The sequence below is a fragment of the Scleropages formosus genome, chromosome 5, assembly GCF_900964775.1.
Source record: "Scleropages formosus chromosome 5, fSclFor1.1, whole genome shotgun sequence".
Lineage (NCBI taxonomy): Eukaryota > Metazoa > Chordata > Actinopteri > Osteoglossiformes > Osteoglossidae > Scleropages > Scleropages formosus.
In genome coordinates, this window is record NC_041810.1 from 34,982,862 (window position 1) to 35,054,950 (window position 72,089).

Sequence of the window (72,089 nt, forward strand, 5' to 3'; positions counted from 1 at the left end):
AGGTGAAACAAGAAATGCATGACAAAGAAATGCATGACCAAGAAACATAGTGTTCGCACAAAGGTGAACAGTGAAACGTGAATGTGAGTACGACTTGAACCCAGAGGCGTGATGAAATATCGGACTGGAACACTGGACCAGGACTGGAGAACAAGAGGCAGGAGTCGACAGGACGGGAACTCGGGACTGGAACATAAACACCTATGGAACAAACTGAGGAAACAGGAGACTACTAATCGCAAGGAGGCTACAATTAAAATGCTGATCAAAAATCTGCAACCCACCATCCGCCGCTTGCTCCCTTTATACTTCAGCAAGTATCTAATTGCGAACAGGTGCTTGGTTCTGGGTCAGCAGCAGGGAGTGGTGCCTCCTCTGGCCTGTAAGGGTATTACTCCTGGGGGTTGTGACAGTATGATCCCCACAAGGAGCAGCTCCAGCTGCTTCAAGCTGATGGGCAGGAGGCTGCCCCCTCCCCCGCGAAGCAGGCCAGTCCGGATGGCACCTATGGAAGTCCGCGATGAGTGTCGGGTCCAGTATGTCTCGTGCCGGTACCCAGGATTGCTCCTCTAGACCATACTCCTCTCAATCAACCAGGTAGTACAATGTGCCCCGGTGTTGTTTGGAGTCCAAGAGGGCCCTAACAGAGTAGGCAGGAGAACCGCTGATGTCCAAAGGTGGAGGAGGGGACACTGCCGGGCACTGCAGGGTGGAAACACAATGAAGCTTGAGGTGTGAGACATGGAACGTAGGGCAGATATGGTAGTGTGGGGGCAACTGTAAGCGGTAGGTAACTGGGTTGATCCTTTTCAGTACTCTGAAAGGACTGAAGAGAGGGTTAATTTACGGGAGGGCAGACGCAGTTTGAGGTCCCGAGTAGACAACCACACTCTCTGCCCTGGTTGATACAATATCGCCTCGCGCTTTCTGTTGGCCTTTTTCCTTTGGGAGGACACGGTCTTCAGAAGTCCACGATGTGCAGACTCCCACACGGCTTCACTCCTCTTGTACCAGTCATCTACAGCCAGCACCTCATTGGTTTCTGCCATCCACGGGAACAAAGGAGGCTGATAACCTAGCACACACTGGAAATAGATGAGATTAGTGGAGGAATGATTTAAAGAGTTCTGGGCAATCTCTGCCCAGAGAAAGAATCACTTCCGATCTGTTTGATTTTGGCCACAGTAGGTCCGCAGGTACCGTCCAACCTCCTGATTGCGGTGTTCTACTTGCCCGTTGCACTGCGGATGATAGCCAGAGGAGAAGCTGACAGATGCATAATTGAGAAAAGGCCTTCCAGACTCTTGAAGTGAACTGGGGGTCCCCTGTCGGACACAGCATCCTCTGGTATGCCATATAATCGGAAGATGTTTTGGAACAGCAATTCTGCGGTCTCCAGGGCAGTGGGCAACCCTTGCAGTGGAATAAGCCAACAGGCTTTGGAGAAGTGATTGATAACTACCAGTATGGTGACCAGGGGGAATTTGGGACTGGTAGTGGTTCAAGGATCCCTGCTGGAAGTTGTTGCGGAACCTTGGTCTGGGCACAGGTGGTACATGTGAGGACAAAGTCTCTTAGCTTTTGCTTCATGGACGGCCACCAGAAGCGTTCAGAGAGGAGTCTACATGTGCGAGTAATTCCAGGGTTCCTGCAATGGGACCATCGTGGGTCCAGTGTAAGAGCTTGGACCGGAGGGTGGTCGGGACATATTCTTTGTCCTGTGGCTGTTCATTGGGACCGGGTTCCTGAAATTGGGCTGCTTTGATGCCATCCAATAGGACCCAACAAATAGAAGCTACAAACTGTGCCGGTGACAGGATGGTGTCTGGGGGTGTGAGACTGGGAGAGAACTCAAACAATCGGGAAAATGCATCAGCCATGCTGTTCTTGGAGCCAGGGCGATAAGTAACAATAGAGTAGAACCTGGTGAAGAACAAGGCCAACGTGCCTGTCTGGAATTGAGCCTTTTGGCTTTCTGGAGATACTCCAGGTTCCTATGGTCGGTTAATACTAGGAATGGGTGAGTGGTGCCCTCTAACTAATGCCTCCATTCCTCTAGGGCTAACTTGATGGCTAGGAGCTACCTGTTTCCCACATCATAATTTCTTTCTGTGGGAGACAATTTGTGAGAAAAATATGCACGGGGTATAGCTTCAGGGGATTTTCCTGGCGCTGGTAGAGCACTGCCCCTACTTCTACCTTGCTCAACTTCCAATGCATCCACTTCAAGAATGAACGGCAACTTGGGGTCAGGGTGCTTTAAGATCGGGGCAGAGGTAAAATGCTTTTTCAGGTCTTCAAAAGCCTGCTCAGCATCAGGACTCCAGGTAAGTTGCCTGGGCACTGCACATAACAGCACTGTCAAGGGCAGCTACAGAACTGAAGTTCCTTATGAACCGTCTGTAAAAATTTACAAACCCTAGGAACCTTTGCAGGTCTTTGATGGTCTTGGGTTGTGGCTAAGACTGGACTGCTGAGACCTTCTCTGGATCCATAGTACCCCGATTAGGTGAAAGGACACAGATTCTATGTGGAACTGGTATTTCTTCCCTTTTTATGAGCTTTAAAACCTCCCTTACATGTGTGGCATGTTCCTCATAAGACCGGGACAAGATCAAGATATCTAAATACACCAACACAGTGAATTATCGTATCTCTGAGGGCCTCTAACTAACACCTCTAAGGGTCTCTAACAGCTATGGAACAAATTGAGAAAACAGAAGACTACTAATCGCAAGGACAGTACAATGAAAACGCTGATCAAGAATCTGCAACCCACCATCCCTCCCTTTATACCTCAGCAAGTATCTAATTGTGAACAGGTGCTTGGTTCTGGATCAGCTGCAGGGAGTGGTGCCTCCTCTGGCCTGTAGGGGTATTAAACCTGGGGGTAGTGAAAGTAGTGACACACACACACACACACACACACACACACACACACACATTTTCTGAACCGCTCGTCCCATACGGGGTCACGGGGAACCGGAGCCTAACCCGGCAACACAGGGCGTAAGGCCAGAGGGGGAGGGGACACACCCAGGACGGGACGCGAGTCTGCCGCAAGGCACCCCAAGTAGGACTCAAACCCCAGACCCACTAGAGAGCAGGACCCGGTCCAACCCACTGCGCCACCGCGCCCCCCGAAAGTAGTGACAGTAATCATTAATTCTAAAACATAATAATAATGATACTAATAATCTCCTTGTGCTTTGGAATCTGGTAATGTTCTCTTTTTATATTTGCATTTAAAATCTCGAGGATCCATGCATACTCTCAGATCACCATTCTTCTCTTTGACACAAACCATTGAGTTTGTCATTGCTTCATTCCCAATGATAACAGACTCAAGTGCAGATGTCGTTTTTCTAGTTATTTATTAAAATAGATGGCTTGATCCAAATGAGGTCAAGGGACAGGCAACAGTCGGGCGATTGGCAAACAGGGTACGAGGGATGAGACAAGAGATGTGGTCGGAACAAGAACAAGCAAAAGGTCGAGATCGGAAAGACTAACAGGTGATACAGTCCGGCAGGAAGCAGTGGTTGCTCGAAAGGAGGTTCCGCATTCACATCTCCTTGGTGTTCCTCTTTATCCTCACTCCCATCAAGGAACAGCAGGTGCCGTCGATGTGCTGGCCGATGGGGATGTGACAGTACCCCCCCGCCCACAATGGGCGGCCCTGGATGCCCTAGGCCTAGATGGTGGACGCCTGGGATGGTCCCTGTGAAAAAACTGTGATTAGTGCAGGATCCAGAATGTCGGATGCAGCTACCTAGGACCGTTCCTCTGGGCCGTATCCCTCCCAGTCGACCCCGCTGCCGGCGATAGTCCAACAGGGCTTAAACCATGTACATTTGATCCCGTGTACGTTCGGTCCCCGTCAATCAGCAACGGGGGGGACCGAGCTGCATCTGCTGGTGGCTGGTGAAGCGAAACTCCACAAGGCTTCACAAGGGAGACGTGGAAGGTGAGATGCACCCGGAGGTCCGGGGGTAACTGCAGGCGGTGAGTAACTGGCATCACTCGGCGCAAGATCTTGTATTAGCCGATGCAGTAGGGTCCAAGTTTTTTTGACGGAACCTTCAAGCAGAGGACCCAGGTTTAGAGCCGGACTCGTTGTCCAGGCAAGAAGGAGAGAGTGCGTCGATCTGCCTGACGCTTGTATCTTTTGGAGCTTCGGAGCAGGTGGTCCCGTACGGTACGCCACACACATTCGCTTTCTCGCTGCCAGGACTGGATTTTGCAGGGATTTTCTAGGAAACAAGGCTGGCTGGTATTCTAAGATACACTGAAAGGGCAAGATACCCATGGAAAAGTGCTGAACGGAGTTGTGAGCGTACTCCCCCCAAGGCAGGTAGCGAACCCACTGGTGCTGTTGCTGGGAGTATGTCTGGAGGTACCTTGCAATATCTTGCTGTAGGCGTTCTTGCAAAACCCCAATCCATAAAACAGCTAGCTGCACCGGAATCTATTAACGCACTTGTCTGTACCCAGTTCCCCTCCCAGGCGATGCAGACCGGCAATCGCAATTGGCCTCTGTGTTCCCCAGGACTCACCTTGGGTTCCCTGGATGACCCTTGGGGTGGTCGCAGGGGACAAGCCAAACAGAGGTGGCCAGGGGAGCCGCAGTACAGGCACAGGTTCCCCAACAGTCTACACCTCCTCTCCTCAGGGCCTAACAGGCTCTCCCCCACCTGCATGGGCTCTGTTTCCTGCTCAGACCAGGGTGCAGGGAGGAAAACCTGTCCCCCACATCTCTGTCAGCTCAGGTTGAGGTTGTCAATCGCAATGGCGGTCTCTATGAACAGATCAAAGGTCCAGTCTTCCCCTCGGTAGGTCAGCTCTGCCTGGATCTGGGTGTGAAGCCCATTGCAGAAACAGGTAAGGAGACCAGTGGAGTTCGAGCTGCTCTTCACTGCGAGGGTCCAGAACTCAAGGGCGTATTCGGCTACGGTCCAGTTTCCCTGGCTCAGGCGCATGAGACGGTCATCAGCTGTGCGACCAGCGTGTGGGTGGTCAAACACAGCCTTGAACTTTTCCCGAAAGACAACGTAGGTGGTCTTCTGGCGTGTGCACCACCACGCTGCCTCCCAGGCATAAGATGGGCCGACCAACAAGGACAATAAAAATGCGATCTTGGCTTCGTCAGTCTGGTACATGCGTGGGGAGCATTCAAATACCAACTCACACTGCATCAAGAAGTCTTGACACTGGTCAGGTGTGCCATCATACCTCTCCGGAATGGTGATGTACGTGACGGGTCCTGAAGCCTCCGGAGGTGTGGGCAGTGCATCGCCCTCAGGGGCCACAGACGCTGCCTCCGTGGTGGACTGTATTATTCCTCCTGCTTGCAGCACTTGAATCAGCCTGTTGACTGTCTCTTCCAGTCATTTCAGGGACTGGTCGTGCACGCCGAGGAGCACGCCTTGGGAGGCGAGCACAGTACGCATCTGGGCGTAATCTGCTGAGTCTGGATTCGAGGCGGGACCTTCTGTCATTGCTTCGATCCGAATGATAACGGACTCAAGTGCAGATGTCGGTTTTGTAGTTATTAGAATAGATGGGCTTGATCCAAAAGAGAGGTTGAGGGACAGGCAACAGTCGGGCGATCGGCAAACAGGGTACAAGGGATGAGACAAGAGACATGGTCAGAACAAGAACAAGGAAAAGGAAAAGGTCGAGATCAGAGAGAGTAACAGGTAACACAGTCCAGCAGGAAGCAGCAGTTGCTGGAAAGGAGGTTCCACATTCACATCTCCTCAGTGTTCCTCTTTATCCTCACTCCCATCAAGGAACAGCAGGTGTCACCGATGTGCTGGCTGATGGGGACGTGACAGAGTTCACCCAGTCTGTGGGTTTCTCCACTTTCTTTATTATTTCCAGAGTTGTCATTTTGTCAAGTTCCTTTTTTAGTTAATCTTTTAGTAGTGCCGAAACTCTTCTTGGAGCGTGTTACAGGCTGAGCATCTTCTTTGAGCTGAATTTTGTAAGTGAATGGAAAAGCTCCCAGTCCTTTGAAAACATCTTCAAATCTGCATACAATGTCACTCGCAGTTTCCTGCTGTGCCAATGTTACATCTATTGATGCAGTACACTCGTTTGACCAATCCTAACTCCTCGCAGGCTTTGTCACCAAGAAGGGAGTGATGATCATCTGGGACGACAACAAAGAGAAGGTGAGGAGTTTTGTTCTTGACACATACTCTGAGTCTGCATACACCTTGTGTCTCTATGTCCTGCCCATTGCAAGCTTCAAGCGACATTGGACTTTTCCAAATTTTAGGCTTGATTTTCATCTCCTTTGTCACTTATGCTTATGAGATTGGCATTAGCTCCAGTATAAAGTTTCAGTGGGACAATGGTTCCATTGATTTGTACCGACACAATCCATTTATCCTCAGACACACTGTTCACATTTGAGTTATTGTCTTGTTTTGTCTCATTGCTTTGCCGAACACTTTCTGTATCACCATTGATCATTCCCACAAAGAAAGTCTCTGACAATTATCTCTTCTGCAGTATGTACATTCATTGTTGATTTTGACTTATTCTTTGAGAATCATTGTTTGGCGAAGTGGTTCATACCTTTCCATTTTGCACGTTGTCTCCCATATGCTGCACATTGCTTGGGTTGATGCACTGAACCACATCTTTTACAACTGAATGTCCCTGTGCCTGCTCTCTGTGTGGATCTTTGCTTTTTCATTTTTCGAGTGATAACACCGACTACGGGACTGTCAGAAACAGCAGTGCCATCTTTGTCACTGAAATTTTTAGAATGCAGCAAAGCAAGTACACTTGCATGACAAATTAATGTCAGCTCCACTTCTCCAAGCAATCTTTTTCTCACTTTTTTTCATGAATTTCAAAGACATTTCATCTCTGATCATTGAATTATCATGGTGATAGTGTTCCTAGGCGAGCGCCTGGTGGCCGGGTAGCCGACATAACCCAGCCTGGTTCAGCCTGAAAAGGCAAGGTGGGGGGGCCATGTGGGCCTATCACCTGCAAGGTCCAACATGGGGGTTTGGTGTGATGCCTTTCAGGCGGCAGGAGTGAGCAGGGTAGCACATGGCATCGGGGCCCCTCACAACAGAAACTGGCTCTTGGCATGTGGAATTTGTAACCTCACTTGGGGGGGGGGGGGTGGAATGGTTGTGGGAGGTTGAGAGATACCAACTAGATATAGTTGGGCTCACCTCCACTCAGTGTTGGCTCTGGAACCAAACTCCTCAATAGGAGGTGGTCTTTCTCCTACTCAGGAGTTACACAGGGTGAAAGGTGCCAGGCGGGTGTGGGGATACTCACACGCCACACCAGAGGCTCAAACACCCTCGACCACTGCTACACTTCACACAAAGGTGCGTACAGTTCCCTGCTGCGTCCATAACTCAGGTGGTCAGATCACACCTCAATTCTGCTGCTCCTGGTCTACAAGCAGAAACTGAAGCGAAGGGAGCCTGTAGTGCTGGACACCAGAAGAGGAGGAAAGGCTCCAGGACTACTTTGACTCGGTGGACTGGGACATGTTCAGAAACAACCTCCAATCTGGACGAGTATGCCACAGTGGTCACGGACTTTATCTGGTACTGTGTGTCTACATACACCATGAAACAGTCCGCTCATTCCCTAACCAAAAACTGTGGATTACCACCGAAATCCAAAATAAGATCCGCGTGTGAACCTGTGCGTTTCAGTCCGGAGACACGGACGCGTACAAGAAGTGTAAGTAGGAGCTCCGCAAAGCCATCCCCAGCACGAAATGGGAATACAACAGGAAGGTAGAATCAGAGTTTAACTGTACTCAAGATGCATGTAGGTTGTGGCAGGGAATCCAAACTTTAACAGATTATAAACCACAGACACAGACATTGACAGGTGCCGCTACATTTTTCCCTGACAAACTGAATGCGTTTTATGGCCGTTTTGAGCTGGCAATAAAACATTTGCCAGTACGAGCTCCCGCAGCGCTGCATGACTCCAGTCTCACCGTCTCTGTGGCACAAGTGAGGAAAACTTTTAGCCGAGTCAACATTCGCAAAGCTGCTGGTCCGGACGGAATTTCGGGGTGAGTTTTAAAAACATGCAGCGAGCAACTGGCTGCTGTCTTCACGGACATATTTAACAGCTCCTTAAAAAGCTCAGCTGTACCCACCTGTTTCCAGAACACCACCATTATCCTCGTTCCTAAGAAAAACAAAGTGAGCTGCCTTAATGACTATCGCCCAGTGGCACCGACCCCCATTGCAATGAAATGCTTAGAGAGGCTGGTGCTGGGACACATTAAGAACACTATCCCAGACACTGGGGACCCACTGCAGTTTGTCTACTGCCACAACAGATCCACTGGTCCACTGATCCCATAGTCTGTGGAGAAGCATTCAGGAAGATTTTCATGATACACGTACATGGTACTTGTATCTATGACAATAAACTTGAAACTTGAACTTGAAGACGCAGTATCACACACACTTCACACCATTCTGGCTCACCTGGACAATAAAAACTGCTATGCAAGGCTATTATTTGTAGACTATAGCTTGGCATTTAACACTTTCATCCCAACCAAGCTGATCCACAAACTACTAGGTCTGGGATTGAGTGCCACATTGTGCAACTGGATCCTGGACTTCCTCACCAACAGACCCCAAAATACCTCCTCCCCCCAACCTTCAACACTGGCATTCCACAGGGAAGCGTCCTGAGCCCGGTGCTGTATTCCTTATTCACACATGACTTTGTGGCCAGTCACAGTTCCAACATCATCAAAGTTTGCTGACGATACCACCATTGTGGGTCTGATCACCAACAACGATGAGACGACCTACAGAGAGGAGGTGAGGCTCCTGGCAGAGTGGTGCCAGGACAACAACCTGTCTTTCAATGTCAGTAAAACTAAGGAGTTGGTGATTGACTTCAGGAAACAGGATACAGCTCATGCACCCATCTACATAGGAGGGGACATTGTAGAGAGGACAACAGCTTCAAACTCCTAGGGGTCACCCTCACTGCCAAACTCACATGGACTGAACACACAGCATCAACCATCAAAAACGCCCATCAACGTCTCCACTTCCTCAGGCGTCTGAAGAAAGCCAGGACAGTCCACACTACTTTTTACAGGGGTGCTGTGGAGTCCGTCCTCACAGGGTGTATTGCATCCTGGTGTGGCAGCTGCTCCATACAGGACAAGAAAGCCCTGCAGAGGGTAGTCAAAACAGCTCAGGAAATCATTGTCACACAGCTACCAGCAGTACAGGACATCTACACCACATGCTGCCTCAGAAAGACGATGTGCATTATGAAAGATCATAGTCACCCTGCATGGACACTTTTCTCTTTTCTGCTGTCTGGACAGCGCTTCCGGTCTATTTGAACCCGCACTGCTGTAACAGTATACAACACTCACCAATGTGCCACCTTTTGTAACTAGAGTTGGACTGCTCCTTCCAAGTACATTGGTAGATTACATTGTCACTTTAAGAATTCTCATGTTCTGAATTCTCTGGCTGTCTATTGTTACTTATTGTTATTATTGTTATCGTTAGGGAGGGTGCAGTGGCGCAGTGGGTTGGACCACAGTTATGCTCTCTGGGGGGTCTGGGGTTCAAGTCCCGCTTGGGGTACCTTGTGACGGACTGGCGTCCCGTCCTGGGTGTGTCCCCTCCCCCTCCGGCCTTACGCCCTGTGTTACTGGGTAGGCTCCGGTTCCCCGTGACCCTGTATGGGACAAGCGGTTCTGAAAATGTGTGTGTGTGTGTGTGTGTGTGTGTGTGTGTTATCGTTAGTTATTAGCATTACTCATTGTTATTGTTTCAAGTTTTATTGTCACAGGTACTATAAGTACTGTGTACAAGTATCATGAAGTTCTTCTTGAATGCTTCTCCACAGACTATGAACAAAAACAATAGAAATACTGCACAAAACAAGACAATGACAAAGAGTGTACCAACTACTGGGGTATCACACTTCTCAGCTTCCCTGGGAAAGTTAATGCCAAGGGTGATGTAAAGGAGGCTCTAGTCAATAGTTGAACCTCAGATTGAAGAGGAACAATGCGGATTCCGTTCTGGCTGTGGAACACTGGACCAGCTTTTTACCCTCTCATGGGGGGGCATGAGAGTTTGCTAAACCAGTCTACATGTGTTTTGTGGACTTGAAGAAGGCCTGTGACCGTGTTCCCCAAGAAATTCTGTGGGAGGTGCTTTGGGAGTATGGGGTGCCGGGGCCACTAATGTGGGCCATTCGGTCTCTGTACACACGGCGCGAGAGCTGTGTCTGCATACTCGGAATTAAGTCAAGCCCGTTCAGTGTGGTGTTGGACTCCGCCAAGGTTGTGCCTTGTCTCCACTCCTGTGTGTGGTTTTCATGAACAGAATATCAAGGTGCAGCCGAGGTCAGAAGGGCATTCTGTGTGGGGGGGCCGGAAGGTGATGTCTCTGCTTTTTGCGGATGATGTTGTCCTTTTGGCACCGTCACATGGTTGCCTCGGACATGCACTGGAACGGTTTGCAGCCGAGTATGAAGCAGTTGGAATGAGGATCAGCACCTCCAAGTCTGCGTCCACGGTTCTCTCACGGAAAAGGATGGCATGCCCCCTCCAGGTAAGGGGAGAGAATTTGCCCCAGGTGGAGGAGTTTAAGTATCTTGGGGGTCTTGTTCACGAGTGAGGGGAGACGGGAGCGTGAGATTGGCTACAGACTGGGAATAGCAGCAGCAGTAATGCAGTCACTGTACCAGACTGTAGTGATGAAGGGGGAGCTGAGCCATAAGGCAAAGCACTCCATTTACCGGTCAGTTTACATCCCTACCCTCACCTATGGTTGTGAACTTCGGGTAATGACCGAAAGAATACGATCGCGGATACAAGCGGCTGAAATGAGTTTTCTCCGCAGGGTGTTGGGACTCACTCTCTGTGACAGGGTGAGGAGTTCGGACATCCGGAAGGAACTCAGAGTAGAGCCGCTACTCCTCCATATTGAGAGGAGCCAGTTGAGGTGATTCAGCATCTGATAAGGATGCTCCCTGGGCGCCTCCCTTTGAAGGTAAACCGGGCACGGCCAACTGAAACAAGGCCCTGAGGTCAGCCCGGGACCCGCTGGAGGGATTATATCTCACAGTTGGCCTGGGAACAGGGGCAGCTGGGCCTTTCTGCTCTCCCTGCCGCCACCGTGACCCTATTAGGACAAGCGGGATGGAAGATGGATGGATGGATGGATGGATGGATGATTTCACTTTCAAAACTGGTGTTGCATTCATTTTTTTTAAAGAGTAAGTTCATAATGGAAGCTGAATTTTTGATTTAAACAACCTTAATACTTGTGTCCTCAAAACATGAACAGTATTTGAAATTTACAATCCGTGTCTGAAATAGTTGTATTGAAAACTGTTTAGTTATCGAAATCAGGACTCCATTGGAAATATATGTTGGATTTGAACAAACATTATAGTGACATGATTATACTAATAACTATAAAATTGTTGTGTTCATTGTGTTCAAATTCAGTTTTTTCATGACTTTGCTCCATGATGTAGCATGGAAAATTATAATGAGTTCTGAGTATTACAGATGAACGCAATAGTATTTTAGGTAACTACATCCTGAAATTTTGGAAAACAGTTTATCGCTCACTTATCTTAATGCAGAGTCAGTTTTCCGGAGCCTATCCCGAAAGCATAAGGTGTTGGACTAAGCAGCATACATTCAGGGAGGGATGCTAGTCTATTGTAGGGTAGTAAGAGAATCCTTAAGGGTAATGTAGAGTCTCCATTTTAGTTGAAATCATGTGTTCAGACTGTGGGAGGAAACCTATTCAAACTTTAAGAAAATGCAAACTTCATACACACTGAGCAGGGATAGAGCCCATGTCCATTGGCACAGTTGAGGTGCTGTGAAGAACTTGTGCTACCTGCTGTCCTACAATTAGCTGTTAATTCTGAGGAAACAATATTCAATCAAACATTTGTTGTGTTGCATACCATACTTGGAATAGTAAAGTGAAAAGTGTCATTCTGGTAAGTGCAGTACTGATCTGTCTCCTACTGACACACCGAAAGTAAAGGTGTTTGTGCTCACCTGCGTGGCGTGACACACATGGATTGCTGGTCTCCTACTGAGCACTTCAAGTCCTTACCACGAGCAGTCCGAGGCTGCTTTTTGTCAGCTGATGGCTAATTTGCGATGACCAGAATTTTAACATGGTAGACACTTGTCTTAAACTCATACTGTATTTTCTCTATTTTGGCTACTTTAGCAAACTATGGTAAATAAATGTTTATGCAAATGATCATGAGTGGCAACATTTTTGGTATAATTGCTGAACTGGGAAATCAAACTACCATACAGCAATAGTGCCATTGTTACTTGTAAACGACTTTAGAAGGCTTATTTAATCTGGAATGCCCAAGAGGGGTGGGCAGCCACTGGCATGTGGACCCAAAAGGTTTTTTTTCCCTTGACTTTTACTTGTGAGGTTTTTTCTTCCATGGCATACTTATAGCTTTATAAAAGCAATGATGATGTATTACGCTAGTCTGTAGTCAATTGTCTTGTTTCCTTGTCTGATATTTCTTTGCCCTATGCTTGTTGTGAATTATTCTATTCAATTTAATTCATAAGAGCCTCACTTTGTCCAACGAGCCAGTCATGTGACTGCCTTTCGCCTGTTGCAATTCACTTTACTCCAAAGTGACAGTATAGCTGTCAAAGACAAGAAAGTCATTTTCAGTCAAAAATGATTTTAATTTATGTAGCAATACATTTAATTGCCAGGCGGGATGGTGAATGCATTTTTTACAAATGATTTTAAACATGGAAACTTATTTATCTAGCTAAACTATGTGTGACAACAAGGCTTTATAATCATTTAATGCTGGACATTGGACTTTAATGCAGCAGTTGTCAGAAAACAAGTGCCAGTGGAAACTGCTGCATTGCACTCATACCAGATTAATGGGATTATTCTGGAAAAGCAAACATAAAACAGGTCCTGCATGCAGTGCTTGTTTCTTTTGGTGTAATGTTCATTGTATTGTGTCCCAAAAAAAAAAAAAAAAAAAAAGCCTTCCCTTATTCCAGTCACATATAAAATACTGGCATATGATTGACACCAGGTAAGAAGTGAAGGTCAACAACAGGATCTTAATAGCAAAGTGCTAAGAACAATACTGTCTCCCCTCATGACTCAATCATAGAACTAGAGTGGTGCTTGAAAGTATTTGAACCCAATATTCTAATATAAAAATAAACTCAATCTTAAAATAAAAACTGGTGACCTTGGGATGGAATTAAGAGAGAAGTACTACCCTATCCTGTGCTACAGCTCCTTGAACATACAACCCATGGGTCTGCACTGCTGCAGTCTAAGCTTTATCTCTGATCAAGATATGCATTTTTTTTTTTAATCTTACAGTAAAATGGGCTGTTAAAGTGAAATATACAAGACTCCTTGTAAATATTTTTTAATGTAGTTTTCAAAAAGTTGCAACATTGTGATTTTTGCTTTGCAGCCTTAATTTTTCCTCTCAAGAAATTATGCACAGCCTAAAAGACTGATTCCTACTGAACCTGTAAGGATGTTACTCATTAAATTTTTGTATTGAAAAAAGCCACAACACTAAGTCAATCATTTATTACATTGGCTTTTTAACAGGAAAAGTTTGGCAAGGGACAGATCATATGGCTTTGTACATTTTAGCAGGCAGAAAGCACTTGTCTAGGCAGTGGAAGATTATAAAAAAAATTTAATGATTCAATGAGGCAAAGTAAGGGACAGATCCACTACACCATCCTGTGCTTGACATCAGCTAGTATTAAAACACTCCACACTTTATTGAAACATTAGGTTTATGCAAGTACAAAACTGATCAGCTCATTGATTTAATTTCTTGCTGATGCTTTATGATTATATCCACTCCATCTGCTCCCTAGGGGTGGGCCAGAAGGTGCAGAAATGGACAGCTATTACACAAATGCTTAAGACTTCTGGCTGGAGGCCTTGGAACGGTCCACACCCGTTGCCATGAATTCCTCAATTTCTTCCACAGTGCGCGGCACACAGGTGAGCAGCTCTATGCCATCAGCAGTCACCGCAATGTCGTCCTCAATGCGCACCTACAGGGAGCAGAATGGCACTGTTTAATAGGGCACTAATCCATCACCTGTATACATTACACTCACTACCTTTCGTGGCTGTGTGTGTGTGCGCACGCACACTGACCCCACCAAATCCACGGAAGCGTGCCAGAATGTCATTATTGATGAAGCAGCGCTGGGCCAGAGAGGCGAGGGCCTGGTCTAGTAGGTGGTCAATGAAGTAGATACCAGGCTCCACTGTGAGAACCATGCGCTCCTGCACAACGCGACCCATCCGCAGGCTCTGCAGGCCGGGCTCCCTGATTCGCTCCACCCCCTGATCAGACAGACACACTGTCAAACCAGTCACTTCTGCAGCAGCTTGTTTGTACTGAAGTTTTTGTGAAATGCATATGCTTATGAGTGCAAATGAAATCAAATGACCCAAAAAAAGGTTACCAATTAAAGACACCTGACCAACTGAATATCAAGTTACTGCTACCTCAGATCAATGGCTGGTATCCCCTTGTGATATTTGTATTTGTCTATTTAAAAGGAAACTACTTATGCTAGAGCACTAGGCTGATTGTTACAGCTGCACAAATCATGTGTGTGTTCAAAGGTACAAATATTTGTGTATTTTTAATTGTCTCCACTTCTAAAATTTTGCTGTTATAAGTGTGCAAAACACAAAATTCTAATGGCAATGGAGGGGTGCATCACGGAGCAATTTTATTTAGCAGAGTGTATTATAGCTACAGATAGTGGCTGGCTTTCTTGAAGTTTACCATGACACAGTCAGCATGTTAAGGCCAAACATTCTCCACTCAATGTTTACACACCTGACGCACAGGAGAAACAAGACCTTCTTGCATATAACATTGGAGGTTGTGAACGTTGCAATTTTTTTTTTTTTTTTTTTTTTTTAACCTTCAGTTATTTTAAAGAAGAATTTTTGAGTCACAAAATAAAAAATAAACTGGCTTCCTGTCCATGAAGGTCCCTATTTAACACCCAGCGTTTACTGTAGAGGAACACTGACAGCCTGCATTGTATGAGCTGTTGATCAAAATGGAACAAAAAAGCCTTACAGTGAATTTTTAATTATAGCATTATCTGGTATTTTAAACCTGTGAATAAACTGCACTGTATTAAGCCTTTGACTCCAGTAGTTAGGTTTATAAACAAGTGCACTTCCTGTCCCAACTGGAGTTACAAAAATATTTAGTTTGACTGTACACCTGCATATAGTGAGGACAGTAAATACAATTTTCAGTTAATCAACATACGTTTACCCTCACTTAACGTGAGAAGCTCAAACTTAGACCACGACATTACTCTCTGGGGCTTAGCCGAAGGTTGTACTGACCTCTGGGTAGCCCCCCACGTCATGCACATCGATCCCCAGCAGGTGGCCCAGGCCATGGGGCATGAAGACGGCACCCAGATGCACCTTAAGCATGTCATCCACACTGCCGTGCAGAATGCCGATTTTCACCAACTCCTCCAAGTGGACGCGGTCGGCCAGCCGGTGCATGTCTGGCCACAGCACCCCTGGAATCAGAGAGCCTCTGTGTCCACACACCCACAAGCTGTCATTCATCTACCTGCATGTTCTGCACTGTAAAGAAAACACTGTTCCTCCATGGCAGAGGAGGTAGTACTGGTGCCTTTCAGCTCCTGGCCTGTGTTTTAGAACGTGGATTCGATCCATACTGAACCTGTGGGTAATTTTGGGGGGTCTCGTCTCACAGCCAGTTAAAAAAAAACATTAAGCAAAATAAAGGAAAATATAAATTTTAGCTTTTCTGGAGAAAAATCTCTTAAAATTAACTTTGAACAGATGCTGAAGAGAGCCAAACTCCCATCCTCACCAGCTTCTACAGAGGGACGATAATGTTCTAACCAGATGTCTCACCATGTGGTACGGGAACTGCAGAGCCTCCGACCCTACAGCGAATTGTAGGAACAGCTGAAAAGATCAACCTCATACAACAACCGCTGCATCCGCAAAGCTATCAGTATTGTGGATGACCCCTCTTGTGGACACACTGCCCTCTTGCCATTGGGCAGAAGGTACAGGAGCAGCCATGCCACCATCAGCAGACTTTGCAACAGTTTCTTCCCTGAGGCAGTCAGATTACTCACCCTGCTGCCTCCCAACACTCACCTGCCACAGTCAGCTAACCCAGTATGACTCAATACCAAACAGAGGAGCCCTGAAGAGGTACAAGGACTCTGAAGAAATCCCTTGGTGCCCGTTATAGACCACCATCAGTGGTCTGCTCCATCCTCTGACTGCGAGGCATGGAGACACACCATTCACCAGGCTGTCTTTTCCGAGAACGCAAGCAGGGCTGGTCTTGAGGACAAAAGGAGATGAAGGAAGAAATGTGACACTGCAGCATCAAACCCAGAACAGACTTTCCCTTGCAGCTACTGCTGTCGGACCTGCCTGTCCCGCATTGGCCTCGTCAGCCACCAGCGAGCTTGCAGCAGACGTGGGCAGCCCCCTTCCTAAATCTGTTTGCGAAGCCAAGTCATGATTACTCAATACCACTGCACACCTGCGCTTTACAAAGCTGCATCAGACTTATTACAGAAGTTGTTTCTGCTGCTACACTACAAATGGTTTACAGCTCATGTCCTGTGTAGTTATTGCCCTGTGTATCTGCTGTCCTGTACTGTATATTTATTGGCCTGCTGTTGTGTACTTGCACTTCATGTAGTCTTACGTACTGTTCTGTGTTGCACCATGGTCCCGCAGAAACAAGTTTTCGTTCCACTGTATACAAGCTATATAGAGGAATGACAACAACCCACTTGAACTTGAAAACTAACAATCAAACCATTTCCATTGCTAGTTTCACAAAGATAGAAGACCAGTTAGTTCCTGTGTTTCATGTGTATCCCACTGTCTTCAAACATAAAAGTGTCCACTTCAGGCTTGGCGTAAACATACCCTGATTTACCACTATAGGACATTAAATTTTCCCAAGTAAATGCCAACAAAAAAAACGTGACTTAACTGTACTTTTCATAATGCAGTATTTATGTATGTGCAGTATGCATCATCCAGCACAGCCATAGTGATCACAGGCTTATGCCTGAACAAGACAGCAGATGGGACCAAGGACACAAGACACAAACTGTAGAGCAGTTCACTGGGTCACGGTGGAAGCTGAATATGCAAATGTGTGTACACCATTTCATCTTTTATCCTTCCGACTGTCCATTTCACCGATGATGACTGGTCACCTAGACAGACTAAAGTACTCCCTGCCTACACCTCCCTCAGCATCCAGGATCACGTAAGGCTGTTTGGGGTACCTTGATATACTTATTCTGGGAATGTCACCAGAATGGGGTTCAATGAACCATTCAAAGAAATTTAAAGTCTAACTTAGATATTTGATACCCCCCCCAAACTGTTAAACCACAACCTGAATGGAGGCTAATTGCTGACATATTTACAGAGGGAGCTTCAGTTATAGACCACATTAAAATACACACACACACACACACACACACACACACACACACACACACACACACTATATATATATATAAAACAATTTTCTTTATCATGTGATCTAAATGATAATTCTGGTACATTGACATGCTTATTACATAAGAGCTACATGATCACACCTATAAAATATTGTAATACTGTAACCTTCTGCCCTAGTCTTGTATACAGCATACAGATGCAAATTTTCAGCATCGTTTCTGTGTGTTGCCGTGACCTAGTGCTCTTTAGAAAAATTAATTTGGAAAAAGGAGGCTCAGGTTTTTTTTTGTTTTTTTTTTTTTTTTAAATAAATTGGCTGCCTACAAGCACTTTGTAGGTAAGCAGATTCTGTGAAGCAGCAAGAGTCTGAAGTAGTCCAGAGGAGACATATTCATGATAATCAATTTCTTTCACTTTGCCAGTGTCCTGTTTGGTAACAATGCTAACTGTATACAGTGAGGGAGGAGGTGATGTACCTGGCTTAATGGCAGCCATGACAGCACGGGAGGACTTGAGAACAGCCTCGTAGATGACCTTTTGGTCCTCCGTGAATTTGCCGTTGGCCGGGAATGAACAGGTGATGTCAGAGGTGTAACAGTAATACTCCCCACCCATATCAAACAAACTGTAAGGAAAGAAAATGTAGCATGGTTAACAAAAAAAAAGTTTATACAAATATGCCACTTTAAAATCCAGGTTATGAAATCCACTAAAGTTGACTCTGTGCTGTCTGAGAGCTGACAGAGCCCAGTAGTTTAGGGAGAGACTAATCTCAACTTAAACAGCCAGATAGAGTTTAAAGAATTATATAGGAGTCGAGTCTAGCTCCAGTGTTCACAGCTTGTAGGCAACATTAAGACCAGAAACAGGAGCATGGTAACTGCTGATCTTATGAAATGCATGTTCTTCACTGCTTGGGCCATTACGCTGTGCAAGAATGTGTGATGCTTAAAAAAGACCAAATTGTTCAGGTCTGAAACTGATTTCTGAATACAATCTCATCACGGATATGTTGACAAATAACCGTTTTAAAGTTAAATACAAGACAGACTGCATACACGCAAGAGAACATAATTAAAATATTAAGTTTGTGAAAATAAATTCAAAGCAGACTGTACTTTCAAAGCCTGGTCAACAGATGGAGGTATAACCCTAAACAGACTACCCACATGAACCACAGAGCTAAGTGAATTCATTTAAAGGGTATTTTTTTCCTTTAGAACCATGTCCAAAAACTAGACACACTCAGTAGTACAAGTATACTCATTATACTAAAATATGTGAGCAAAGGTCAACTTTTTGTTCAGCTTTCAGTAAGCTTTTTAATAATCAAACAAAACAGGGATTTGAAGATGAGATGCCACTCACCACATATCCCCATCTGTGATCACTTTGTCATTGGGAGCACCAGCATGGCCATAGTGAAGGATGGATGAGTTGTTTCCACTTAGGTAGTCATGAAAAAAAATTGACAAATTAAATTTTCCAAATGAATAACCAAAGACATAGCAAAGTCAAGCAAGGTTCCTTTCACTTGAATATAAAGGTCAACATGACAAACACAAGGTAAAGACGAGGTAAGGAATGATGCAGCTAACAAAGAGATACAGTACTTGAAATTCTTTTAATAAAAAAAGATGCTTCAAGCTGGAAGTGAAGAAAATTGGATGAAACTGTAAAACCAGACAAAAGTAGTAAAACTGCCCCCTTCATTAGTGTCGGTGACTGTTCACTTTTTTGTAATTTATGAGTGGGTTTAAGCAGAAATGCTTCATGAAGTCTGATCAGTTAGCTTTATTTACTTAGATGCTTTTCTCCAAAGCAACTTCCAATGAGTTCTGTGTAGTGTTATCAGCCCACACACCTTATTCACCAAGGTGCCTTACACTGCTAGATACACTACTTACTGGTCTGTATATCCATACATCAGTGGAACACACTGTCACTCAAACACTGTGCATGAACATGAACAGCATGCCTTTGGACTGTGGGAGGAAACCCATGCAGACACGGGAAGAACACGCAAACTCCACAGACAACCCCTTGCACAGTGCTTGTTGCTGTGCCACCGTGCTGCCCAGTGTTATCCTGTCCATGTGATGGGAGCGCTGCGTTATTAGAATAATGAATTGCCAGGAAGTTCCATAAAATGACCTTTATCTTTATTATCTGTTCAACATCGGAACATTCGCTGCGTGCGCGCTCATGTGTCCGCCTGCACACTAACTGGGAACAGGACAAGCTGCTCCTCAACATCAACTATTCATCAGTTGCATGAAACATACCAGTAAACACATTCACCCATGATTTGTCTATGTCAACATCACTTTTTAATGTCTAACAAAAAGTCACTGCTCATGAATTATCATGGACACACTGCTACATATTTCAGTGAACATAGCTGTAAGGACTCAAGTACAAACATGGTACCACCTCTTCATAAAACTGAATTATGTCCAGTGTGACAAGATCTCGGGGGATGGTCCTGTGAAGGGGGGGGTTGAGGTCAACATGTCTTCAGGAAGCATCAGAAAAAGGCTTTGAAACTGTTTCCCTGCAGATGGGCAGAGCTGAGAGAACAGGAATGTTGTGCCTCAGCATGTGTGTGTGTGTGTGTGTGTGTGTGTGTGTGTGTGTCAGGTGGAGACATACCTGCCACAGATACAGGTGTAAGAGGTGTGGCGCATGCCTCCGTGGGCATAGCAATAGTGCTGGAAGAGGCTGAAACACAAAATGGGACAGTTAAGCAAAAGGTCCACGAACACAATGTGCCTGCAGTCCGGCAAACAGCATCCTCTTATAACCCTCAGGAGAAATAGTGCTTCCCTCAGTGGGCTCAAGAAAAGATCAATAACCGCTAGGACAGAGTTAGCCATAGTTTTAGGGCCAACACTAACCCTAACCTTAACTCGTAACACTAATGGTGGCTCTTAACCCTGAACACTACCCTAGACGTTTACTAACCCTAACCCCACATTTATTTGCCGCACCACCCTCATTTGACATGAGAAATGGTCCGAATGCATGGAAATGAGGTGAAGGTACAGTGGACCAGGATCCACAGAACCAAAAGGGTAAATTCCCCATTTGCTTCACAGTGGTGCCAACTTGCTACTGCTTTGAAAAAGGCTGTCACAACAGCCCATTCCAAGTTGCTGTGGGCTCTTCTCACAGGACTGGACTCAAGGTACTGACTGCTTTCTAGGGACATGGCATTGAGAATTTTCACATGACAATGCTAATAAATAAGTAACCAATGGGAAAAGATGGAGCATTTTAGTTACTGTCTGAAAGCATAATGCTTCCCACTGCACACACAAGCAGTTTGACTTTGAATGTGTCAGAATGACCTATGGTGCAGTATGCTGGTTTTGGGAACCTATCCGATTCCTAGACAATCGGAAACCCAATCTCTCGGTAGAGGCTGCAGATGCAGATACTGCTTGCTTTTTATGAGTATTTAGAGGTACAAGATATTTTTAAAGTTTATGTGGATCATGTGTAGAATATTTCTACAACTACAATTGGTATATGAGCACTGAATTTAGCTGAACAGGCTGTTATGAGCTAGTCAATAAACAATAGAACAACCAGACATGCAAAAACTAGGAGCTGATAAATATTTCCTTCATCTTGAAAGACTTCATCCAAGGAAGACATAACACTTTTGAACAGTTTCCCCAAAGCTGACAACCAGTAAAGCAGCTCCCCCAACACCACCTCCAGAAGGTGTGACAATGCAGTCTGGTGTCCCAGACCCACCCCCACACATTAGATGCCCTTCACCCTCAACAAATACAGCAACTCCACAAAGTCAACTACCCCAATTAAACCAAAGCTCCATACATATCATCAAATACACCACGTTCACAAACTCAAACCATCCCGGATTACACCATACCTGCCAAGAGAAACTGCAAATGCACCACTCTACAAACTTAAATTAACCTAACAAGGCCACACCTCCTTTACCACCAAATGCCTCTCATTGCTAGCCACCTGCCACTAATTTTACCAACCACTACACACCTCCATCCAACCTGTAACCCCAACTACCTTGTTCTCTTCTTGACCATAACCACTGACTCGTCATCTCAGCAGTCAGACAGGTCCCTTCAGTGCCACCCTTAACGAAAAGCCTCTAACACCAAAATCCCTTAACAACGACATAGCTGATTTAGCCACAAACCCTAACAATCTAGCTCTGCCAGTCCCACATGAACCTGTCACCCACAGCCTCTTGCCTGTCACCAGATCTACATACTTTAACAATTTCCACTCATTTACCTCCCAAATAGCATTCTAATAATACAGACATTTAAAATATAAACTTAAAAAAATAAGGAAAAAACCACTTCCTTACCTTTCCATTTCATACTCCATCTTTCCAGGTTGCATATTTCTCATTACCTAAAGAGAAGAAATAAAAGGTAACTCATATTACTCAAGGTGCTTGACAAGGGTGTTAATATTTTGCTTCCAGTGTAGTAAAACACAGAAGATGTGTAGGGTTATGACTTTGTCTGGGAAAATGTTGTCTCTTTTTTTGTACTGTCCCATTTTATGACTTATTCTGATATTAAAGCAAAGATGGGAGTGAACCCAGACAGAAAATCCGGAGCAGAGCCCCGAAGGCGGATGGATGTCCTTGACACCCTACCGGCAGCTCCTGCAGTCAGACTGGCATCAAACATATTGCATTGCTCTCCTTTGGAACATGCCAACTCGGCTGAGGGGGGGGGGGTTCTGATGATTGGGCATCTCAGGACCCCTGAAATCATTGCCCAGGTTTACCCCTTGGAGAGGTCACTCCAACGAAACAACACGGGAGACAATAGATACCGGTTACAAGTTCTTACTCGATTGGTGTAGAGAATGAACGCCAGGGATTGTCTCCGAAGGTGGGAGAGATCATCGCGTCTCACTGGATAGCTACCGCCCGTCTCAAGCTGGGCAGCCCCCGGCCAATAAGGTGCTGTCCTGCTACAGTTCACCTTCCTCACTGGGTGCGTGGGGCTTAAGGCTTTCAACCCAACAAGTGGACTGAAATTAAAGCACCAGGCAAAAAGATAACCAAGAAAAACAGGGAGGTCTTTAAGCTTGCCTGCTGGAATGTACGGTCTATGCTAATTGGCCTGACTGATAATCTACAAAATGTGAGTGACGCACGGAAAACTGCCGTAATCAACAATGAACTGAAGAGGGTTCGTGTTGACGTTGCCGCACTGCAGAAGACAAGGCTAGCTGCGTCAGGATCCCTTATGGAAGCTGACTACACATTTCTCTGGCAAGGAAAATCAGACGGTGAACCAAGAGAACACGGGGTGGGTTTCGCTATCAGAAACGGTCTCTTGCAACTGGTGGAACTATGTCCGGGTGGATCAGAACGGATACTTTGCATCAAACTACAAACCTGTGCCGGCTGTGCTCATCTAGTTAGCGCCTATGCACCAACCCTTGGTGCTTCGCTCGAAACAAAAGACCGGTTTTACGACGATCTTCATGCCGTCCTGGAACGCATACCTGCAAATGAGCAAGTATACCTTCTGGGTGATTTTAATGCAAGAGTAGGAGCTAATCGGGATTCTTGGCCCTCATGCTTAGGCTATTTCGGTGTGGGAAAAATGAATGAAAACGGACAGCGCCTTCTGGAACTCTGCACATATCACAACCTGTGCATTACTAACACCTTCTTCAACATAAAACCACAGCACAGGGTTTCCTGGAGACATCCACGCTCGAAGTACTTGCACCAGCTGGACTTGGTGATCACTAGGCGTGCAAACTTGAACAATGTCTTCTTTACACGCAGCTTCCAGAGCGCTGACTGTGACACGGATCACTCGCTTGTGTGTTCAAAAGTTAAGCTGATGCCCAAGCAGTTACATCATTCGAAACCCTATGGGAAGCCCCGCATCGATGGAAACAAAGCACTGCCTGTAGAGACGGCAAAGATATTCCGTGACTGCCTTGAGAAAACGCTACCCACCAGATGCAATACAGAAAGCGTCACCTCGAAGTGGGATCACCTAAGGGACACAATTCGCGACACGGCCTTGGCAGTTTTCGGGAGGAAGTCTAGGAAAGTGAACGATTGGTTTGAGGAGTACTCTGACGTGATGATTCCAGCTGTTGAGAAGAAACGTGCCGTCTTTCTGGAACACAAACGATCACCCTGCGAGAACACCAAGAGAGCGCTGAGAGCAGCCAGAGCAGAAGTTCAGCGAACAGCCAGGCGGTGTGCGAACAACTACTGGCTCAACTTGTGTAACAAGATTCAGATCCATGCCAGCTTCGGTCATCTCCGGGAGATGTATGATGGCATCAAGCAAGCTATCGGTCCCAGGCAGAATAAGAACGCTCCTCTGGAGTCCAAGTCAGGTGATATTATAACCGACAAAACCAAACAGATGGAGCGCTGGCTGGAATATTTCTCCGAACTGTATGACCGAGAGCACAGTGTCAGACACCGCTCTTGGAGCCATTGAACAGTTGCCACTCATGAGTGAGCTGGATGACCTGCCCACAGTGGAGGAACTCAAGAACGCCATCAACCACCTAGTTGCTGGTAAAGCTCCAGGACAGGACGGCATACTGCCAGAAGTCATCAAGTGTGCGAGAGACACTCTTCTGCAACCCCTCCATGAGTTACTGTGTCAGTGCTGGGAAGAAGGTGTGGTACCACAGGATATGCGAGATGCCACGATTGTAACTTTCTACAAGAACAAGGGAGACCGAAGTGACTAACAACTATCGAGGCATCTCAATCCTCAGCGTTACTGGGAAACTCTTTGCTCAAGTTGTCCTCAGAAGGCTTCAAAAAATTGCAGAGCGGATCTACCCGGAATTACAATGCGGCTTCCGTGCCGGACGATCAACCGTTGATATGATCTTCTCCTTGAGGCAGCTGCAGGAAAAGTGTAGAGAGCAAAGGAAACCCTTGTACGTCGCTTTCATCGATCTGACCAAGGCGTTTGATACCGTCAGCAGAAGTGGGCTTTTCCGGGTTCTCGGCAAAATCGGCTGTCCGCCTAAGCTACCTAAGCTACTCAATCCTTCCATGCTGATATGCAGGGCACAGTCCGTTTCAATGGATCAACGTCTGACGCTTTTAGCATCAAAAGTGGTGTCAAGCAGGGATGCGTGCTCGCTCCAACTCTTTTTAGGATCTTCTTCGCAGTGCTGCTGAAGCAAGCTTTCAGAAATTCCACAGAGGGGGTTTACCTACACACCCGAAGTGACGGGAAGCTGTTTAACCTCGCGAGGCTTAAGGCCCGGTCGAAGGTACGGAAGGTTTTCATCCATGATATGCTGTTTGCTGATGACGCTGCTCTGATGTCACACACACAGGAAGAGCTTCAGCGGCTGATGGATTGCTTCTCTCGCACAGTTGGGGCCTTTGGTCTCCAAATAAGCTTGGAGAAAACCGATGTTATGGGACAAAGTACCCCTCAACCTCCATCAATCTCCATCGGCAACAACACGCTTGAGGTAGTTCCATCCATCCATCCATCTTCCTCCGCTTTATCCGGGGCCGGGTCGCGGGGGCAGCAGTCCGAGCAGAGTACTCCAGACTTCCCTCTCCCCGCACACCTCCTCCAGTTCCACTGGGGGAACCCCAAGGCGTTCCCAGGCCAGCCGGGAGACATAGTCTCTCCAACGTGTCCTGGGTCTGCCCCGAGGCCTCCTCCCAGTGGGACAAGCCCGGAACACCTCTCCAAGGAGGCGTCCAGGAGGCATCCGGAACAGATGCCCGAGCCACCTCAACTGGCTCCTCTCGATGCGGAGGAGCAGCGGCTCTACTCCGAGCTCCTCCCGGGTGACTGAGCTCCTCACCCTATCCCTAAGGGTGCGCCCAGCCACTCTGCGGAGGAAACTCATTTCTGCCGCTTGTATCCGCGATCTCATTCTTTCGGTCATGATCCAGAGTTCATGACCATAGGTGAGGGTAGGAACGTAGATCGACCGGTAAATTGAGAGCTTCGCCTTACGACTCAGCTCCCTCTTCACCACAACAGACCGGTACAATGACCGCATTACTGCGGACGCCGCACCGATCCGCCTGTCAACCTGCCGCTCCATTTTTCCCTCACTCGTGAACAAGACCCCGAGATACTTAAACTCCTCCACTTGAGGGAGCAACTCCCCCCTAACCCGGAGGGGGCAATCCACCTTTTTCCGACTGAGAACCATGGCCTCGGATTTGGAGGTGCTGATTCTCATCCCCGCCGCTTCGCACTCGGCTGCAAACCTCCCCAGTGCACGCTGCAAGTCTTGACTTGATGAAGCCAACAGGACCACATCGTCCGCAAAAAGCAGAGACGAGATCTCGCGGCCACCAAAGCAGACACCCTCCGTTCCCTGACTGCGCCTAGAAATTCTGTCCATAAAGATAATGAACAGAATCGGTGACAAAGGGCAGCCCTGGCGGAGTCCAACATGCACCGGGAACAGGTCTGACTTACTGCCGGCAATGCGAACCAAGCTCCTGCTCCGGTCATACAGGGAACGAACAGCCCGTAGCAACGAGCCCCGAACCCCATAATCCCGAAGTACCCCCCACAGGATGCCACGAGGGACACGGTCGAATGCCTTCTCCAGGTCCACAAAACACATATGGACTGGTTGGGCAAACTCCCACGAACCCTCCAGCACCCTAGTGAGGGTATAGAGCTGGTCCAGTGTTCCACGGCCAGGGCGAAAACCGCATTGCTCCTCCTGAATCCGAGGTTCGACTATCGGTCGGATTCTCCTTTCCAGTACCCTGGCATAGACTTTCCCAGGGAGGCTAAGGAGTGTGATCCCCCTGTAGTTGGAACACATTCTCCGGTCCCCCTTCTTAAAAAGAGGGACCACCACCCCGGTCTGCCAGTCCAGAGGCACCGTTCCCGAACTCCACGCGATGCTGCAGAGGCGTGTCAGCCAAGACAGCCCCACAACATCCAGAGACTTGAGAAACTCGGGGCGGATCTCATCCACCCCCGGAGCCTTGCCACCGAGGAGTTTTTTGACTACCTCAGCAACTTCAGCCAGGGTAATGGACGAGTCCCCCTCCGAGTCCCCAGCCTCAGCTTCCTCTACGGAAGGCGTGTCGGAGGGATTGAGGAGATCCTCAAAGTACTCCTTCCACCGCCCGAGAACATCCTCAGCTGAGGTCAGCAGCGCACCACTTCCACTGTAAACAGTGTTCGTGGAACACGGCTTCCCCCCTCTGAGTCGCCGGACGGTTTGCCAGAATCTCTTTGAGGCCGACCGAAAGTCTTCCTCCATGGCCTCACCGAACTCCTCCCAAGCCCGAGTTTTTGCCGCGGCGACTGCCAGAGCCGCGCTCCGTTTGGCCCGTCGGTACCTGTCAGCTGCTTCAGGAGTCCCATGAGCCAGGCTTGAGGTAGTTCACGCATTCAATTACCTCGGGTCGACCATCACAGATACCATGTCACTGGAGACTGAGTTCAATAAAAGAATAGGAAAAGCCGCCACGACTCTATCCAGTCTCAGCAGAAGAGTGTGGATGAATGGCATGCTCTCCAAGCGTACTAAGATCAAAGTCTACTGTGCTTGCGTTCTTGGAATTCTGCTCTATGGAAGTGAAACATGGACTTTGTATGCCCACCAGGAGAAAAGATTGAACGTATTCCACCTGCGTTGCCTCAGACGCATCCTCCAGATCTCGTGGAAGGACAAAGTTACTAACAGTGACGTCCTTAATCAGGCTGGATTGCCAAGCATGCAGACCATCCTCAGGCAACGCAGGTTACGGTGGTTAGGGCACGTCCGTCGGATGGATGATGGAAGGATCCCGAAAGACATCCTGTATGGGGAACTGGCCTCTGGTGTACGACCAACCAGACAGCCTCATTTGCATTTCAAGAATGTATGCAAAAAGGATTTGAGAGAGCTTGACATTAATGTGAACGGCTGGGAGGAGCTGGCAACTGATCGCTGCAGCTGGAGGCGGGAACTTCTTCAAGGTCTGGGACGTGGCGAACAAAAGCTGCGACTACAGGCTGAGGAGAGGCGAAGACGCAGGAAGGTCAGGCTTCAAGTGGAACATACGAACAGCACCCAGCACATCTGTTGCAACTGCGGCAAGGACTGTCACTCTCGATTGGGCCTTCACAGTCATGGCCGGCGATGCAAACCACCGTGAAGCGGACAAAACCAAGGCGCAATTCCATGGTCTTTCTAGACTGATGGATGCCAAAGAAGAAGAAAAGCAAAGATGTTACTGTATCTTTGGCACCTGCAACTTCCAGATGCTTAAGGATGAATTTTTATAGAGCAGAACTGCTCTGTAGGGCATGAATGTCTAAAAATAAGAAGCAAGTTTGCATTTGGTGTTTTTCTGCATATTTACTTAATATTTTTAATGTATAAATAAATGTATTAGAAAACAATCTAGTCTAAAAGTAGCTACTACAGCCACTGAAGCACCCAGAAGAGGTGAAGATGGACCTAGGTTCCCCATCTTTAAGAGGGGTGGTATGATTGGTGAAAGTTCCACTTAAGTTGTTAGCTGATTGAGCTGTTATTTTACCTCAATTAAAATGCTGCATTTTCTTTTACATTCTTTCCAGTTTCATTAGTATTTCAGGATTGGGGGGTGGGAGACATGAATGTATCTACCAAACCACTGTTCTAGCAAGAAGAAATATTCTAAATGGACTGGCATTTATTCATTTAGTAGATGCTTTTCTCCAAAGTGACGTACATCTCATAGAAAATACAAGTGCATTACATTAGCAGGAAGAGAAACTTAGATGCAGATGTGTAATACTGAAGGGCAGTTAGTTTCTTTCCACTGCATGAACCAATTGGGGCAGGAGAGGACACAGTAGGGGAGAGAAGGTGGCGAAAAGTATGGTTTTTTTTTTAGCTGTAGATTGTATTTTGTTGTGGAAGGAGGTCGGTTTAGCTGAGAAGACAGCAGAGTGAAAAGTAGCTAAGAGTTGTTTACAGACATCTAGGTGCATGCAAGTCTTGGATTTTCACCATTGTCGCTCTGCAGCCAGTTTGGTCATGTTAGCACGTAATGTATCAGTCAGCTATGGGGTGGCACTAGGGTGTGCTACTCTGAAAGTTATTGAACAGAGAGAGAGAGAGAAGTGAGGAAGATAGGGCAGAGACAAAAATGTTAGTGACATTTTGTGTTGATAGATCTGAGAAATGTGCAGCAAAACAGAGCGGAGAGTGTGGCAGAGACAAGGCAGGAAGGCAAGAGATTTTACATTATGGCAAAAGGGTGCAGGAGGAGGAGAGGGATTTGTGATGAGGCATGGTTGGAAGGAGATGATGAAATGATCAGAGACATGGAGCGGAGTAACAGAGAGGACAGGACCAGCCACAGTTACGGGAAAAGACAAAGGCAAGGTGACTGCCAGCTTTGTGAGTAGCAGGGACTGGGACAGGGAGCAGTCAAAGACTGCAGGAGCAGCAAAAGGCCAGTTGCATGAATGTCTTCAACATGTAGGTTGAAGTCACCTAGGAGAATCAAAGGAGTGTTGTACCCTGGGAGAGAGCTCAACAAGATGTCGAGGTCATCCAGGAAGCAGACAAGAGGGCCATGGGGGCAGTACAGAATAACCACAACAAGGCTGATTGGGGCAGTGATGGCTACAACATGCAATTCAAAGGAGGACAGGTCATGTAGGTGGGAGAGAAAACAGAATATTCCCACCAGGTAAAGATGAGCAGGCCTGTGCCTCCACCTCTGCCGGAGGGACAAGGGGTGTCGGGGAAAAAGTACTTAGTGGAGAGGGCTGCGCGTATGGCTGTGTTGTCTGGGGTAATCCAGGTTTCAGTTGGGGCCAAGAGGTCCAGTGAGAGATGGGAGGCATAGGTTGGTATGAATTTAACCTTTCTCACAGCAGACTAGTAGTTCCAGAGTCCCATGGAGAGGTTTGACAGATAAGGATAAACCAGATTACTGTAGCAGTGGGAGCATTTAAGTCTCTGATGATTGTGATGTCACACAGTTTGATTGCCATAGACAATTTTGATGTTTGGCATGTTCGATGCATGATCCCTTGCAGAACACAATGGTGATAGCAGGATTCAAAGAGTGGCAGAGGCCTCTCTTGGTGGACTCCTGCAAGACGACTCCGTGTCACACGAGCACATCTTGGGCGTGCTGCAGCAGAGGAAAGTCGACCAGCACGATAGGGATTCTTCGGAATTCCGAGGACTGCACAACTGAGATAGAGATCAATGGGGTGCGTACCCCCAAGATCGAGATTAAGGTGGGAGTGAGGCAGGGAGATCCTCTGTCTCCCCTGCTGTTCAGCCTAGCCCTGGATCCCCTCATCCAGGTGCTAGAGGAGCTTGGCTGTGGATACAGTGTGGGGTTGACCCACCTGACCTTCTTGGCACTTGCAGATGACTTGGCAATAGTCAGCGATTCATGGGAGGGGATGTCAGGGAATCTGGCTATCCTCAAGAAATTCTGCCAGCTCAAGGGGCTCAGGGTGCAGTTATGCAAGTGCCACGGCTTTGTGCTCCAGTCTTTGAGACTTTGAAAGAGTCTTTCATGATTAATGATGCCCCAGCCTGACACATAGATGGCGCAGAGATCCCCAGGGTCGGTCTGAAAGATGCAGTGAAATACCTGGGCATCAGGATCAGCCCGTGAAGGGGAGTGATGAAGCTGGATTTCACGAGCCAGCTGCAGACTTGGCCGGATAGGATCGGGAAAGCGCTACTGAAGCCTTGGCAGAAAGTAATGATCCTGAACTCCTCTGCCATCCCGCAGCTGATCTATCTGCTGGATCATTGCAGCTGCCTGGGAACCACACTGGCCGCGTTGGACGGGATAATAAGAAGGGCCGTGAGGAGTTGGTTGCACCTCCCAACCTCGATCTGCAACGGCATCCTGTATTCACGACAGCAAGATGGCAGTCTCGGCATAACTAAACTGGAGAACCTCATCCTGTCCATCCAAGCACGTCGGCTGTACCGCCTCGCCAACTCTGCGGATGAGATGACGAGGGCCGTGGTACTGACCTTGGGGGGCAGAGCGCAAGTTCCAGAGGCTGTGGGCCAAAGGGTGCGGGGTGGAGTAGGACAGACCGCGACTGTCTGGTGACGACAGGGTCCCCCCCGAAGACAGGGCCAGGTGTCCGGTCCCGTGTGACTGGAAGCATGCCGAGGCGGCCAGGTGTGGTGTTCCCCCTGCAGGGTAGGGGTATCGTGGGGTTCTGGGGTGACCCCGTCAGCAACGTGTTGCTATCTAGACCCAAGGGGTTTAGGGAGCGTCACTTCATTGTGGCGCTGCTCCTCCGGGCCAACGTCTACCCCACGAGAGAGGTCCTGACCAGGGGAGCTCGGTTGGGTCAGAAGTCCTGCAGGGGGTGCCACTTGTCTGTGGAAACATGTTGGCAGATCTTGGGGCAGTGTCCTGCAGTCCAAGGCTCCAGGATTGCCCGCCACGACAAGCTGTGCACCCTCGAGGTGTTCAAGGAACCGACCCTCAGGCACGGGGGTGAGCTGAGGAGACCGGACGACCTTGTGGTTGCGAAAGGGAGTATTGCCCTGGTTATCAATGTGTATTCCTGCCATCGACTCCACATACAAAAACCGCTGCATCTGTAAGGCCACCAGCATTGTGGACGATCCCTCTCACGGACTCTTCGCCCTGTTGCCATCTGGCAGGAGGTACCGGAGCATCCGCGCCACCACCAGCAGACTCCGCAACAGTTTCTTTCCTGAAGTAGTCAGACTACTCAACACCTAGCTGCCTCCCAACGCTCACCTAGCTCCGTCGAACAATTAACTCAGCACTACACTACTCCATAGCTGCCTACAGCTCGCAGCCATACCCGCATCCATGTCCTGTCCTGTGTATTTATTTATTGTCTTGTGCTATGTTCTGTGTTGCACCATGGTCTCTGAAGAAACAACAACTCGTTCTACTGTACACAAGCTGTATAGAGGAATGACAAAAACTACTTTAACTTGTCTTTGCACCCCAAATCTTCGCACCAAGAAGCTGCTGCTATGGGTCACCAGCTGTTATTTGAACCAGGTTAATTCATGTCAGCTGCAAGTCCAAATCGAACCTACTCTGGCAATGGTACCCAAAACAGATGCAATTAATCGCAACGACAGTCACACCCACTCTACAATATGGGACACGGTATTTTTACCTTTAAACACACCCTAACAAACTGAAGTTCAATGAAATGAATACATACAACTGCACAAACGCACAACCGATTGCTTCCATCTCTCTGCACAACTATACAAGAAGAATGCACATTGGGATATAGCAGTAGCAAAAAGGAATCACAATGAACTGCAGCAATGAACCTCTAAAGCAAAACATAATACACAATGACAAACATTCAACAAAGAAACATCTTGCAAAGATGAAAAGGTTATTGCAAAGCAGTCTCTTTATCCTTTCACTGTAAACTCTACCCTGATTACAGTAAGAAAAGCTCAAAAGGCTCAAGTGTTTGACTGTAGCATCTAACTCTTTCTTATGCAATAAAACAAAATGTTGCATGAGTAAATTCTTTGGCAAAGTCAGAACAATGCATACACATATTGAAATTAAATTCTCATATACGTTGGACAGTTTCATTACTCACTGTACACTTTGATATCAAAGTTCATTTTATGCAACTTTCATCAGATCCCTAATCCATACCCAGGATTGCCCACACCATACATATCCTGAGTCCTGGCTGAACAGACTTCTCACGCAATGTACTGTAGGACCTCTAAGGTCAAACATTTTTCATAGTGCATCTGCTGCATGACTATCTGCCAGGTCAGCAAATATAACTGAAAATAAGTGTCAAGAAAATTAAAGAAACACCAACTCATTCACTGACTGAGAAGCTTTGTAATGAGCAGCTACCATGGCAACAAATACCACAATCAGGCATTGACATTAACAAGGACAGAAACAGACGCACAATGCCAAAAACAGCCTCTTAACATGTTCCTGTCTAATTCTGAACATCTAAAACGATATTAGAATAATCAGTCCCGGTCCAAGTAAACTGATCAGATGTGAAGTTGCACCAAAAATTACTAGCAAGCAAACCACTCTACAGTAATTTGGGAATATTAAACTGAGGTTCATTGTAATGGCTATTTCACCCTCTTACAATCACCCCATACTGTATTTTTAACAATCAATTCCTATTCTGTTATAACCCATTAATCTTTTTTAGGCCTCTATTTCTTCACGTCCCTACTCTGACCACTCTGCACTTCCACATGGGGGCCATCAAGATTTCATGTCTAGATGGCATAGAATCTATGTAACTTCAGTTTACGCCACATTTTATATATGACTTCAGCACTGTTCTCAAAAAGATGGTATTGTCCTACAGCTGAATTCTGCTGGAACAGAGCTCCAGGATCTTCATGATTTAAATGGCACAATGCAGCTCCCCAAACACACCCATACTGTTGCAAGGAGAAGTGATTCATGGTAAGGCTGCAGTCTTGTGATCAAAAGGCTCAATCTGACCCTTACATCCTTCAAACTTTAAGAAATATTGCTACCTAAAATGAAGTGCAGTCAACTGATGAGAGACATGGTATTTGTGCTACTGAAAAGACTGATGTTTGGGAATTAGAAAATCAGAAGAAAGGAGAGAAGACAGACCCATGATCAGGGTTTCACCTCTTTATGTGCTTCGCTGGAGATGCGGTTTGTGTAGCGCAGAACCTCCAACTCCATGTCGGTCTTAATCAGGCGGCTGCAGGGAAAGATGGAAGAAAGAAGTCAGGGCTTTCACTCCTCTGATGTCCATTAGGTCCATCATGGTCTGGTCCACCTGCATGCTCCCCCAATCCTCTTACAAATGAATTTGCACTTTGTCAGGGTGCGTGTAAAGACAAAAATGCTGTGTCCCGTTTAGTGGGGTGGGTGTGTCTGTCGACTAGATTAAAATGGAGTCTGTTTTGGGTTCCATTGTGGGAGTTGTTTCGATCAGGACTCTCCTCCCACCACTCGTTAAATAGTGTGCAAGTCATCGGTCCTGCTGTTGTACATTATATTTGGTGTTAGAGAATCATTGTTGCAGTTTGTGATTATGGCACGTTTATCTGTTGCTAGCACTACAGCCCAAAGCGCATTCTCATCATGTAGTTGTACATTAAGATAGAAGCAATCGGTTGTGTGTTGGAGGAGTTGTTGGTAAATATATTTAAGTGAATTTGCGGTTTGTGTAAAGGTGAAAATACTGTGTCCTGTTTAGTGGAGTAGGTGTGTCTCAACTCAATTAAAATGGCGTCTGTTTTGGTTTCCACTGTGGGAGTAGTTTTGATTTCAATTTGGACTCAGACGATGTAAATTAGGCTGGTTGAAATAGCACCTGGTGACCCATAGCGGCTGCCTCTTGGTGCGAAGACAAGGAAGTCCACCACATGAAGTCTGCCTTTACCATTGTGTTCCGCCAGGGAGCATGCGTCAAACAAAGATGTCACACAGTTTGGTTGCCGTAGACATCACCATCGTCAGAGACTCAGACGCTGCCATTGCTACAGTAACCTTGGTTTATCCTCATCTGTCAAACCCTCCATCCTGCTTCAATTTTTCCATTGGACTCAAAAACACACAGACCTGGATGTCTACAAACAACTCTTAGCTACTTTTCACTCTCCTGTCTCCTCAGCTAAAACGACCTCCTTCCACAACAAAACACAATCTGCAACTAAACAAACCATACAGACTCTTCACCACTTTCTCATCCCTACTGTGTCCTCTGCTACCCCCACCTCCTGCTTATCTCGCTGCTAAAGACTTTGCTTTGTTTTACAAAGACAAAGTGAACGTAATCATGGACAAGTTCTCAGCACCACCCTGCCCGGATCGCACTGGACTTCCCTGCAGAGATATGCTCTCCAGATTCAAGCAACTCTCAGAATCTGAAGTCTCTGACCTCCTGATATCACACAGACCCACCACTTACTCGTTAGAACCAATCCCCTCCTCATTGCTACAGACCATCTCCCCGCAACTCTCCACCTTCATTACTGAGATCATCAACTCCTCGCTCTGCTCTGGCTGCTTCCCATCTGCCTCCAAAACTGCTCTCATTTCACCTCTGGTCAAGAAACGCTCTCTGGATCCTGACTTAGTCCAAAACAAAAAGGACAGTCTCACTCCTTTCCTTTGTCTAAAACTCTCTAGAATGAGTAGCCTGTGATCAACTTTCTGAATTCCTCACCTGGAACCATCTCTTCAATGGTTATCAGCCTGGATTGAAAGTTGGTCACTCCATGGAGATGGCACTCCTGGCAGTGTCTGATGCTCTCAAGCAGCATTCTCCCTCTCTTTGGTCCTCATCCTCTTTGACCTGTCTGCAGCATTTGACACTGTCAATCACCAGATTCTACTCTCCTCTCAGTCACCTTGGGATCAAAGGAATGGCACTAAGATGGTTCAAGTCCTACCTATCCAACAGATCCTATCATGCAGTCTGGCAGGGCTCTCATTCTTCTCCTCTGCCTCTCTGAACTTGCATCCCGCAGGGCTCGATACTGGGTCCCCTGCTCTTCTCAATCCATACCTCCTCCCTCAGCCCTATCATTGTGTCCCATGGATTCAAATACAACTACTAAGCTGATGATACCCAGCTCTTCCTCTCCTTTCCACCTGGAGCATCAGACATTTCCACACACATCACTGCCTGTCTGTTGGCCATCTCTGCATGGATGTCTGATCACCACCTACAACTCAACCGCTCCAAAACAGAGCTCATATACCTCTCAGCTGTCCTGTCTTCCTGTCATGATCTCGCGATCAAACTGGACAACTCATTCATTCTGCCTACCTCCTCGGCTAAGAGTCTGAGAGTCGCGATAGACCTGAGTCAACCTCTCTCAGCACACTGAAGCCACAAGCCAGACCTGCAGATGTAGCCTACGTAACAACCGCAGGATCCACCCTTATCTCACAACCGACTCTGCGTAACTACTTGTCCAGGCCCAGGTGACATCCCATCTGGACTACCGCAATGCTCTTATCTGGCCTTCCTGCTGCCATCAAACCTCTACAGCTGATACAGAACGCTGCTGCCCAAGTTGACTGACTTGCTGAAGCGTTCACATGCAGCTCCTCTACTCATTTCTCTGCATTGGCTTCCCAGATCAAATTTAAGACCCTGGTTATGGCCTACAAATGCATCAATGGAACTGCTCAAAGTTATCTACAGGACTCGATCATTCTCTACACCCGAGCCACACTGCTATGCCCTTTCACATCTGCCCATTTGGTGGTCCCACGCATGAAAGTTTATGGTTCTGGCTGTGTTGTAGCGAAGCAACCTCTGCCTCTTGCTCACAACTCCTGAATCTTTGCCCACACTTAAAAAGGGTCTTGAAACACATCTCTTCCAGACTTACTTCGCCCATGATCTAAGTTCATGTAAAGCATAAATGAACATGCCTGTAAGGTATACATGATCATGCTCAGATCAATCCTTTACAGAGCCACTCCTGCAATGCAATGCGTATTATATCCATCTCCAAAAAAGAAAAGAAAATCTACTAGTAAGGTGATTAAGATTCAGCAATATTCTGGCAAAGTTTTATGCAGCTATGTCGGTGCATATGATGAAGGAAACTGCACTTAAGAATCACACATCTGAAACTATGTCTTTTTCCTAAGGTAATGCACAAATTGTATTTTCTGACATATATGTTGCTTTTGAGAAAAGAGTCTGCTAAATGAATAAATACAGAGCTCACTGCTGGAGACAAAGGGACCAGGGGACAATGGTTCACCCTTCAGCATGCAGAGTTACAGCACAGAGTGGTCTCAGAATGCATCTTACTTTCCTTTCACCAAAGGGAGCAATAGATTCAGCTGGCATATACACGGCACACTAAAAACGCTCATAACAGGTCTTCACCAGATAATTTGAATACACAGACTTCTGAAGAGGTCACCTACTTGAGCTAGCGTATAGATTTTAAAATCTAAATGTGCTTCTATTTGTTAAAGCAGACTGATTTGGTCTCTTTACAATATTAATGTAATGTTCTAAATAAGAGTGCATTGAAATGAAACGATTTCAGGTCCACTCAAAATCGGTCACTTTCTCTGAGCTTATCAGTCAAGAACGCAACATGATTTTTTGTATACTCCTCATTCTCCTACTTGTTGGACATTGGCTTTGATCAGACTTGTAGAACTTGTACCTCTCATGCCCCTTCACAGATCAGTAACTACTCCTAAAGGAAGAACACTCAAACATTTGGGCGCATGAGCTGAGCTTCCTGAGAACGGACACCATTTCAGTTTGTATTTACAGGCAGTCCCTGGATTACGAACAAGTTCTGTTTCCAAGTCTGTCTTTAAGATGGATTTTGATGCAAGTCGGAAAAGTTATGTACGGTTCGCATCTGACGTCTGGAGCACTTTTTCCTCTTTTAAAATGTATGTCCTTTCAGGCATTTTCCCCCCCACAAACAACTCAGTTTTGTTGACATTAAATATTTGCTCTGGCAAATAATCTCCCTCGTTAATAATTTCAGCCAAAATTTCCTGAAAATCACTTGTAGCACTTACATATCAGTACTCGCTACTTCACCTTGCAATTTAATATTGTGCACATTTGCCTTCAGTTTAAAATGACTGAATCAACCCCTGCTCACCACAAGTTCTTCCTCACATTTACCTTCACTTGTTGTACATGCAGCTTTTAAATCACTGAAAATGTTTAGAGCCTTTTCTTGCACAAAAGCAAGGCAATAGGAATACTACGTTGATTTTGATTCTCTAAATTATCAATAGCCTTTCCATTTCAATAACTAAACCATTGCATTGCTTAGTGATAGTGGTAGATTATCAGGACAGAGCTTTTTACATGCTTCATTAGTCTCGCTTTGTCCTTTACAATTGTCCCGAGGGCTGACCGACTGTAGCCTAACGCTTCTCCCATCTTCGTTGGCGTTTCCTCTTTTTCTGACAGCTTAATTGTTTCCACTTTAGTTGCAACTGTTATTCTTTTCCTTTTCTTTGCACCACATTGGCATTTTACTGCCATGGTTAGGAGGATGTTTTTTTTTTTTTTAAAAAAAAAAAAAAGCCAGAGTAACTAATAGCAACACGGTCCCACTGAAAAGGAAACCTTAGTCCTACCTCGGGCTCACGTGCTGACGAAATGCTGTAGATGTTTTGATGCGCATCACAAAGTAGCGCCCATTTGTTATTACAAATCATTTCATGTAACTTCAATAAATATATATTAAGTTTTTTGAGGGGGTTCCGAAGTATGGGTTGGACGTTAAGTCAGATGTTCATAACCTGGGTACTCCCTGTACACGAAACTCGGCATTGTGATCTTGTGTCGACAAGATTTTTGTGCTTCATTGGTGTTATTTTGGTTTCATTCAGGGTTCAAAGGAAGTTAAAAGCCCTGATACAAAATATTAGCAAAGACAAAAGAATAATACAAATTTGAAAAAGCCCAATAATAAACAATTTTAACTTAAATTAACTAAGTGTGGAAGCCTAATGAATTTGCTGAAAGACACTAGGTTGTGTTAATTACACAGCTGGTCCTCAAATTACAGCATGTCACTTATAACAACCTGGACTTGCAAAGACCATCCTATCAATCTTATTTTTGAATCTTGACATTTGGTTATTAGACATTACACCAGCCGCTCCATCATCCAACATGGGCTGCCCAGTGCCACATGGAACTGTATTTCTAATTGGTTTGCGTTTTGGGGTCCAGCAGTGATTGTGATTTGTATGCAACTTTTTTTTTTGGTAATTTACTTAGATACATTTAAAATGAATGTGAATTTAGTGAAAAATATAAAACAAAGCCCAATATACAACAAAGCATTCATGCATTTTAACGCTTTATAAATCTTTATGGTTCATACAAAAGAGGATTTTTTTGAGCTATAATGAAGTCAACTTAAGATGGGGTTCAGTTCCGAAGATAAGTCAACTTCACCTGTTATCTCTGCAATAAAATTCAGTAAAAATGTCTCCCTACTTATTTAGACACTTTAAGCTGTACCAAAGTCTTCAGTCCAGCCACTGATTAACTATGGTCATGATGTGCACTACTGCACTTGTGCTTTCAACTGTGACATTCCATTTAAGTTTTAACAGCACAAACTACTCTTAAACAGCCAACAATTTAAAAATTAGCTGGTAGAACACCCATAACACACAAACCAACCAAGCAATGTCAACAACCACTTGTTCCAAGCGGGGCTGTGGCAAACCGGAACCTACCCAGCAACTTAGGGCACAAGGCCTAGAGGGGAGCGGACACACCCAGGATGGGACACCATTCCGTTGCAAGGCACCCCAAGCAGGGCTCGAATTGCAGACCCGCCACACAGCGGGCACTGGACAAACCTGCTGCACCACCACAACCCTCCCGCCATAATACACTTCAGTGTCAAAATATAGCTACAGTCATACCTGATAAATGTTGAGAGTATGGACAAATACTTTGAAAAAAAGAGAAGATAACAGAACAATGTAATAACCATAGAATATTACTTGTGTTTTGTATAATTTGAGTGATCTTGGGTTAGTTAAAAGTCTCCCCTAAGAAATACTTTCTATCACACAGGTATCCAGTCCCACACCTTAACAATAGATTTTAAGTTACGAGCTGGGTTCAGACACTGGAGTATGGGATATATTCATATGTCTAGCTTTTGTTTAAAGCCATTTCAAAATTAAGCTTTTTTTTTGTTTTAAAATCAAGAAAATAAAAATACTACAGGTAAAAGCAGAATAATCTTAATAGAGCTTTAATTCAGAAACTAATACAGTTCTTTTAAATGACTGGGGGGGGGGCGGAATTAGACCAATTCCAGAGAATCTATTAAACAATGTAACCCTTGACAATACAACAGTAAAGTCACAGCAACATTTCACAAAGACGAACACACCAGCCTCCATACAAAAGCCACCCCTACATAGGCAAAGTGGTGTGGGACATGATAAAGGCTGAATGAAAGCCAAAGCACAGCATACAGTGCTTAAAAATCTAGAGAGCCACAAATGCTAAGTCTGTTGCACATAAAAATATACATGCCTTCACCCATAACAACAATGATCATAGTGGTAATAAAACATTACCAAGCTACATCAGACAAGCAGAAAAATAAATTGAAAAAAGTCACAAAAAAAAAAACTAAAGTTTTACACAGAAACATGCACCACAGACTATTACCACTAGCGTCGGTGACCAAAAGATGGTGAATACACTCGGAACCATGTGTCATGATGCCATCCTTTGTAAGAACAGGAGACCTTACTTAATATTAAATCTATCACATAATTTTCATGACTCACCTAAAGAATTCTCTGCCTACCTCTTTATCCACCCATCTGCTGGTGGCACCAGATATCATAGTGGTCAATGTTGCCGCCTTTGTATTTGGACGTTACAGGTTTGAACCCCACCTTCTGCTGCAGTACCCCAGAGCAATGCAATTATCCTGAACAGATGCAGTAAAAACCACCATGCTGTATAAATGGGAACTATATCAGTGTGAACAGCTTTGGAGAAATGTACCTTGTAAATGTAAATGCAAATGCTTTTGCTAACTCAACTGATGAGCACATCTACAAAATGCTGGAGGGGAACTTGGGAGACCATACAAACAGCACACACAGCTGTGGTCACATCCAGGAACAAACTGTGCATCTGTGAGAAGAGCTACACCTTTTCACCGTGTCCCACTAGCCATACCCTGTTAATTGTTCATATATCCTTATGGTTTATATAGTGGCATATACAAGGTTATATGACTTCTGACAAAGTTGACTTCCAATGAGGTTGTTGTAACAGAACCCCATTGTAAATCTGACATATATCAGACCTGGCGGTGAGATGAGTAGGAGCAGACTTGTAGGAATAGTAAATACACTGATGTTACTCACCATTCCACTATCACAGGGTGCAGCAGAGTGTTGTTCACCTGGAATCTGAAGTACATGGAAATATAGGGCCAAGTGTTAAAATGAGGGCTGAAATTACTGCTCAAATGATTCCAAACCACTGCAAATGATCTATTATTTAGCACACGTAGGAATTCTTTGTCTTCCGATGTGCTGTCGCAGCATAACTTCAATGGCTTAAGATCAGCAAAACCTCATAATTGCCATAATTATCTTTACCCTACCTGATGATCATGAACATGCCTGGTGGGTATGGAGAAGCACCCAGGTGTGCTTTCTATTGTAACAGCATGAGGCTATAGTTTCCTCTGCTCTGGTGCCTCTTGGCTTTACACTTTAAACTACAGTAGTATACAACAACACTGATCTGATAAGTAATTAGCATGTTCATCCAAGGTAAAGGCACCTGTGCCCACTAATTTTACAAATGAAGATTTATCTTTTAAATTTAATACTAACTCATGTATTGGAGCACCTTAAAATTTTGTTGCTTTACATACAGACACTGAAATATTAATGATTAAGTCTTGGTGTCTTTATTCATCTTTGACTGGACAGCAGCATGCAATTAAATCATGAAGATCCTTATATATTTAAATGCTAAACTCTGCATAATTATTCCCTTCAGAAATTATTTTTTTCCCCCCATCATTAAAACCACCCAGACAAATTATTCTTTGAAAGAGGCATTTCTGTCATTATTTCAGTTTTGTTCCATTGCTTTATGGTGTAAAGGTTCATGCACTGTAACTTCATTAGCATCACCAGATAAGCCTTTATACAGCCACTACTCCAGCATTGTATGTGATTGTTCATATTATTAAAAAATTAATTTGATAGATTATCAGGATTCATCCATCCTGCATTTTATGCACCTAGTCGATCGATGAACATCGGTGTAGCATGTGGAAGGTAACAAACTAGGTTTACTTAAGAGTCACATGTCTACAGCCATGTCTCTTTCTCTTAATGTAATGCACAAATTGTATTTTTTGCTGAGACGCATGTCACTTTGGATAAAAACATCTGCTAAATGAATGAATGTAAATGTTAATATTTCAGGAGTAATTGATGCCTTTAACACAACACAAAGTGATAAGTTAGTACTGAGTCCAATGGTTAATGTACATCACATGGAGAAGGTCACACTGAACAGATGAGTCACCTACTGCAATGAAACCGATCATCAGTAGCACTGTATTGGAGTTGCCATTACAAAATAATGCAACTGATATTCGGAGTGCAATTATTGCATTTCATTTAAAAGCCTTACGCCCTGTGTTACTGGGTTGGCTCCGGTTCCCCGTGACCTCGTATGGGACAAGCGGTTCTGAAAATGTGTGTGTGTGTGTGCGCGTGTGCGTGTGTGTGTGTAATGTCTTTAGAGGTAAAGGTTAAATCAGATAAGACCATAAATGGAGGAGTTAATAATGACTTACAGGCAATGTGATCATTTCAAACACATAAGGTACTTACATGAGATGAAATTCATTAGCACGCATGAACCTTTGCAGGCTTCCAGGTAATTAAAATTGCACAGGCACCATGAACAACGTAAGATGAATAAATGGTCCAAAATGAACATACCGGCTGATGCCTTCAAATGAGGCTTCACGACAGATGCTCCCGCTATCAGTATTCTGTCCACGCTGAAAGAGAAACACATGTAGATTAAAATAAAAATAAAAAAAAAAAAAAAAAATGCATATCCTCCTTAAAAACCTCGCTTTAGTGTCTACACTTTTTGAATGACCAAGAATTTGACACCTGTTGGGGAAAAGAAATTAAAGCAAATATTTGCATACTGTGATGCTTTAAAATCATTTGTGACACCTGAAAAAAGTGTGACTGGCAGAAAACTGCATTAAAATAGTAATTTAAGTCCCTTTTTTACAAGAAATCACAAAAATCTGCATCTATACAAATGTACTTTAGCTTGAACATCAGCATAGACATTATGCACAGGCTATAATTTGAATAAACAAAAGTAACATTTGTAAATATGAGGCTCACTGAGAAAGAAGACTGTTCTTACCAGGGTGAGAAGAACTGCTGGATTCATGCCAGATAAAGTTTTGGAAATCTGCGTACAGAAGACAGAAGCATGAATATAAACTTTGGAATGACTCCGGGATGAAGCAAAGACGTTCATTCAGGAGTTCAGCGAACAGGAGATTACCAGGAATTGGCCAATGCTCCCTTCAGCATCCTGCTCCTAGGATTAACATTTGAGTGCCACAGCACCAATTCTTATACATTTCTTCTTATTGTCAGTTATCGAACATTTGTTATAATTTTAATGTAGCACAGTTTAAAGTAGATTTGTACAGAGTTTTCACTTAAATCGTTGCATTGGCTCCCGGTCACATTTAGAGTTGATTATAAAATCCTACTTGTCACAGACTAAGCTGTGACAGGCAAGTTGGTTCCAAGGAATCAGCAAGATGCCGGCGAAGTACCATCAATGTAACGCTGAACCTTGTTGCTGTTGCCTGTCACATGCATTTTATCTTGTATTGTTAAATTGTTTGTTCTGGTTTTGTATTCCATTTAACACTGTTTGTTTGAACTAGATTGGGTGCCGGGAAAGGCCTACCGGTATCTGTCTGGTTGTCATTAACTAATATTTCTTTTATAAAGATATGGCAGGTATATGTACTGTTGTGGAGAGTGAATGTATTTATTGTTTTTAGAAGAACATTTCTGTAGACTTTTTCCTTACCATGTAGCTGTCTGGTGTTCTGTTGTGTTTGGTGCCTTGTGTTGTAAACCCAATGGAGTCAACTATTTGGGGTATATCTAGGGGGGAGTCCTTGGGCACAACCAACTAGGCAGGGGTGTTTTACTGTGTAGTGTGAAATGTTTTTATAAGATGTATGTAGGGATTTTTATAGTAAAAAATGTTTAGTATTGTTTGTATGTTTTAGTATTTATTTTAGATGTAATTTTTGGGGGAAATGTATTTTGAAATAAATTGAGGCTGTTATGGTATAATCAGAGGGCGGAGCTATTGCTATATAGGTTTGTATTAGCGCACTAGTGAGGGAGTTTGATACAAACTTATGTAGTTACTCTCATGCAGTGAATAGGAGAGTTATGCATTAATGTTGATATAAGGGCTAAGCCCATGGCTTATAGGCCTCATGTTCTTCATAACTTGATGTTTGTTTTGTATTTGGTTGAGGGTTTATGTGTTTTGAAGAATACTTTTTAGTAAAGGAAAATAAACCTTTTGGTCCACTACTTCAATTCTCCACTGCTGCTTCCATCCGTCGTCCATACCCTCACACTACTGTTGACCTATAAGGCAGTATATGGCATTGCTCTAGCTTAACTTTGTGAGATTGATTCTTATATCCCAGGATATCTTCCTTCACTGAATGCAGGTTACCTGTCCTAAAGTACCTGTGATCAATAAGACCTCAGTAGGAGGTCACACCTTTAGCTATAGAACACCTAACTGTGGAATACTCTAGCAGTTACTGTCAGAAATGCCCCGTCTGTATCCATCTTCAAATCCAGACTAAAGACTTACATGTTTACTCAGGCATTTCACCTCAAAATGTAATTCCAGTTGGCTGTGTGTTTTTCCCACCTCTATACCAATGCAAATTAAATTTACTTGTTCAAGTCACAAATTCATAGCGATTTCTTCTTGCTGAGCAATATCTTCCTACGTAACACCTGAGGAGGTGCTGCTGTCTCAGCACCTGCGTGCGAGAGGAACCCACGCCCTCTGTCGAACCCACAAAGGACATGGGTTAAAACCCCGCTTAGTCTGCGTGGAGTTTGCATGTTCTGTGGGTTTCCTCTAGGTGCTCCGGTTTCCTCCCATATTCCAAAGATAGGCTGTTCAGTTAGATTGGTTACTAAGTCACCCATAGTGTGGGAGTGACCGTGTTTCACTCATGTATGGATGAGTGACTTGTAGCAAGTAGTGTATCTAGCATTATAAGTCACCTTGGGTGAGTAAGGTGTGGGCTGACACTACGTAGTGTCCATTAGAAGTCACATTGGAGGAAAGCCTCTGCTAATGTCTTCGGTTTCAAAGTGAAACAACAAGGGTTACAAGTCCTACCACTCAGGACCGACCTGTGCAGCTTGATCTGTACCTTGTCAGATACAAGCTATAAAAGCAGTTAAAAATAATCAGTGCATGTGGCTACATAGACACAACACCTGCCTTAAACATTGAGTCTACAACAGAGCATGTCGATATAATGTCTAGACCACAGAAAGAATAACTATTGGATCTTTTGCAGGCAGAAGCCACGTCAAGGGGCTGCAGCTGCAAAAAGGACCAATGCAGTGGGGCAGCAGGTGGTGTAGTGGTTGGAGTCGCTGTCTTGCATTTGAAAGATCCAGGTTTGAATCTTTCTGTCAGCTGTAGTACCCATGAACAAGGTACTTACTCTGAACTGATACAACAAAAATATCCCTGCTGGATAACTGAAGGGGGGGGCGGGGAGTATCAACACCAAGTCACTTGGAGCAGCAGATAAACAGTGTGAGATATATAAACAAATGTAAACAGCAGAGAGGTTCCAACAGAAAGCCTATGAAACTGCAGCACGAGAGCCACCTGGCATGTTCCACTGCAAAGTGTGCTACATACTCAGCTTGAGTGTGGAAAAGGGGAAGGAGCTAAAAGGAAGATGAATGCATCTGTTCCTGGTTATCTTCTGCTGTTCTACAAATAGCTGCTTTATACAAACTGACAGGTAGGGTTAGGGTTGGCAACCTGACACTTTCCACGGTGTCTCAGTCTGTTTCTCATCTCTGCCTAGTTTTTCCACATCAGTGGCTTTCCCAAACACCACGCTGGAATGAGTCAAAGAAACACAATGACTGGGGTCCATCTTCTATATTGTATGTACCTAGTAGGATGGACTTTTCCCCGCTGTATATGCCCGAGTACAGCATGTAAGTTCAAGTTTGTCATAGGTACAAGTACCATGAAATTCTTCTTGAATGCTTCTCCACAGACTATGGACAAGACAGAGACAATACAAATACTCTACAAACAAAACAATGAGAGTGAGTAATGCTAATAGCAATGACAAACGGTAATAATAATAATACCAGTAGACAGCCAGAAAAGGAAGGACAGTGACACAAACAGAATAATAATACACACTAAACTAACAGGTCTGTGAGGAGAAGCAATCCACCTGAGGAAGATCAACATAGTGTGACTAGTCTCTCCAAAACAAATTAAAAATTTTACACGACAGGCATAGGAAGGTGTCATTTACGTGTGAAAAACAAAATACCGGCTGGTCCTGAGTGCAAATAGCAATGCCTACAAGGGATTACTATTAATTTATTCTACTTGGTGTTATTTTATTAACTACACTAATCCCTCAATACAAGCCTCAACTTTTGTAGAAATAATTATACCCTATCACTCAACAGGCTTAGAAATTCAGTACTTCAACATATTTGCACATTAAAGAGTAATTTTAATTTTACTTCCCTAAATGTGCTTTGCAGGATCCTGACTAAGTCACAACTGGCAGTACAACACATGCACTCAACAGGACACAGTAATCCCGACACACAAGACCATCACAGTTCGATTACACAGCACAACAGCAACAAAGTAAACATGGAATAAACTCATGGAAACATTTACAACAGAAAATACAAATTCAGTTAATGATATTCTCTTGTTCTGAGTTCTCTGTTACCATTATTGGTACTACTGTTACCATTATTTATTGTCATTGCTGTCATTGCTATTATTTACTGTCATTGACACTTTTGTTTGTGCAGTATTACTATTGTCCTTGCCCATAGTCTGTGGATAAGCATTCAGGAAGATTTTCATGATACATGTACATGGTACTTGTATCTATGACAAACTTGAAACCTTATATAAACACACTGATTAGTATAAGTCATATTGACAATCTCAATCACATTGATCAAGTAATGTCAAATTTCACAACTGAACCAGTAAATTCAACATTTAGCCACCTTTCCCCCCCCCAATCAACTTAGTCTTAAGATACTTACAAGTTACCCATTTATACAGCCAAGTAATTTTACTGCATCAAGTTAGGGTAAGTACCTTGATCATGGCATTACAGCAGACAGGAACTGAACACCAGTGCATTAAGTCCTTGTATGAATACTGTTCATTATAAACTATAACCATTAAATTATTTAAATCATTGTGAAGTGTGTTAATTCAAGGAACAGGACACCATAGTGGTCACTTGCATTGCAGCAACACCAGGAACTTTTATTTTTTTGTATCAAACATCAGTGAGCAAAATTATGGCAATGTCTTTATCTTGTGTATCATTACCCATGTGTAAACCCAGTGCTTGTGAGGGAGACTCTGGATCACCTCAACCCTGGACTGGACAAGCAGTTTTTGAAAATGAATGAATAATTGAAAGTATAATAAACTGTAAACTATAAATAATATTACCAAAATTACTACATATGTTGCTATCACTGATTAAAAACTTTTTTTTAAATTTTAGATGACATTTTTCATCCAGGAAAAATATTTGCCATAAAAGATTAATTCAGTCAAGGGCTGATTTCAAGGAACAATTTCACCTTGTTGGGTGACATTATCAGATGGCTATACATTAATAGCAACCTAAAACTGGTAATGAGACAAATGTTTAACACACATGTCCTTCCTGGAACCCCCTGCTGACTACCATTGAGGCAATGTGACCTTTGACTACAAGGATCTGTCTGTTCTGCCCTCCATAGGAGACCACACCTGAGATTGACCTCTTATGGAGACCCAGGAAGGTGGAAGTTGTGGCAGAAGGGAGAAATGCACATAATGATTGTGTTTTATTTTAACAACAGATACACATACCCAGTGCAACAGTAAAAGTGTATCCCATTTCACGAAGTGACTACATAACATTTGATCTGCTGGAACAGAAAAAGCTACCTAAAGATTATTTTGTATTTACATCAAATCATTCAGTATTTGGCTTTAACTAAATGAAACACCTGTACAGAATGTGTAAAGAGATTCAAAACTTTAAAACATGGCATTTTCCTTAATGCCTGTCTTAATCATTTGAGTTCAACCACAGGGGTTAAGGAAAATGTACATGTGCACACATGGGACAGACAAAGTATAAAACAGAATGAGAGCATCAGCAACTGTGTGGCAGACTGTCAACCAGCACCCCATAAAGGATTACCAAAAGTAAACCCACTTGGTCTCAAAACTGACACACAGCCAAGGATAAGGTCAAATAAAGTCATTATGGGCGCACGCACGCACGCACGCACGCACACTCACCTCAGAGGTGTACTGCACTTCATCCACCCCATACTTCTCCTTGAAGTGCTCCCGAGGATGAATCCTGTCAACACACATTCAACACTTCAATTAAAAAAAAGGGCTCTTTAGAATCCCAGTGATTGCCTCCCCCAGGTAAGTCATGGCATTTAGTGTACACATCCACAGCAGTCATCAAGCCACAAAGCTCATATGCACTTGGCAACAGAGCATTACAAAAATCTGTTAGAAACATCTTACATTGCTCTGCTGTATACATGGTAGAAAGACTGTGGAGTTTACTGCAGTGTACCCAACACTAAATCACACTTGATAAAGGATAACCAATCATAGGATGCTTTGAAGAAAAGTTTAATCATTTAGCAGATGCTTATCATTAAACTTCATTAATGCAGTGATTACTTACAAAACATTCTGGTAACAAAAAAGGTTAAAAACTGAGGGGAGGAAAATAAAACACCATGAAATAGACAGTGAAGTCATTCTTTTTGTTACCAGTGATATAGCTTTTTACAGGAGCTGTTAAAGGTAAACGCATCCTCTGATGTGTCAAGATTTGGAGCTCATTACACACTCTCATATTTAACATATGTCAGGTATTACAGTCAACAAAAAAGTAATAGAAACTTAGAACTTTTGTGCCTTCTGAAAACTTTCTACACAATACTTTTATTAGATGCAACATCAAGGCCCTGTACGTTGCATGCTGCACGGCACCCACATGCATATCTGGACTGCAAAGTCACCGCACAGAAGGTACAGGAAAGACACTTGCACCTGTTCAGCTCCTCACAGTGCAGAAAGTACAAAAAATATTAAACAAGGTTCCCTAAATTACTTACCTTCCCACATCACTGTAAATAAAAGTCTGAAATATCTAAGCTATGTTTAAAACTTTCCCCTTTCCAACTGCTGTGATAAGTGGCCACTGAAAATGTTTTTTTTTTCTGTTGTCATCACATACAATCATTAAACAAGTCCTCTTCAAATTAACTCATTAGCACTGTATAAAGCACAGGGGCTGAAGACCAATTTTTCTAACAGAAGTAAAAACTTGTGACAGTATGAAGCATCCTATATGCACTTGATCCTTAGTTCATTAAACAGCAAGATACTAATCAAAAGCTTCTACTTTAGTGAGTATCTTGCTATATTCCTCTGGTTTAACTTCTCAGCTAAAAACACCCACAGCAAGCAGTGCATCATACCCCAGATCAGCAGCACCTCAAGTGGAACACAAAACATACATTAAGGGTCCCCTCAACCCCCACCTGAAACAAGAAGCGGCTATGCTGCATGCCAGAAGTCGCTCTGAAATAAATACAAGCAGCCGCAAACATTCTCTGCAGAACCTGAATGAAAACAAGCCTCTTTTTCTGGCGACTTCCTGCAGTCTATTCCAGGTGTGTATTCCATTGCTATTAACCATTATTTATTTAGCAAACACCTTTGTGCAAGGCATGCAGTTTCTTTGTTACAACATTATTTTGAGCTGACAGTAACTTATTACCCTGATTGAATAAGACTGATTTCACAGCTCCAGAGCTTCACTAATGCTTTTTGACCAGTGTGCCTTGAATCTAAGCGAGGAATACAGGTGGTCCTCCACTTACAACATATGCAGCTTACGATGGCCTTCCCATTAACCTCATCATATTATTTTTGATTCCCCATGTTTAGTCGTAACGTCTACGGACGACTGCTCCATTTGCTGTATGATAACATGGGCTGCTCCCATTTCTTACTGTTTAGGTCTCAGTCTGAATTTGAGTGTCTAGGAGTGATTGTGTTTTACTTACAAAACTGTTTTCCATTCCCTTCAAGTTACTTAATTAAAATGTTCTGTTGGTGCAGAAAATAAAAAGTTAAATATATTTTCACTTGTAAATCCATTACCACTCTGCACTGTACTTATTTTATATTGGTATTATTTTGACATGAATACTGTGTGAAATTAGCAGAAAAACAAAGCCCTGTAATACAAAGTAACATTCATGTTTGTTGTATATATACTCTTATGGTTTATATAAAGTGATTTTCAACTGTTGTCAGGAATGGAACCCCTTCATAAACACAGTCACACAGTCTACAACTGCTTGTCCCAAGCAGGGTTGCAGTGAACCAGAGCCTAACCCAGCAACGCGGGGCAAGGTGGGAAGGACACGGACACGGACACACGGGACGCCAGTCTGCCACAAGGCCCCCCAAGCAGGACTCGAACCCCAGACCCACCACACAACAGGCCCCAGCCAAACCCGCTGTGCTACCGGCTCCCCGTTCCCATTCTAAACCGAGGACCGATTGTATTTGCAGGGAAAAGTCATAATTTCAACATACTTTCCCATCCAGGTAGCGTAGCTCTCTGGCAGTTTTGGCACAAAGAGGATGGACCGTCTGGTATCCACATCGATGGCTCCGTAGCAGTCGGCCTCAGTCACCCCGAAGGCCCAGTGGAAGAAGGATTCCTGCAGGACAGAGGCAAACAGGTTGAGCGCTCACGTTTTTTTATTCCACACACAGCTGTTTATGCTGAGTGTCCGCTGGGTCATTCATCACATGCACACACAGCATCCTTCTTTCACACAGAAAGTATGCAATTACAGAAAACAGAGCTAGTGACCAGTCAATCAAACAAAGCTGTAACTGTAGAGCAGAAGGGAAGTTTCAGGGCATGATGATGATTAATACACTCCAAAACAAGCTGCTGCAACAGGCAAAGGCAGACAAAAGTGTACTGGGACTGAGAATGGAGAAGTGGTCACGTGCACGCACTGCTACAAGACAGTGCTATGATACTGCTTCAACTCTCTCCAGAGCATGACATTTAATTGAGCAATAGCAGTTTATCATCATTGTTTTGTTACCTCACTATTTCAGTTACTACAGCCTTTGGCTTTTCTTATCATCATCAAAATAAATGTGCATACTTATCCACATGAACATTCAGTGACACATTGAGGATCAAAATGTTTCTCAAAAGGTACTACTGGTTCAATTCCGCTGCAGCTCTTCCTCACATGACCAGACTGGAGGGAAGGGGGGGAAGGTTTCATAATGCGACTGAACAATCACATATCTGACATACAGAAATGATCTCCCTCCCAATCACTTAAACATGATAGCACTATTTTTATAGATGAATAAATTGTTTTAATAAAATATTTTCTGTTGTGCATCTAAAGCTGGAACAAACAAGTAAGTTAATTTAGATAGAAGGGTTAGTAAATTTAAAAAAAAAAATTACATTTAATGGGACAGCAGGTAGCATAGTGGTTAGAAGTGCTGCCTTTGCACTTGAGGTTCAAATGCCACCTCCTGCTGTAATGCCCATGTTTAATGTACTTACCCTGAACTGACACAGTAAAATTGCCCAGCTGTATAAATGGGTAAATCAGATTAGTTTAACTTTGTAAGGTGCATTAATTTAGCTGACACTTTTCCTCTGAAGATTTTCATGCATGCTTGCAAATCACTAGAAACACTGAAATTTTTAAAAATTTTGCAACTATATTTTAAATTGTCTTTCATTCCACTCAATATCCTACTATTCAGGAGAATAATTATTGATGGTGTTAATGAGAGGGTAGAGGCTGATGCAAAGAACAAGACTCTCCAACTGGTATGCAATGCCCAAAACAACGTTTTTACTGAGCTGTATGCTTGAAAAGATTTTTTTAAAATACATATTTAATTTCACCTATTACCTTTTTCCCCCCCCCAGTTGTGGAAAATATTTTTAAAAAATTATATTTTATGCACTGGAATGTCTGGCCACGATCACATAGACAACTGGCTAAAATCTAACACATCACTGAGACACTATCCCCAAACAGATTCCAACTGTTGCTTCTCAAGTGTGACGCCTCTAGAAGAAGCCTTCTGTAGGAACTTCCTCTGTGTTTGTTCTTTTTACAGCTGGTCAGCAGATACAAAAAAAAAAAAAAAAAAAAAAAAAAAAAAAAGGCTGCTACAGAAACTGATTAACCACAGTAATCAGACTCTTGTTCTCATTTTGCTGAAGGAGCCAAAACCTCAACAGCCATGTTGTTGCAAAGTAGCTTGTCAAGACATTTGACACGTCTCCATTCCACCACTTACAGTGTTAAGCTACTTGGACTGCTTTAACCCTTTGCACAGGAGGGTACTACCTGAGACGCCAGTAAAATATCCAGTTTTATAATGAATAAAATGTAATGTCGTGGCATTTAGACCCTTAAAAAACTAAGAGAAAGGCAAAAGAATACGATGAGGGAACAGGCGAGTCGGCGCCCAGTGCCCATACCTGCCGGAAAAGGACATCGGTGTCAGTGCAGTACCTCTGATGCTGCTCGCCCCCCTGCAACAGCACCACGGATCGGGGCAGTAGATCAGCCTTGGCCTTTAGTGCATCGCAGAGACGCCGGCGATTCTCAGCAAAAAGTGCTGCCGACACCCGCAGCGTGTTCTTGCCCAGCCAGTACACGGGACTGCAGGGAGACAGCAAGCCATGTCACACCTTTGTCCCCATGGCCAACTGCACTGACCCAACCCCTGATCTACAGACATCAGATATCATGGAGCACACACAGCCATCAATGAGAAACACACAGTCTGAGAGTAAGGTGCAGCATCAGCCATTTCTCATATTTAAAAATTATGTATTATACATACTGCATACACACATTTTTTTATTTTAATTGTTCAGAAGATTATGGCAACGAATTCCTCATCACAGTGGTTGATGGCAGGCACTAGATATTAACAGTGAATCTAGCACTTGCCACCAACCTTTCTTTGTATACCAAATATCTACCTGCAATAAATTATGTACAGTTTTTCTGTACTTTAAGTAGCCTCATTTTACAAAATATGCAACTTACTTTGGCCATTCCATTAACCTTATATTATTTTCATGTCCCAGCTTGGTCTTAAGCCTTTACCTTTTCCAAACTGCAGCACACAGACAGTAGGATATCATAAGAACAACTCTGGGTTCTCTGGCATTCCCATAAGGGATACATACAAGCTTTAAAAATGGTTTATTAGAGTTTTCAGGATTCTCTTCAGATGGTACCCTGTTGCAGAAGGTTACAGTCTACACTGGCTTATATAGTCCTAAGGACAACTGCCACATGTCACCATATTTATTACTTGGGTCTCAGACACTGTTCTGGAGTCTACATTTGGAATAGAGGCAAGAACAACAAATACTATTTTTAATCACACTTCTTTCTCAATCCAACTTCTGTCTTCTGGTTCGTAAATAAAGTTCAGTCTTAAATTTCTCTCTGCTCTGGCAGGAAAACAACTCAAATCACATGGCTGAAATGACAAGTTCCTTAAAAAACAAGGGATGTACTTAAGAATGGCATCATGTCAGATGTGATATGACAGCTCTTCAGGTACCTGGCACAGCTGGGAGGAAAATCTGCAGGGATAAGTTGGGTGTAGGAAACAAACTCTAGGTTATTCGCTTTACTGTATATAGCCACTCAAAATGGTTCATTTAGATTTACTCCTTTAGCTGACATTTCCCTCCAAAACAATTTACAATTTCAGGCCATATTTACTTATTTTCCAGTTCATACAGCTAGATGATTTATACTGTAGCAATTTAACATTAAGTGCCTTGCACAACAGCCAAAGATGGGATTTAAGCCTGGGTCCAGAGTCCCCCCCCAATAAACCTCCCTTTTTCTAGTTTGCCTGTTTCTACAGTTAATCAGAAGATCGACAAAATCATCTGCCATCATGACATAACTAATGTCTTGCTGGAACTCCTGATTTAGACCATCAATCTTCTACCAAAGGTCAAAAGTCACATGAGGCAGCTGACAATTAACACCATCAAGAAACACCAAAGCTTTAAAATCAAATTACTAATGTTGCCCAAGAACACCACCAAGGTAAGCTTCAGAATGTTTTTCACCATCCCAATTAACCCTTTTAATTTCTAAATGAGTACAAAGGGCCTTCCCATCTTTGCAAAATCAGAGCCAGTCTGAAGGCTACAATATTCCAGAAGGACCATGATGGTTCCAAAGTCCAAGGCAGCCATATCTCACACCATAAATCTATGTGACATTACAAAGCAAATGTAGTTTATCAAAAACTGTATAATCCACAGCATCTGTGTACAAAGGTCAGAAAATTATTTCACCATGCAGTAATGTGACATATAACTTGACATCTTAAAGTGACTGCAGGTCCTGAACTGATACAGTAACAATTACCCTACTGTCTAATTTTTGTCACTGTTCAATGCTTGGAAGATGACCCAGGCTGGATTATTTTTAAGATCTTTATGCTACCCTTCCAAAACTCTCACTGATTGTGCAGAATGACTAAAACACAAAGAGATCATACAACAGCTGTACTTACAAAACTGAGTATTACCTGTGAGCTTTAGAGCACATCTGGAGACTGCACTAGGTTACAGAGCCTTAAGGCAATTGGCAGAGCTCGTTCATAGAGCCTTTCAGAGCTGTACAGTATAGTCTGAGCTCTGCTCTCAGATCTACTGCACATTTATAAAATTACACAAGTGCAGAGGCAGCTTTCTGTCATAAAAACATTTGCTTAGTTAATGTTTTTCTTCAAAGCAACTAACAATTTTAAACTACAATTATTCACATAGCTGGGTAATCTTACTAGAGCAACTGAGGGCAAGTACTTTGCTCAAAGGAGCTACAGCTGGAGGTGAGACCTGAACCTGTGAACTCTGGGTGTAAAGGCAGCAACTCTAATCATGACACCACCTGCCGCCCTGGTGCTACCAGTGCTGCCTGTATAGAGTGCACTGAAATTATGGTGCAAAATCCCAGTATGTATCACAGGGGCAGATTCTGCAGTTACCTTTCAAAAGCTGCCCAAAAAACACCCAATTAAATTTAATCTGCTTTTTAACATTAAGTGTATTAATGTTATGTTCTTGATTTTTTTTTTAGTTCCTTTAGTTAACCTGTTGTTCTGAAACACCATGAACTGCAAAATTTGTACAAAAGGTGCTATATAGATTTCTCAATATTATTAGAAATAAAGCAGTTAAGCCGCTTCAACACAGACAGCTCCAAAGCAACTTGGAAAAAATTACTACAGAGTGGGAGTGTCAGTGTGAATTCGCGGAGTTAGAAACTGAACTCCTGCAGACAGTCGTGCTCTGACTGACACGTAAGCAGACAGTGAGCCAAAACATTTCCTTTCCACACCGCGACAGAGCGCTTCGTTTCCTCGTAACAATTCATTGGACATTTTAACTAAAGAAAATGAAATCACAGAAACCGCGCTTCTTCCACACAGCAGCTATCTCCTGAAAACAAAGAACCCTAAGGCTTAGTTAAATTTAAAATCAGTACTGCTACGCAGGACACGAGGCACCCCTAGCTGGTACTACTGTTGATCTGCACGCGCCATGTCATTTCCCTGAACAGAATACGACTATTATTTCAAACTCGGACGAGCCTGCGTTTCCAGGATAACAGACGCTTCGCGACGGCAACTCACTCTGCACGAGACGCCATCTTGCCCCTGGAGACTGATAGATCATATGATCCAAGCACGCGCCCTCGCCCGCCTTTTTAAAGTGGCACGCCACGATGGGAGGCGCATCTTGAGAGCGAGGAGGAGATTTTGGAGACCGGAGTACGAAGTGTGTGTCAGCAGTTAACCCTGGCACGAACACTTATTTTCTTGCACATCTGGCAGTATGTTTGTTTTATATGTGATAAATTTACTTTTGTGTCTGAAAGTCGTGCCAAATGGGGTATATATATATACAAATTCTTTGCAGTTACAGTAGAGATCAGCATCGTAGAGGAGGGACCCCTGGCTTCCATGAATAATGAAAATAGCTCTGTTTTATTTTTTTTTTTACCTTCCAAAGTATCTTTAGCATATATTTTGTTATATTTTCTTGGCCCTAAGTTATTACTGTAAAATTTAAAGTACGTATACCTATACATTTTTTAATCTCAAACTTTAAAAAAATAGTTTACTTCAGAAGAGTGCATTAGGCTATGCATGTTCTATTCTAATAGTGGTCAACATATTGTACGTTATCTATGTTCTGAACTCGGAGTGTGGTAGCAGGATGTGATATTGTGTTTAACTGATATTTATTTAAGGGTTAAAGAAATAAACATTTGGCGGCTTTACTCATTTAGGTAACACTTTCCTCTAAGGCAACTTACAAACAAAGTGAAGTTACATACAAGTATTTATTCATTTATAAAATTGGGTAATTGTACTGGAACTATCTGTTTATGGTAAGCAACCTGCTCCAGGAAACAACATTGTAAACAGGATTGAACCTGCAACCTTTGGGTCCAAAGGCAGCAACAGTTCTATCGCCTACACTATGAGCTGCCCTGCTACTGCACAAGGACTGTATTGTATAAAGTATGGTTGGTGTGTTGCTTGATAGAATATATTATTGCATGACTATTAGACACTCACTGAGCAATGGTAAAAACTTGTAAAAAAGAAAAAATAATCGATACAATAGAAATACACACACACATTTTCAGAACCGCTTGTCCCATATGGGGTCGCGGAGCCAACTCGGTAACACAGGGCATAAGGGGAGGGGACACATCCAGGATGGGATGCCAGTCTGTCGCAAGGCACCCCAAGCGGGACTTGAACCAAAGACCCACGGGAGAACAAGACTGTGGGCCAACCCACTACGCCACCGCACCCCCTTACAACATACAATAATATACAGGGAAAGATGTTCAACCCCTCGTGCCAAAATCAAGGGGGGCTAGACACAAACCAACCACGCCGCAATATTCCATCCCTCCCAAAACCCCACCAAACGATTCCCTTCACAAGAACCAGCCCACATCATGGGCAAACACCATCCTCCTTGCCGGGAGCCACCGCATGCACTTCGTTGGGGTTGTCAAGTGGGCACCTTCCTTCGTTGATGTTTCATTGAATTGAGCCCACGACACCTCCAGAAGGCTCAACGGCGAGATCTGGCGTCCCAGACCCACCCCCCTCCATGCCCACAGTGCCATCCCAGCGACTCCACCCACAAAAAAAAAAAAAAAAAAAAAAAAGAAAGAAACCCACCCCAACTACCAACAACCAACCAATACACCACATCAGCATATGGAGGTGACAAAAAAACTCAAACCATTGATGTTCACCTAGGCGAGTACTCCCCACTCAAGTGTGCTTCCCCCAAACACCCTGGTGCCTTCTCATCCACAACCACTGACTGGATCTTTCTGCTACCTCTGACAAGCCTTTAATGGCTGCTCTTAACGACTGACCCCTAAAACCAAACTCCAACAGTAGCGACGTGGTTGATTTTGCAACAAACCCTCTAGTACCGATCTCCACTGGTCTAATAACGCACTGCCAGCCTCGCTCCCTCACCTCACCAGCCAACTCAGTGTACTTCAATTTCTTCCTCTCAAAGGCATCTTCCAATGAGTCTTCGAAGGGTATTGTTAATTCAATGAAGTACACTATCTATGCATCCTCAGAGTACAGCACAATATCGGGTCTCAAAGCCGTGATCGCAATGCACTGCGGCATCTGCAGCTGTTTTCCCACATCCGCTACCAACTTCCAGTCACGCACCTCCCCCCATTTAAAACTCGTATCACCACGACCACGCGCGTGACTTATAACATTCTCCCCCTCCCCCACAAGAGAAATAAGCTTATTTCTTCCATACTGCAGGAGTGAATTAACTTCAACCCACTTGTTCTCCAACAAGCATGCCAAGGATCTTAACACTTCATTATGCCTCCAAGTATATCTTCCCTGAGATAAGCTAACCTTACATGCAGATAGAACACACTTACAACAGAAATACACACACACACACACACACACACACACTTTCAGAACTACTTGTCCCATACAGGGTTGCAGGGAACCAGAGCCTACCCGGCAGCACAGGGCATAAGGCCGGAAGGGGAAGGGGACACACCCAGGACGGGACACCAGTCCGCCACAAGGCACCCCAAGCAGGACTCGAACCCCAGACCCACTGGAGAGCAGAACTGTGGTCCAACCCACTGCGCCACCACACCCCCACAACAGAAATAGTAAATTGTAAAATATCTTAATCATCATAATATCTTTGAAAAATTTCAGTCTAGTTTCCGCACTGGTCACAGCACTGAAATGGCGCTTACAGTGTTGTTAATGATATTCTCATCTTCTCTGATGCTGGTGAGATCTCTATTGTTCTGTTACTGGACTTGAGTGCTGCATTTGATATAGTAGACCAAAGTGTCCTACTGAATAGACTTGAAAACTTGGGTGGACTAAGGGGTACTGTCCTGAAGTGGTTTGACTCACATTTAGCTAACTAACCGTGAACAATTTGTTTTGAAATCTGATAACTGCACCCCTTCCATCTCAACTTTGGTTCGATATGGTGTGCCACAAGGCTCTGTGTTAGGTCCATTATAGATATCACTCTATATGTTACCATTGGGTGATCTTATTCGCAAACACTGTGTAAGTTTCCACTCATGTGGGAATGACACATAGCTATATGTTTTGTTTAAGCCTGATGACCAGTCACATTTGGTGTCTTTAGCTAATTGTTTTACCAATATAAAACTATGGATGAGTAAAAATTTTTAATCTCTAAATGCCAACAAAACAAATGTACTTGTGGTGGGTGGTGATGCCAAAACTCTTGAGACAATCGTTACCACAAATGGTATATTGCAATATTCAGGCATACAGATTGTGTATGCCCCTCCGCGAACCGCCACCTTACCGTGGTGGAGGGGTTTGAGTGCCTGAATGATCTCAGGAGCTATGTTGCCTGGGGCTATATGCCCCTGGTAGGGTCTCCCAAGGCAAACAGGTCCTGGGTGACAGACGAGAAAAAGCACGGTTCAAAATCCCCTTATGACTATTAAATCAAGGATCTCGTTCACCCCGCCCGGTATGGGGTCACCGGGGCCCCACTCTGGAGCCAGGTCTGGGGGGGGGGGAGCACTCGCATGGTCTATGCCCACGGGGCCTGGCCGGGCTTAGTCCGAAGCCAAGACGTGGAGCTGCTCTTCGGTGGGCTCACCACCTGCCGGAGAGGACATAAGGGGCCGGTGCGTTGTGATTTGGGCGGTGGTCGGGGCCGAGTGCCCGGCCGACCCAAACCTCAGGCGCCAACTCTGGTTTTTGGGACTTGGAATGTCACCTCACTGGTGGGGAAGGAGCCTGAGCTAGTGCAGGAGGTTGAGAGATACCGTCTAGATATAGTCGGGCTCACTTCCACTCACAGCTTGGGTTCTGGAACCACTCTTCTCGACCAAGGGTGGACTCTCCACTATTCTGGCGTTGCCCAGGGTGAGAGGTGGAGGGCGGGTGTGGGCTTATTAATAGCCCCCCAGTTCAGCCACCATATGCTGGAGTCTACCCTGGTGAACGAGAGGGTCGTTTCCCTGCGCCTTCGGGTCAGGGAACGGTCTCTCGCTGTCGTTTGTGCTTATGCGCCTAGCAGCAGTGCAGACTCCCCGGCCTTTTTAGAGTCCCTGGGGGGCGTGCTGGAAAGTGCTCCCACGGGGGACTTTGTCGTTCTACTGGGGGACTTTTAACGCCCATGTGGGCAGCGACAGTGACACCTGGAGGGACGTGATTGGGAGGAACGGCCTCCCTGATCTGAACCCGAGCGGTGAGTTGTTATTGGATTTCTGTGCTACTCATGGTTTGTCCATAACAAACACCATGTTCATGCACAAGGGTGTCCATCAGTGCACTTGGCACCAGGACACCCTAGGTCGGAGGTAGATGATCGACTTTGTAGTCGTTTCTTCTGACCTTCGGCCATATGTCTTGGACACTCGGGTGAAGAGAGGGGCTGAGCTGTCAGCTGATCACCACCTGGTGGTGAGTTGGATTCGATGGCGGGGGAAGCTGGACAGACCTGGCAGGCCCAAACGCATAGTGAGGGTCTGTTGGGAACGTTTGGCGGAGGCCCCTGTCAGAGAGGTCTTCAACTCCCACCTCCGACAGAGCTTCAACCAGGTCCCGAGGGAGACTGCGGAAATTGAGTCCGAATGGACTATGTTCCACACCTCCATTGTCGGGGCGGCGGTTCGGAGCTGCGGCCATAAAGTTTCCGGCGCCTGTCGCGGCAGCAATCCCCGAACACGGAGGTGGACACCGGAGGTAAGGGATGCCGTCAAGCTGAAGAAGGAGTTCTATCGGGCCTGGTTATCTCGTGGGACTTCTGAAGCAGCTGACAGGTACCGGCGGGCCAGACGGAGCGCGGCTCTGGCAGTCGCCGCAGCAAAAACTCGGGCCTGGGAGGAGTTCGGTGAGGCCATGGAGGAAGACTTTCGGTCGGCCTCAAAGAGATTCTGGCAAACCGTCCGGCGACTCGGGGGGGGTGAAGCGGTGTTCCACAAACACTGTTTACAGTGGAAGTGGTGCGTTGCTGACCTCAGGTGAGGATGTCCTCAGGCGGTGGAAGGAGTACTTTGAGGATCTCCTCAATCCCTCCAACACGCCTTCCGTAGAGGAAGCTGAGGCCAGGGACTCGGAGGGGGACTCGTCCATTACCCTGGCTGAAGTTGCTGAGGTAGTCAAAAAACTCCTTGGTGGCAAGGCTCCGGGGGTGGATGAGATCCGCCCCGAGTTTCTCAAGTCTCTGGATGTTGTGGGGCTGTCTTGGCTGACACGCCTCTGCAGCATCGCGTGGAGTTTGGGAACGGTGCCTCTGGACTGGCAGACCGGGGTGGTGGTCCCTCTTTTTAAGAAGGGGCACCGGAGATTGTGTTCCAACTACAGGGGGATCACACTCCTTAGCCTCCCTGGGAAAGTCTATGCCGGGGTACTGGAAAGGAGAATCCGACCGATAGTCGAACCTCGGATCCAGGAGGAGCAATGCGGTTTTCGCCCTGGCCGTGAAACACTGGACCAGCTCTATACCCTCACTAGGGTCTTGGAGGGTTCATGGGAGTTTGCCCAACCAGTCCATATGTGTTTTGTGGACCTGGAGAAGGCATTCGACCGTGTCCCTCGTGGCATCCTGTGGGAGGTGCTTCGGGATTATGGGGTTCGGGGCTCGCTGTTACGGGCTGTTCGTTCCCTGTATGACCGGAGCAGGAGCTTGGTTCGCATTGCCGGCAGTAAGTCAGACCTGTTCCCGGTGCATGTTGGACTCCGCCAGGGCTGCCCTTTGTCATCGATTCTGTTCATTATCTTTATGGACAGAAGTTCTAGGCGCAGCCAGGGAACGGAGGGTGTCTGTTTTGGTGGCCGCAGGATCTCGTCTCTGCTTTTTGCGGACGATGTGGTCCTGTTGGCTTCATCGAATCAAGACTTACAGCGTGCACTGGAGAGGTTTGCAGCCGAGTGCGAAGCGGCGGGGATGAGAATCAGCACCTCCAAATCCGAGGCCATGGTTTTCAGTCGGAAAAAGGTGGATTGCCCCCTCCGGGTTAGGGGGGAGTTGCTCCCTCAAGTGGAGGAGTTTACGTATCTCGGAGTCTTGTTCAGGAGTGAGGGAAAAATGGAGCGGCAGATTGACAGACGGATCGGTGCGGCGTCCACAGTAATGCGGTCATTGTACCGGTCTGTTGTGGTGAAGAAGGAGCTGAGTCGTAAGGCAAAGCTCTCAATTTACCGGTCAATCTACGTTCCTACCCTCACCTATGGTCATGAACTCTGGATCATGACCGCAAGAATGAGATCGCGGATACAAGCGGCAGAAATGAGTTTCCTCCGCAGAGTGGCTGGGCGCACCCTTAGGGATAGGGTGAGGAGCTCAGTCACCTGGAAGGAGCTCGGAGTAGAGCCGCTGCTCCTCCGCATCGAGAGGAGCCAGTTGAGGTGGCTCGGACATCTGTTCCGGATGCCTCCTGGACACCTCCCTGGGGAGGTATTCCGGGCATGTCCCACTGGGAGGAGGCCTCGGGGCAGACCCAGGACACGTTGGAGAGACTACGTCTCCCAGCTGGCCTGGGAACGCCTTGGGGTTCCCCCAGAGGAGCTGGAGGAGGTTTGCGGGGAGAGGGAAGTCTGGGGGGCTCTTCTTAGACTACTGCCCCCGCGACCCGGTCCCGGATAAGCGGAGGAAGATGGATGGATGGATGGATGGATTAAATAGAGCTTATCAGTTAGCTAAAGAAGCTGCTGAAAAGAATCATGAACGGAACAAGAGAGCACATGATAAATTATTCAAGGACCAGGAACTGGAAAAAGGAGAATGTTTACTACCAAGGAATTTCGGTGTCACGGGTAAGCACAAGTTACAGAATAAGTGGGAGGTCCTTACCATATATTGTGGTGGGGAAAATGGGAAATCTGCCAGTGTACCAGATCAAGCCTGAGAGTGGTTCTGGGGCAATCAGGACAGTCCACTGTAATCATCTACTTCCCATTGGGTGCTTAGTGAGACTGTCAGGGAACATCGATGAATCGGTTCCTCTGCAGAGACGAGCAACTATGCTGCACTCTTTCAAAGGCAAAACAGTTAGTTTGCAATCAGAGGAGCGATTCCATGACGAGGACAGCTGTATCATCCTTTTCTGACTCAGATTCCGAGGTGGTTACTCAGCCCTTTATGTTCGAGGGACAGAACTGGGAGAATGTGTTACCATTAGTCGTAATATCTGGGGTGAGCCAGGCCCCCTGTGGAAATGAGTCACAAGTCTTCATTAGCCAGGGCTGGAGGTGAAGTTGAGTTGGGAGAGTTTGGAGCTGCCAGTCCAGAAAACACTCTTGAAATCAAGGTGTCTCTTACTTCAGGTTCAGTGCTGGAAACTGATCTAGAAGGGGGAGCAGGTGACCAGGATGGTTGTGAGGTGTTGCAAGACAACATGTTGCCTGAATGGACAAGAAGGAAGAGAAGACCAGTGGTACAGTTTACAAATGCTGAGTTTGGACAACCTTCAGATCAACCACTAGATTTTTTGAGCTTACGGAGATAGATTTGAAGCTAAGCAGACAACCCCAGAGGAGAGCGCTGCTCCAACGCCACAGATCACTGCATCCCCAGGACCCCACATTGCCACACCTGAGAGGTATGACGGAGCACCGGATAAATGTCAAGGGTTCCTGATGCAGTGTAAGTTGGTGTTTGCCTGTTCTCCCCACATGTATCAGATGGAGGACACCAAGATAGCATTCCTGGTGGCGTTGTTTACCGGCCCAGCATGCACTTTGGTAATGGTGGGCTGGTGTACACGCCAGAAGACCACCTACGCCACGTCCAGAAGAAGTTTGAGACAGTGTTCGATTTCCCACTCGCTGGCCGTGCAGCCAGTGACTGCCTCCTGTGCTTATGACAGGGGACACGGACTGTGGCCGAGTACGCCCTGGAATTTCAGACGCTGGCAGAACAGAGCAGATGGAACACCGCCTCCCTCCTGGCCTGCTTCCGGAAAGGACTCCAACCCCAGCTCCAAGCCGAGTTATCGTATCGTGGGGAGGACTGGACGTTCGACCACTTCATGGAGATGGCGATCACTGTGGACAAGCTTGCCTGGGATCAGACCCCAAGACAATGGACAACTGTCCTGCCCCTCACTCCACCGGGTGACGAGCCAGAGCCGATGCAGCTTGGGCAGGGCAAGTTGGACCCAGAGGAGAGACCGCATCACTTCCAACATCACCTGTGTCTCTACTGTGGCGCTCCGGGCCATGTCCGATCTGTTTGCCTGGTGTGACACCTACGAGGAACCCGCATGGAATCGCAGGTGAGTCCTTGGGGTAAGTCCAAACAACTTACCTTGCCTATACACATAATTTGGGAGGGTAACCAACTACACACTTGTGCACTGGTGGACTCTGGGACAGCAGGCTGTTTTATGGACAGTTCGCTCAGGTAAACTGCATCCCAGGTCAGGACTCTGATTTTTGGTTAAGGGTCAGTGCCCTGGATGGCCATCCCCTCGGCTCCGGAGTTGTTGACACCTGCACAATGGCTCTCCAGGTCGTGATGGGGCATGTCACCACGAGGATATGGTGTTTTTTTCTGATCCGGGCCCCAGACAGTCTGGTGATCCTGGGTGTACTCAGGTGGAGTACAGGGGAGCTAGTGTCCTGGGGTGAATGCTGTATGCACTTTTGTCTCCGGCTTCCATGTTGCGCCAGGTCCATGGAAGGGGTGATGGGACTTCCTCCAGTGGAGATTCCACGTGAGTACGAGGACTTCCGGGAGGTCTTCAGCAAGGCCTGAGCAGCCAAGCTCCCACCTGATAAACCTTGCGACTGTGCGAACGAGCTCTTGCCAGGCACTACGCCCCCCAGGGGCCGTGTGTACCGCTTATCCTTACCTGCACTGAGCCATGCAGGAGTACATTATGAAGACCCTGAATGCCGGAATCATCAGACCCTCCACCTCACCTGCCTCTGCCGGGTTCTTCTTTGCGGGCAAGAAAGACGCCCCTACATAGACTTCCGTGGTTTAAACACCATCACCGCCTGATACCCACACTCGTTACCCCTTATCACCACCACCTCGGAGAGGATCCATGGGGCTACGATTTTTACCAAGTTAGACCAAGAGTGCGTATAAACTCATACACATCTGCAAAGGGGACGAATGGAAAACAACTTTTAGCATCTCCATCGGTCATTATGAATATCGGGTCATGCCTTTTGGTTTGTCTAATGCTTCCTCAGAGTCACTCTACCCTCTACCGACACCTCATACTACAACCACTGCATCCTCAAAGCCACCAGCATTGTGGAATGACCCCTCTCACCCCTGTCATCGACTCTTTGCCCTTTTGCCATCTGGCAGAAGGTACAGGAGCATCCGTGCCAGACTCCACAATAGTTTCTTCCCTGAGGCAGTCAGATTACTCAACACCCTGCTGCCTCCCAATGCTCACCTGGCACAGTCAAACAGCTAACCCAGCATGACTCCATACACTACAAACTGCCTTCACTACAGCCTCTTTTTTCTTTTGTCCTGTGTATTTGTTGTCCTGTACTCCTGTTCTGTGCTGCACCATGGTCTCCAAAGAAATGACATTTTGTGACAATAAAATAACTTGGACTTGATCCCTAACCTTAACTGTAACCCTAAGCCTAACCCTAAACCCTAAACCCTAACTCTAACTCCTAACCCTGACCCTTATCACTAACCCTAACCTAACTCCTAACCTTAGCGTCACAATCGCTTCTCTGCATTTTGGCTAAGATCAAGTGCAGCATCACAGTTTTCCAGTAGGGGGTGTAAAAGAACACTTTCGCAGGCCTTTTAAGGGCTTTTTTCAGCATTTTCACCCAGCCTAGGGTTGTACCGGGAGATGAAGGTATCTCAGACATCGACAGGGAGGTTGACGACAATGATAGCAGCAACAATGAAGAAGGCAATGACGATGACAGCAACAATAGCGGCGAGGAAGAAGACAATGATGGCCTTGGCAGTGAAGATGGCAAGGATGAAGATGACCGCTGTGAGGCAGGTGAGGCTGTCTCCTCCAGGGAGGCATGATCAACCATCTCATCAAAAGTCGCTCCATTCGAGCCTATGACAGACCCTCGGCTGACCATCCCGAAAGGTATGACGGCTCTCCCAAAAAATGCCCTGTGTTTATTCTTCAGTGTGAGCTTATGTTCTCCAGCCTGCCTCATGTGAACCAAACAGAAGACAGCAAAATAACCTGATTTAATTGCATTGTTGACCAGACCCATGCTTGTGTGGGCCACAGTGGTCCGGAGAAAGCATTTGCCCACCATCTATGAAAACTTACGAAAACAATTTGAAGCGGTGCTCAACCTCCCTCTCTCGGCCCACACAGCCAGCAACCGCCTTATGATCATCCAGCAGGGTGAACAGTCTGTGGGGGCCTATTCCCTGGAGTTTCGGACCCTGGTGGAGCAGAGCAGCTGGAACCCCACTGCCCTCCTGGAAAGCTTCCGGAATGGTCTGCACCCCTGGATTCAGGCTGAACTGGCCTACGTGAAGGAAGACTGGTCCTTTGACTGCTTCATAGAGATCGTGATCGACAACCTGGCTCAGGAGCAAACGCCTCATCCCCGGCTGTCCTACTCCAGGGCCACAGTACCTCCTGAGGCTCCAGACCCTGTGCAGCTGTGACAAGGGCACCTGACCCCCGACAAGATGCAGCCATGACTCCGTGATGAGTTGTGCTTATATTGCGGAGGGTCCGGCCAATTCTGAGCTGACTCTTCTATTTGACCATCCTCTCAAGAGCCCCACCCAGGACCACAGGTCAGCGTTTGGCATCACCCTGATAACCAGTTGACCATGCCAGTAATGGTGTCCTGGGCCATGTATCAAGTGGATACATGCGCTTTGGTTGATTCAGGGGCCGCTGGTGTGTTTTTTGGATTCAGCATTCACCCGAAATCACGGTTTCCCTGTATAGGATAGTGAGGTCACGTTACGGATTAGCACGCTTGACGGGCAACCATTGGGTACTAGGTTGGTGGAGTCTAGAATGGAACTGCTGGGGGTGAAAGTCAGGGTATGCCATGCCGAGGACCTCGTGTTTTAGTTGATCAAATCGCTTGACACGCCTATCATCTTGGGGTTCCCCTGGCTTGCTAAGCATGTCTTGATCTTCTCATGGAGCACCGGTGATCTCATTGCTTGGGGCCCACACTGTGTTGAAAACTGTGTATCCCTGCAGTGTTGGGCCACAGACAGAGAAGGTAGAAAGCCTTGATATTGCGCCGTCCCTCAAAGTCCCGGAGCAGTACCAGGATCTCACAGAAGTTTTTAGTGAAAGCCTGGAACACAGAGGGTGCATTGGACAAGTCTTGGTATTTTTTTGTCATGGTACATTTTTCATACCTACATCCACGTCCTGTCCTGTGTATTTATTTACTGTCTTGTGCTATGTTCTGTGTTGCACCATGGTCTCCGGAGAAATAACATTTCGTTCCACTGCATACAAGCTGTATAGAGGAATGACAGTAAAAACAACTTGAACAAAAGCTGGGCGGCTGCTCTGCCCGCTCATCGGCCCTGGGATTGTGCTTATAGCTCTCTTTCCAGGCACCTCTCCCCCTTAGGGCAGAGTCGAGCAGAAGGCCATGCAAGACTATGTGGCTGAGGAGTTGTGCTTCTGGGATTATTAGGCCCTCAATGTCGCCTGCCTCCATGGGGTTCTTTTTCATTGAGAAATGGCAACATGGTGGCACAGCGAGTTGCGCTTCTGTCTCACAGTGCCTGGGTGGTGCGAGAGGACGTGGGTTTGAGCCCTGCTCAATCTGTGTGGAGTTTTGCATGTTCTCCCCGTGTTTGCATGGTTTCCTCCCACAGTCCAAAGACATACTGTTCAGGTTCTCCTATAGTGTGCGAGTGAACGAGACAGTGTGTTTCACTGATGTATGCATGAGTGACCCATTGTAAATAATGTATCTAGCAGTGTAAGTCACCTTGGTGAATAAGATGTGTGGACTGATAACACTAAATAAAGTTCATTGGAAGTCGCTTTGAAGAAAAGCGTATGCTAAATAAATAAATGTAATGCTTAGGGAGGGGGGTGAACTAAGTCGTGGTGTTGTATCTGGACGATATACTGATATACTCCCATACAATGGAGCAGCACATCCAACAGGTGCAGCAGGTTTTGCGGCAGTTGTCAGCTAAGCATCTACTCCTCAAGGGAGAGAAATGCCTTTTCCACAAAAAACAGGTTACCTTCCTCAAATTCATCCTGAGTGCAGACTGGATAGCCATGGATGATAAAAAGGTTCAAGCTGTTCTAGATTGGCCCTAACCTGCATCTGTGAAAGCCTGCAGTGCTTCATGGGCTTTGCCAAGTTCTATCGCTGGTTCATTCGGTGTTTTAGCACGGTGGCCACACCCCTTATGGCTCTTCTAGGAAGGAAGGGGACCCCCCTAGTGTGGACAACGGAGGTGCTGGAAGCCTTCTGGTCCCTCAAGGAGAGGCTCACAGTGGCTCCGATTCTCCGACACCCAGAACCCACACTTCCTTTTGTGGTAGAAGTGGACACATCTGAGGTAGGTGACGCAGCAGCACTCTCCCAAAGGCAGGGCACCTCTCCAAAATTGCACCCATGTGCGTATTTTCATGCAAGCTGTCTCCTGCTGAACATAACTATGACATTGGGAACTGGGAATTGTTAGCTATCAAAATGGGTCTGGATGAGTGGAGATACTTGTTAGAGGATGCCACACACCTGTTTTTTGTACTCACAGGCCACTATAACCTGGAGTACTTGCTGGTGGCTCAACGCCTGAACCCCCCATCAAGCACAAGGGGCATTATTCTTCATGGGGTTCTGGTTCACTGTGTCCTACCGGCCAGGCACAAAAAATACCAAGGCAGGCGGGCTATAGACCCTGACACAGGAAAGACTTTGCCCCAGAAATCCCTGAGCCCATCTTACCTGAAAGGTGTGTGGTTGCCCCAGTACGATGGCAGTTCTTGTAGGAGCTCTGATCAGCTTAAGACAATGATCCTGGGCCCACGGACAAGCCGGAAGGTAAGGAGTACATCCTGGTCAGCATGAGGCCTTCCCTCCTACAGTGGGCACACAACTCCACGACCACTGGGCACCCCGGTCACCACCAGACTCTCACCCTCCTCCATGTGGAGGTATGTGGAGGCCTGTAAAACCTACGCCTAAACCTGGACCTCTAACCAGAAGCCCGCAGGAATGCTTGGGCCTCTGTCGGTTCCGGCACCGCCCTGGTCCCATGTGGCAGTCGACTTTCTGGTAGATCTGCCCCCTGGAAAGGTAACACTGTCACCCTAAGCCTCATAAACCGGTTCTCAAAAGCATGTAGACTGATTCTCCTACCTCGTCTCCCAACAACCCTGAATACCACGGAGGCCCTGTTCCAGAACGTTTTTCACATCTATGGTCTCCTGGAGAACATCGTGTCCAACAGAGGTCGTCAATTCACATCACGAGTGTGGAAGGTGTTTTGGTGCAGACTAGAGGTATCCATGAGCCTGACCTCTGGATACCACCTGTAGGTGAATGGGCAGATAGAGAGGCTGCACCAAGACATCTGCCGGTTCCTATGTAGCCACTGCAGCTAGAAGCAACATCAGCAGGCCCAGTTTCGACCATGGGCGGAATACGCCCACAACTTCCTCTCACAGACATTCATGGATATCTCTCCTATACAGTGTGCCTTTGGCTATACGTCTCCCCTGTTCTCCTGGCATCCGGGCTCCAGCAACGTGCAGGTGGTCGACGCCTGGTTCCGGGGCAGTGAGGAGATGTGGCAGGCTGTTAAGGACTATCTCTGGCACAGCACCAACAGGTAGAAACACCAGGCGGATTGCCATTGCCGCCACCTCTGCTTCGATCCAGGACAATGGGTCTGGCTTTGCACCAGGGACCTGTGATTACGACTCCCGTCCAAGAATCTTGGCTCATGCTATATCGGTCCCTACAAGATCATCTGCCAGCTCACCTCAGTAACCTACCCCTTACAGCTGCCCCCACACTTGAGGGTTTGTCCGTCATTCCATGTGTCACTCCTCAAACCATACAAGACATCTTAGTTGCAGGCCCCCCGTAGCACCGTGCCTCCCCCACTGGTCTAGGTGGATGGTGACCCAGCCTACAGAGTGAGGGCACTCTTGCATTCCCAACGCTGGTGAGGAAGCATGGAGTACCTGGTAGACTGGGAGGCATACTGCCTGGAGGAATGCAGCTGGGTGCCAGTGTACAACATCCTTGATCTATCCCTCATCGCCAACCTCCATTGGGACCATCTGGATAGGCTGGCACCCTGTCCTAAGGGCCATCCTCTTTCCAGGTGTTGCAGGGCAACTAGAGCCACCAGTGAGGAGGGGGGTACTGTCACAACCATGCCCACACCTTAACCAGCAGCACCTGATTCCAGCTGAAACACTTGGCCATAAAAACCACTACTCACCTATATTCAAATTGTGGAATCTGATAGAGACAACCGTTCTCCTTGCGTTTATGTCCTGTCCTCCCTCATCCCTGGTTCCTGTTTCTAGTTCCCTGGCTTCTGACCATTTGCCTCACCCACTGACTTCGTCTACAGATTCTTGCTTCCACTCTGACCCCCGATTGACCGACTCTTCGCCTGTCCCTGACAACGAGAACTCGTCTGATCCCTTGGTTTCAGATAACCTCTCCTGCACTTGGGTCCAACCTTCCCTGCATCCCCTGTTCCACATGACAGCATGATTAGTAAAGTTTAAGTACAAGAGTTCTGGCTATGCACAGTAAATAATGCTCTTTGTCTTCTGTGGACAAAGAGCTTTTTCTGCTCTCTGCTAGTGAATACTGAGATATTATAAATGTACACATTTCACCAATCACATAAGCTTTAAGGGTAAACCAAACCAAAAAGTAAACCAAAACCTTGACTCTCAGCTGATAAATTGGTACATACACACTTGCATTATAGATAGAATTTTACAATAAATCCAAAAAAAGACGTAACGGATTATCTTACCAGTTGATTTATTGCAATCAGTCCGTAGTGTTTTAGCTCATGCAAACTGTAAAACACTTATATGTGGGTCCCTTTCACTTTTAGTGGTTAGTGGTATAGTTCCTTTACGCTTCTCGAACCTCGACAGTGAACAATAAGGCTTTGAGAAACATAGACCTGCTTGCTGCTGCCACTTTTTACTATGAGAGCTTTCGGAGACTGACATGCCTTGGGTTGGGGCCGGACTGATGATTTAGAAAAAAATGTCTGGAATCCAAAGCTGTATTTAGGAAGAAGACTTCATCAAAATTGAGTTCACAGTTACATCACACTTGTACTGATATACAGTAGAGAAAGACAAATGCTGACAAACAGGCAGCTCTCTTTCTCCAGAAAGATGGCACATTGTAATATCCTCCCTTACCAGAATAAAGCTAGGAAAGCCAGGACACGAACAGAACCAGAACATTATATACAGACAGCCACCAGCCATGTCTTCCACTTAATGGAGCAGACGGGCAGATCAGAAACGGCTTACTGAGAAAAAGCTTGCAGTGGTGTAACCGGATCTCTGCTTTTAACTGCAATGTGCTTTAAAATCCATCTGTAACTGCTGACGAAAATGCACAGTGAAAATGCTGTCTTTATAATATTTTGGATCTGAGATCATATTATTTTATACAATACACTTTTAAGGAATGTATTTTTTATTAATGATTTCTGAATGCCCCCACCACAAACAACATGCCCCTATTTTTTATGTAAACGAACCTAACAGTTCTATTAACATTACATTTATATTTATTCATTTAGCAGAAGCTTTTCTCCAAAGCGACGTATATCTCATAGGAAATACAATGTGTGCATTCCATTAGCAGAAAGAGCGACTTAGATGCAGACACATGATTCTAAAGTAGAGTTAGTTTGTCACTTTCCACCATATGAACCAATGTACATCACACGAATAGCTGGATAAAACTTTATCCAAATATCCACGATTTCTAGTCACATTCCTAATAATAATAATCATAATATATTTGCATATATATTACAGGAGTTTTACAGTACTGGATTGTAACATGTTTGAAATCTTTGACATAATCTTGTAAAGATGTGAATAACACAATGTCCTAAAATAATTCCACATGAAATCTTTATTGTGCCTCAAGTAAATCTGTGTCTCACCATCTCACCATGATTAGTGTATAAATCATGTAGTAGGAGCATCTGCCAAATAAATGTAAACCTTAAGCAGATCTTGATTTTTTGATTATCAGTAATATTAAATAATACCATGATGCATCAAAATACTTTTAAAATACGCACCACAAAAAATCAACACTGACTTAGCTGAGTTATTTTATGTTGGGTGAGACTGGCAAGAGCACTCACCACCAAGTCCTTCCTAGGATGTTAAATTGTATGTGGTCTGTGCTGTTTGGAAAATTAAAATAGTAGCTTAAGTTATTAAACGGAGCTATTCCAGCTATTGGTTGCTGATGCTCAGGGTTGGGGTGGTGCGGATTAAAGTATTTCAGTCACAAAGCCAGCTGACCATCTGATCTGAGCAAAAGGGCTCTGCTGTTACAACTCTACGCAAGGTGGCAGCCATCCCAGCTGACTTCTGACACATGAGCATGCTTAGAATGTGAGAGTGCACCATGGGCTTCATGGAGTTTTATCTGGAGATCGACCCAGTCACCCTGAATCTCATCATCCTCATTGCCAGCTACGTTATCTTACTTCTGGTCTTCCTCATCTCCTGCATTTTGTACGACTGCCGCGGCAAGGATCCTACCAAGGAGTACGCTCCTGAGCCACCGGCTGCTTCCACCCAGTCACCCATTAGGCTGGTGGTTATGCAAAGTTCGCCTGCTTCAGCTCGTGCTGCGCCAAATCCCACACCAATTCCATCTAATGTCAACCAACTGGAAAAAAGAAGCACCCTGGTTTGAGAGGGGATGTGGAACAGGTCTTCAG

General features: G+C 45.5%; 1 protein-coding gene across 1 annotated transcript; it reads right to left on the reverse strand.

Annotated features, from left to right (window-relative positions):
• Nucleotides 1–13,616: 13,616 nt before the first annotated feature.
• pepd (peptidase D) lies at nucleotides 13,617–55,314 on the reverse strand. Its single transcript, XM_018734401.2, has 15 exons — nucleotides 55,259–55,314; nucleotides 52,059–52,242; nucleotides 50,114–50,241; nucleotides 47,777–47,840; nucleotides 42,527–42,574; nucleotides 42,079–42,140; nucleotides 40,474–40,518; nucleotides 33,223–33,298; nucleotides 21,949–21,995; nucleotides 20,238–20,306; nucleotides 18,954–19,031; nucleotides 18,062–18,210; nucleotides 15,444–15,628; nucleotides 14,220–14,411; nucleotides 13,617–14,113 (listed from the first exon to the last, which is right to left on the reverse strand). The coding sequence occupies exons 1-15, from the start codon at nucleotides 55,273–55,275 to the stop codon at nucleotides 13,976–13,978; spliced, it is 1,482 nt and encodes a 493-aa protein (XP_018589917.1). The 5' UTR covers nucleotides 55,276–55,314; the 3' UTR covers nucleotides 13,617–13,975.
• Nucleotides 55,315–72,089: the final 16,775 nt, after the last annotated feature.

Excerpts from the sequence above, each read along its gene's own strand:
- pepd (XM_018734401.2), bottom strand. Across the intron at positions 50,242-52,058 it reads CCGATGTCCTTTTCCGGCAG|GAATCCTTCTTCCACTGGGC; the intron begins GTATGGGCACTG and ends TCTGTCCTGCAG. Across the intron at positions 42,141-42,526 it reads CAGCAGTTCTTCTCACCCTG|CGTGGACAGAATACTGATAG; the intron begins GTAAGAACAGTC and ends TTTCTCTTTCAG.